Source organism: Balaenoptera acutorostrata, chromosome 13 (assembly GCF_949987535.1).
Source record: "Balaenoptera acutorostrata chromosome 13, mBalAcu1.1, whole genome shotgun sequence".
NCBI classification, from domain to species: domain Eukaryota; kingdom Metazoa; phylum Chordata; class Mammalia; order Artiodactyla; family Balaenopteridae; genus Balaenoptera; species Balaenoptera acutorostrata.
In genome coordinates this window covers 13,017,398-13,089,486 of record NC_080076.1, presented here as the reverse complement: position 1 = coordinate 13,089,486, position 72,089 = coordinate 13,017,398, and the positions used below count along the sequence as shown (strand labels likewise).

At 39.2% G+C, this 72,089-nt stretch overlaps 1 protein-coding gene and 1 pseudogene across 1 annotated transcript; both read right to left on the bottom strand.

The window, feature by feature from the left end:
• Nucleotides 1-11,806: 11,806 nt before the first annotated feature.
• Nucleotides 11,807-11,920, bottom strand: LOC114239121 (small nucleolar RNA SNORA70; annotated as a pseudogene).
• Nucleotides 11,921-15,703: 3,783 nt separating this feature from the next.
• On the bottom strand, nt 15,704-46,553 carry VPS4B (vacuolar protein sorting 4 homolog B). Its single transcript, XM_007192012.2, has 11 exons — nt 46,267-46,553; nt 35,399-35,510; nt 33,927-34,083; nt 30,774-30,841; nt 27,010-27,129; nt 24,304-24,460; nt 23,762-23,910; nt 23,175-23,256; nt 21,656-21,875; nt 18,857-18,997; nt 15,704-17,183 (listed from the first exon to the last, which is right to left on the bottom strand). Exons 1-11 carry the CDS (start codon nt 46,291-46,293, stop codon nt 17,082-17,084), a joined length of 1,335 nt encoding a protein of 444 aa, XP_007192074.1. The 5' UTR covers nt 46,294-46,553; the 3' UTR covers nt 15,704-17,081.
• Nucleotides 46,554-72,089: the final 25,536 nt, after the last annotated feature.

Genomic DNA, 72,089 nt, shown 5'->3' with positions numbered 1-72,089 from the left:
TTTACAGTACGAGGTAGGGGAAGCTTTCCCCAATCAGACACAAAATCCATCCCCATAGTACATTCACGTAAAGGAGACACAACCACTTTACATAGAGTCTGGCCCAACATTCCAATTTTCATCCAACCTTTCACCTTAATTCTGTCAACCTCTGCAGCCCCATCGCCTCTCACCCGAACTGTAGAACTGTAGTCTGTGTTGGGACTTCACCAACAGGTTTTAGAACCACCTAAATGTCCATCAGTGAATGAATGGATAAAGAAAATGTGGTAAATGTATAAAATGGAATATTAGTCAGTCTTAAAAAATAAGGACATCCTGCCAGTTGTGATAACATGAATGAACCTGGAGGACATTACACTAAGTGATATATGAAAAGATTTCACAGAAACTTTGCGACGCAGAAAGACAAATATTACATGGTCTCACGTATACATGGAATCTAAAAGAAAAAAAAAATCCAAACTCAAAGTAACAGAGAGCAAAATGGTGGTTACCAGAGTCTGGATGTGGGGGAAAGGGGAGATTAAAATTTTTAAAAAAAGAAAAAGAAAAGAGAGACAGTAGAATGGTGGTTTCCAGGGGCTGGGGGAGGAGGTCATGGAGAGTCACGGTTTCATGGGTACAGAGTTTCAGTTGTGCAAGATTAAAAGAATTCTGGAAATGAAGATGGTGATGGTTGCACAACAATATGAATGTACTTCATACCATCAAACTGTTCACTTAAAAATGATTGGTAGTAAATTTCATGTTATGTGTATTTTATCACCATAAAAAAAGTTGGGGGCTTCCCTGGTGGCGCAGTGGTTGAGAATCTGCCTGCCAATGCAGGGGACACGGGTTCGAGCCCTGGTCTGGGAAGATCCCACATACCGCAGAGCAACTGGGCCCGTGAGCCACAATTGCTGAGCCTGCGCATCTGGAGCCTGTGCTCCGCAAAAAGAGAGCCCACGATAATGAGAGGCCCGCGCACCGCGATGAAGAGTGGCCCCCACTTGCCGCAACTAGAGAAAGCCCTCGCACAGAAACGAAGACCAACACAGACATAAATAAATAAATAATAAATAAATTAAAAAAAAAAAATTTGGAAAAAGTCAGTTCTCCCCAAACTGATATACTGTCTCAATGTACTTCCTATCAAAATCCCAGCAAGATTTTTTTTTGTAGCTATAGACAAGATTATTCTAAAATTTATATTAAAAGGTAAAGAAACTAGAATAGCTAAAGCATACAAAAAAAAAAAGTGGGAGGAATCAATCTACCTGATTTCAAGACTTATTATTTAGCTACAGTAATAAAGACAGTGTGGTATTGGCAGAGGGAGATATACATAGGTCAATGGAAGCCAGAAACAGACCCACACTAATACACCCAACTGGTTTTTGACAAAGGTGCAAAAGCAGTTTGATGGAGGAAAGGTAGCCTTTTCAAGAAATAGTGCTGGCAGGGAGATCAGCTCGGTGTTTTGTGACCACCTAGAGGGGTGGGATAGGGAGGGTGGGAGGGAGGCATAAGAGGGAGGGGATATGGGGATATATGTATATGTATAGCTGATTCACTTTGTTATACAGCAACAACTAACACAACAATGTAAAGCAATTATACTCCAATAAAGATATTAAAAAAAAAAAAGGAATGGTGCTGAGAAAATTGGACATCCATTGACAAAGAAAGGAAACTTGACCTCAACTTTACAGCTTCTGCAAAAATTAACTCAGGTGGTGTGATGGTTAATTTTATGTGTTGGCTTGATTGGACCACCAGGTGCCCAGATATTTGGTCAAAAGTTATTCTGGGAACTTCTGGGAGAGTGTATTTAATGAGACAAACATTTAAATCAGTAAACTGAGTAAAGCAGATGGCCCTCCCCAATGGGGGTGGGTCTCATCCAATCCATTGAAGGCCTAGATAGAACCAAAAGGCTGACCCTCCCCCAAGGAAGAGATCATTATTCCTGTCTGATGACCTTTGAACTGGAACATTGCCTATTTTTCTTGCCTTTGGACTTGAGTTGAAACACTGGCTCTTCTTAGGTCTCCAGCTTGCCAACTTACCATGCAGATCTTGGGATTTGCCAGCTTCCATAATCACGGGAGCCAACTTCTTATATTTTATATACATGTACATGTATATACATATATTCTATCTGTTCTGTTTCTCTGGAGAGCCCTAATACAGAAGGGATCATGAACTTAAATGTAGAACTATAGAAAAAAAACACTGGATTTAAAAGAATGAAGACTTTGGTCAATCAGGAAAAAAAAAAATCAGGTCATTTGTTTAAAAAGGAAATCAGGCTAGTCTCAGATTTCTCCACAGTGACACTGAACATGAGAGAACAATAATACATCTATAAGATCCTCAAGGAAGGAATGTTGAGCCAAGGTTTTCTATCCAGCTAATCTGTATTTCACCCGTTGAACATGTAATAATTAAGGAAATATTTTTCCCATGAGTGCTTCTTGAGAAAAGTGTTAAGGCTATTATCTTAGTCTGTTTGGGCAGCTATAACAGAATACCATAGACTGGGTGGCTTATAAACAACAGAAATCTATTTCTCACATTTCTAGAGGCTGGCAAGTCCAAGATCAAGGCACTGGCAGATTGAGTGTTTGATAAGAGTTCACTTCTTGGTTCACAGATGTGTCTTTTCACCGTGTCCTCACCTGGAGGAAGGGGGAAGGGAGCTCTCTAGGGTGTCTTCAGTGAGGGCCCTTATCCCGTTCATGAGGCCATAATCACCTCTCAAAGACCCCACCTTCAAATACCATCATGTTGGGCCTTAGGATTTAACACATGAGTTTGGGAGACACAAACATTCAGCTTATAGCAGGAACTTCAACTGGTCAAAAGATGACTGAGAAAAGTAAAGTAAAAGGACTGTCTTTTGAGAATTTGGCAAATGAATATGTCTAACTGTAGAACGAAGACTAAAACAAATGTATGGTCTAGGGTAAAGATGGTATACAAATGTTATACACCTTAACAATGTAGAAATAGTAAAAGAAACATGTTTTGGGAGGGGAAGGAGGAAACACGTGGAAGGTAGGGTGACTTTACTAATTGCCTCATTTATACCTGACGTCCAAATATACTGGTTAAAATTGACAAATCAAGTAATAGAAGTATAAATATTTACCACTATAAAGGTAAACATTAAGAAATATATTATTGACTTAAATCAGGTGAGTTGGGAAGGAAGCAGTATATAAATTTTATTGCTGCTTATGGTGAAGGATTAACAGATCCTATCAAAGGAAGCAGATATGGGGCTAAATAAGGTCTAATTATAGAGGCAAACAACTATACTACAAACTATCCTAATGAGAGGTTAGTTAAAAAGGCAGAGGGAAAAATAACACTACCACTCTTTACAGATGATGATTACGTTCTCTGCTGCCTTCCACAGCAAGTGCTGTTTCTGAGTCTCGAGAATTCCCCATGTTATGCAGGACCGATCGGCAACCATCAGGCAGTACTGCCCTTTTCACTCTTAGCTGAGACCAGTGCTTCTCAAATTGTGTTGAATGTCCAGTTTCCTTTTTTATTTCCTTTCTGTTGCAAACCAGTTAGAAAAATGAAATGAAAACAAACCAAAACAAAGACATGCAAAATATAATCTTTAACGATTTACTATTAAAGTCAACAGATTTAAAAATACATTAAATAAATATTATCTGAACAAACAGGGAGAAAAAGAATGACACAAACTGTATAGGCTGTTCATAGAAAGTATGCATAGGGACTTCCCTGGGTTGAGAGTCTGCCTGCCAATGCAGGGGACACGGGTTCGAGCCCTGGTCAAGGAAGACCCCCACGTGCTGCGGAGCAACAAAGCCCGTGCGCCACGACTACTGAGCCTGCGCTCTAGAGCCCGTGAGCCACAACTACTGAAGCCCGTGTGCCTGGAGTCCATGCTCCGCAACAATGAGAAGCATGCGCACCGCATGGAAGAGTAGCCCCCGCTCGCCACAACTAGAGAAAGCCTGTGAGCAGCAACAGAAGACCCAGTGCAGCCACAAATAAATAAATAAATAAAAATAAATCTATAAAAATTATTTAAAAAAAGAAAGTATGCATAAAAGTGGTTAATATAGAGAATTATTTTTGCAACAAACTATATTTTCCAAAGATGGCTGCCGTGATATCTCCAATCCATGTGTTCTTTTATAATGTGACCTTGATGTTCAATCCACGGAGTGGTGGGGTCTGTGTCCCCTTCCCTTGAACCTGGGTGGACCTTTGCGACCGCCTTGACCAATGGACTGTGGCAGAGGTGACACTGCGGGCCTTATAATTATAGCTTTGAAAAGGCCATGCAGCTTCTCCCTGGTTTTCTTGGGACAGTCGCCCTTGCATTTGATCCATTGTCCTTGAGTAAGCTCAAGCAGTCTGTGGATAGGTCCATGCAAACAAGAACTGAGGCCTCCGGCCCACAGTCCAGTTGACTCCTAGCCGGTAGCTGATGCCAACTTGACAGCCATGTGAATAAGCCATTTTCAAAGTGTATCCTCCGTCCCCCAGTGACAATGCATGGAGTCCTATCCTTATGGCAGATTCATGAGCAGAATAAATGGTTGCGGTTGTTTTGAACCACTGAGTTGTGGAGTTATAACTGGTAACAGAAGTAACAGATAACTGAAACACTATTACACTGGCAGCTTTCTATTATTTTGCTTTCATAACAAAATTGAATGAAATAGCAGTGACTCATATTACATGCCTATAATCACACTATGTAGCATTTTTATTGTGAGAAATGAGCTTTCTTCTTTCTTGTTAACTTATCTAATGTATTATAGGTTGAGTTATCAACAATGCAACTCATAAGGGATAATGTTTACCAAAGCTATTTGAAGGTTTTGTTTTAATACATGCTGCATTAATAAGCTAGATGCTAAAGGGCAAATGTTGTAGATTCCATTTATATGAGATACTTAGAATAGGCAAATTCACAGAGAAAGAAAATAGAATAGTGGTTATCAGGGGCTGGAGGGAGGAGAGAATGGGGAGTTATTATTTAATGGGCAGAGAGTCTGGGTGGAAAGTTCTGGAAATAGTGTTGATGGTTCTGCAACATTGTGAATGTACTTAATGCCACTGAATTGTACACCTAAAAATATTAAAAAATGGTAAATTTTATGTTATGTATATTTTACCACAATAAAAAAAACGCTCACTTCATAAAACTTAGAAAATAAGAAAATAAAGAAAAAATGTTTAATTAGTAATTCTACAACTCAGAGAGAGTTGTTCTTAGCTCTAGACTTTCCTCAAGACACCTTCTTGGGATGACCTCACAATATGTGGCAGGGTTATTAAGATAATTTTTTCTATTTTCTCTTCCCTTGTTCGAAGATAGCGGGTTTTCTTTGTATTTTGTAAACAGGCAAAAACATAATCTCCTGTAAAATATTTTCCTTTCTTCTGGCTCCCCCTACCAACAAATCCTAATCTCTCATGTCACTAAAGAGATTAAGTTAAATACCTTTGAGAGCAACGGGAGAAAAAGGAGATTTTGCAGGCTACCGGCAGGAATGGGGACAGATTTTTCACCTCACATCTGAGGGTTGGAGTGACTGGCTCCCCCCAGTGGCCAAACTTCAAACAGGGTGGCACTAAGATTTCCGGCTTCAGCGAAGATTCTCTCCTGCGTCACTGGTGCGGAAGGGGATAGCAGTGGGACGTCTATGGACTTGAATAATAAAAATGTCAGCAACACTGTTGGACTGGAGATTTATCTCCTGTTCTGAGCACTATGTAAGCCTTTTGGACTTTAGAACAAGCCTTGGAGGAAGAGGTCTAATAAAGACTTAACAGTGATTTTCCTGACAGCACAGTAGATTTAGGTTTGATTTAATGATAATGTAGAAATATGATATTTTAGTCTACTGGAGTTTGTGAACGGAAATTTAGACTCGCCATTAGCGAGTTCCCATAATTGCAACATCCCCTAAAGTAACAGGAAAATTTGTCAACGTGTTTTCTCTACTTTGTAGCCAAACGTATAGCAGAAGGAATCTGTGAGAACTAATGTTCTGCCTCTTAGAGGAAAGGGGTGTGTGTGTGTGTGTGTACTTTTATATAGATTCTAGACATATCATCTTGGAGATTAACGGCTGTTGAGAGCAGACAGCCATACTCATTGGCCAGGGCTGTGCCCACAATATACCCGTTGTTAACCATTTTTATCATCGCCCTTCCCACTTTCATGTGGCTGCTACCAATTTCTTCCATTTTCAGTTTTAAAGTTTTTATTTCATAACCTAGAGTTCCTTTGATACTTTGTAATCACTTTTTAATATGGAATGTTTAAAGGCTTCTATAAAATTGTCAGTGGATTCTTAAAGGAATTATTTATGGTCTAAGACATCATGCGTTGCAATTAAGTACACGAAAGCCTTTTAATGTTGCAACGTATGATGTCTTAGGCCATAAATAATTCTTTTAAGAATCCACTGACAATTTTATAGAAGTCTTTGGGAAAATAGGATATAAGGCTTAAGAGTTTTGGCAACTTTCCAAGATACAACTATTCCCATATCAAGAATACCTACATTCAAATGCTTTGTCATTTCAGCCAGAATGGTGATCACTTGTATACAGTAAGCACAGTTCCATGACCTTGTTCATAGATAATTCGTGGGTCTGTGTTAAGTGCTTGGGAAATATCAAGATCAGTCAGTGATGGATTCTACCACTACATGTTTTTAAAGTTGGCTCTTAAATTTCATCTCCTCCAGAAATGATCTTTAATCCTTCAGTCCTAGTTATTTACTTAGTCACATTTGCTTTTTGTGGGGCTGTGAATGTGTGTATGTGCAATTTCAAAATAAGTTGCAGACATCATGGGACTCTTGTCTCTCATCCCTGTATGTCTGTAATTCAGGACGTATCACCTGAAAATAAGGGCCCCAGAAACACCAGTATAACCACAATACCATTATCACACCCAAGACAATAGCAATTCCATATTATCTGATATCTAGTTTGTATTCATATTTCTTCAATTATATCCAAATTGTTTTTTTACAGCTGTTTTTTCCTCAAATCAGGATCCAAATCAAGGTTCTCATATTGCATTAAGTTATTGGGTTATGTGTCTTCAGTTTCTTTTAATCCAGGAAAGTCCTTCAACCTTTTATTTATTTTTTGTTTAATGACATTGACTTTTTGGAGAGACCAGGCCAGTTGTCTAGCAGATGTTCACATTCTCTTTGGACTGATTGGTTCCTCATGATGTTATTTATTTCCCTCTCCCCTGAATTTTCTGTGACCAGCAGTTAGGTCTATGGTTTGATTGGATTCAGATTACATATTTTTGGCAGGAACACTTCTTAAGTGTATTTGGTATTGCATCCCACCAGGCAGTGCTGTCAGGTTGCCCATGCTCAATTTGATTTCTTGGGTAAGGTGGTGACAACCATATATCTCCTGGTAAAGATCATGTTCCCCTCTGCAATGAGCAAGTACTCTGGGAGGGACACTTGGAAATGTTGGTAGATTGCCACCACCAACTCCTCCCATTCCTGTTTGCAATTCCTCTACCCCTGACAAGAGGTAGAATCTATTTCTCATCCCTTGAAGCTGGATTGGCCTTGTAACTTGGTTTGACCAATATAATGTGATAGAAGAGGTATTTCTTTATTTCTGGTCCTAGGCTTTAAGAGACCTTGAAGCTTCTTTTTTCCCTCTCGGGATTAAGCCACCAAGTAAAGGAACTCAGGGTAGACTCTGAATGATGAGGGACCACATGAAGGGGAGAGGCCCAGCCAGCCCAGCTGGAGGCACCAGACGTGAGTGGGGCCATCTGGATTCCTCCGCCTTGGTCAAGCCGCCCTCGCCAAACGCCACGTACAGCAGAGGCAAGCCCTCTCCAGGGAGCTCTGCTAAACTGCAGTCATGAGAAATAATAGACGGTGTTTTAAGGCACTGTGATTTTGAATGATTTGTCTTATAGGAAACAGATCTCATGGAAATATTCTTTCATTCAATAGTTTTAGCATCATCAATGATCCTTGCCTGGATCAACCATGTCATTGGGGTTGCCAGAGGATAGTTTAAAATCTGTTATTCTCTCTACATTCATTAGCTGGCTTGTTTTATTGAGAGAGTGAGTGAGCAGGGGGAGAGGGGAGAACACCAGCTTTCCCTCACTGACTAGGTATAAACTAACTGTACTGTGCCTTCTAAAAATGAGGGTAAATGCTTACTCTTTCCCATTAGTTATTAGTTTCAGAATAAAAAGTTGATGTAATATTTACCTCCCAGGATGATAAATCAGGTTCTCTCCAATTCTCTTCCTCTGGTCTTGTTTAGATGTCGCTCCTCCATAGCCACACGGCACCCTGTGTATAGCTCTGTCACTGAACTCCAAGTGCTGCACCGTATTCATCTGTCTATCCTGTTAACTGGACTGCAAGTTTCATTTTTTTTCTTTTCTGGCTGCGCCATGTGGCATGTGGGATCTTAGTTCCCCAACGGGGGATCGAACCCAGGTCCCCTGACGTGGAAGCGGGGAGTCCTAACCACTGGACTGCCAGGGAAGTCCCTGGACTGTAAGTTTCTTGAGGGCAGGAACATTGGAGGCTCAGACTCAAATACACACAAAGTTCTTAGTGAAACTAGATTTCTGCCGTACTTCTACTATCAGTTTTTTCTTCATGCGTATATCTTGCATAGTTTAGATAATAATTTATAATTTTTTTATCCTGCAACTGTTTTTGTCTTGGTTATCTTGATTTATTGACCTTAGACATGATTCTGTTTCCTATTTGACAGATGAGCCCTTAGCTCACTTACATTAACCCTTCTCTTCTCCCTCCCAATTTTTGATAGTAAATATCACCATTTAGAATTCTTTTATTGGTTACATTTGAAACTTTTAATATTTTAAAACCACTATTTCTTCATCAATTTTTGAAACCTTGCATTACTACCCATTTTTTAAGATTAAGCTTATATAATGTCTGCATCCTTTTTTAAAAAAGGATTTAAGACATGGGGATATATGTATATGTATAGCTGATTCACTTTGTTATAAAGCAGAAACTAATACACCATTGTAAAGCAATTATACTCCAATAAAGATGTTACAAAGAAAAGGATTTAACTTTTATTTTTTTAAAATATTTTATTTTTATTTTTTTGGCCGCCCTGCGCAGCTTGTGGGATCTTAGCTCCTCACCACGGATTGAACCCGGGCCCTCAGCAGTGAAAGTGCGGAGTCCTAACCAGTGGATCACCAGGGAATTCCTGTCTATATCCTTTTTAACACACCTCTTTCAATACTCAACGATCTCAGATGTATCTTAATGAAATATTAGGCAAACAGAAGAACATATAAAATGTAGGCCCTGATACTCTCTAAAACTCACTTTTCTGCACTGTCCATCCTGAGGAGTTAAATGGGTCCCTGGTAGATAACACCACACAGCATCTTCCATGTTCTGAATAGTGGCACGAATTGGTGTGATTTCTCCTAGGTTTGTAAATACTGCTTTACTGTTTTTTCAGGAGAGGGGAGTTCCCGGGGCCCTTCTTTTCCTATTAACCTTCACTCCTTGGGCCAGGGAACTGCTGTGGTGACTCTGACCACTGCTGAGGATACTTGTGCAGAGTGCCACTGGGCCTGCTGTGGTGCAGACTCCAGTCAAAACTCCACCCCACTTATCACTGGCCTCCCATAAAGGCTCTCTTGAATAGTGGACCACAATGACTTTCTGATTCTCTGGTAAAGAATATTAGCTCAGGAACTTCCCTGGCGGTCCAGTGGTTAAGACTCCGTGCTTCCAATGCAGGGGGCGTGGGTTTGATCCCTGGTCTGGGAACTAAGATCCCACATGCCGCAAGGCACATCCAAAAAAAAAAAAAGACCACAAAAAACAAAGAATATTAGTTCAGAGCCAGTGTCCAGTAATGCTGTATTCCCTTTCTTTATTTCACGGTAGCCTTAAGCAGCGTCAGACCCTTTGGGGAAAGCTGAAGGGAAGCTCCCAGTGCACCTGAGATGTTCCTGTAGGATCCTTCCTCAACAATACAGAGCCTCCACTTCTTTCAAGTGGTGTAGAGTCTATGACCGGATTGTGGTCTGGAAATTGAGTGGGGTGCGTCATCATGATGGGCAGACCTCTGCTTACCAGCTTTTTGTTGGTTATACCAACACAGCGGCCCTTAGTGATGATCCTAAGGACCCTGCCACCCTTGAATCACTGGTCAAGATCTCTGCAGGAAAGACCACCCTGATTATCACGCCAGCCCTGCAGCCTAATGTGGTGACCAAGTCCACCTGGCTTGTGCTGGCTAATTGCCACTACTTGGCTTCTGCAACCGAAAGATCGTTTCCAGCTCCAGTGAAATCAAGGACCCAAAAAACACTCTGGAATGCATTCCTTTCATCTATCAGTGCCTTGGTTAAGGGGCTGGGTTGTGGGTCTTCTCCAGGAACTTGTGGCTTTGTGAGTGATTCTCATGTGATAAATCCACTCCAGCATTTCTCCTCCTAGATATTGGGTTCTTTCTTTCACATCACCTTAACTGGAGTTCAGAGTGGTCGACTGTCAAGTTCAGTTTCTTCAACCAGTAAAGCAAACAATTAAAATCACTCTTGGCTGCTCAAACCAAAATTCTAAATTCAGAACCTGTTGACTGAACCCATACTGATAGATTCAATCATATCTGAAGTCAGACTCTTTTCTTGGATGATCACCGACATAATCCATTCCCACACATAGTTCTCGAGATAACTGCCTGATACTCAGAACCCTCCAAGCTCTCACAAATATACATATTTCGATAGTATGGATCCTACTCTACTAAATTTCCTTACCTTCACATAAAAAAAAATCTTGGTCAATCTGTGAATTCCACTGATATAATTTGGCAACCTACAGGATCAAATACTGAGTTTTGCTTTTGATTACTTCAGTACGGTGAATACAACAAATGTTGCTTTTAGCACAGTCATGGCGGATCCCTGGGTTTCCAATTAGCAGTCCTTGAAGTTCTCATGCCTTCATTTTGTTGTACAGCAGCTGCAAAGTAGTTCCCCTATGTCTTGTCCTCACTGGACACTTCATTCCATGAAACCATAGCCAATAATGTAATTAGCCGTGTCACCATCCAGTAGATGCTGTTGATGCTGCTGCGATCCTGTTTTTAATGTCCTGCCATCTTTGTGGTGCTCAAGATTGAAGGACCTGGGTGGCAGCACCTGATAAACCAAGGGCCCACATGACGTCTGCCACCTAATGAAGAAAAGCAGGATCTCCCCACTTTGGTTCCTATAGCAGGAAGCCAGGGCCAGTCCCAAAACCAGGTAGGCGATTTAGATGAACATTCCTCCAAAGAACATTTGTTTGATGAGTATCTTTTCTGTTCTTCTTTTTGACAGGGAAATAGGATTTACCGGCGGGCAGGAGTAAGGAGGGGACGGTGCCAAGGCGCTCAGGAGCGCAGGGCCCGCCATGTGTCCAGGGCCACGCCTAGGGCTGTGTTCGACCCCACAGTCTTCCGGGGTCATGAGCTGCTTTTCAGCAACCATGTTTTCAAATTCATCCACATTAAACTTAGCATATCCCTGCTTCCTGGAGATGTGGATCTTCTGGTGGCCAGGGAACTTGAACTTGGCCCTGTGGAGGGCCTCAATCACATGCTCCTCGTTCTGCAGCTTGGTGCAGATGCACATTATGACTTGGCCAATGTGGACCCTGGCCCCTGTGCCCTGGGGCTTTCCAAAGGCCCCGTGCATACCTGTCTGGAGCCTAGATTGGGGACAGCATGTCAGTCATGAATGTCCACTGGAAAGGGCTGTCTTCAAGGTACCTTAGGGTAACCTGTACAGGCAACAGGCTGCTGTTTGCAGCTACTGCACACTGGGCCCCCAAGGGGAAAAGAGCACAGTCGGCTGAATTGGAAGCAAATGCTGTCCTTTTTTCTTCTTTCTCTTCTTAAAACCTTTTCTGTTATTTCATAGAGTTCCAGAGGAGACAAATTCCTGTGATCAGCTGTCAAGCTGACTGTAATTCTTACTTAAAAACTTTTACTTTAATTTTTGGAAATTAAAGTTATTTAAAGATAAAAACAAAGAAAAAAATAAGTATCCATATTCCTATCATGCAGATTTAGCCACTGTTAATTGCTTGATATATTTGTCTTCATTCCTAATTTTCTTCTCTTTTAAAAGAAATAAAAATTGCAGGGTAACAGGGAGAGAGGCAAAAACTATACATGCTCATTGTAAAGTATTCAGACTTAGAAAAAATACAAAGACTCATTCACTCAATAAGTATTTATTGAGCACCCATCAGGCACCAATACTGTTCCAGACACTGAAGGTACAGGAGACAATAAAACAGACAAGAAAATCCCAGCTTTCATGGAATATACATGTTAGGAGGAAAAATTACAAATAAGAAAAGTAGTAAATTATATAGTATGTTGGATGATGATTAAGTGCTACAGAGAAAAATAAAGCAGGGATTGGGGTCTAAGGAGAGTCAGGACGAATTGCAATTTTTTTTTTTTTTTTTTTTCAAAGGGTGTGAGGGTTTTTTTTTTTTTTTTTTTAATTACTATTTCTTTTTTTTTTTTTTAATTTTATAGCTACTTTATTTATTTATTTCTTTATTTTTGGCTGTGTTGGGTCTTCGGTTCGTGCGAGGGCTTTCTCTAGTTACGGCAAGTGGGGGCCACTCTTCATCGCGGTGCAGGGACCGCTCTTCATCGCGGTGCGCGGGCCTCTCACTATCGCGGCCCCTCCCGTTGCGGGGCACAGGCTCCAGACGCGCAGGCTCAGTAGTTGTGGCTCACGGGCCCAGCTGCTCCGTGGCATGTGGGATCTTCCCAGACCAGGGCTCGAACCCGTGTCCCCCGCATTAGCAGGCAGACTCTCAACCACTGCGCCACCAGGGAAGCCCAAATTGCAATTTTAAATAGGATGACCAGGGAAGGTCTCAGTGGAATCTGAAAATAAACTTAAAGGACCAGAAAGAGGTGAAGAAAGGAAAAAAATCAAGCCAAATCTCACGACCCATAAATAACATAATGAACGTAAGGTGAAAGTAATTCCAGATATCTTTCTATGTATATGTACAGATATCTGGATGAATGGTTATGATGAATGTACAGAAAGATACAGCTGGGAGAAATACACTGTTACAAAAAATGAATTCACACTATAAAAGATTTCTTTTCAATCATCAATACTCTGTTTATTAAGCACCTATTTTTGTTTCTGGAGATATACATATATACATACATGTATCTATATCACCCAGATGTGGGCTTGGGATTGCATTAAATCTAGAATCAATTTGGTTAGAAATGATACATATATTTTTAAAATTATGTATTTATTTATGGCCTGCGGGACCTTAGTTCCCCAACCAGGGACTGAACCCAGGTCTCTGGCAGTGGAAGCACGGAGTCTTAACCACTGGACCACCAGGGAAGTCCCAGAAATGATATTTTTTCATAAGAGTCTTCCAACTCATGAATGGGTCCCATCACTCCATTTATTCAGGTCTTCTTTAGTTTCTTGTGGTAATGTTTCATAATTTTCTATGCTGAGGTCTCACACATCTTTCAGATTTATTTGAAGGTATTTGATGCTTTCTGATGTTACTGCAATCAGTACTGTTTTAATTTCAATTTCTAATTGCTGCTAGAATATAGAAATACAATTATTCTTATTTATTAGCCTGTATCCTGTAATCTTCTTATATTCAGATTCTAAGTTTATTAATTTGGATTTTCTACATACACAATCATGTCACCTGAGAATGACAATTCTGTTTCTTCCTTTTTAACACTGGCTAGAATCTCCTGCACAAAACTGAAAAGGAGTGGTGACAGCAGGCACCTTTGTCTTCTTCCTGATCTCTGGGGAGTTAAAGTTTTCAATAATTCACAATTAAGTATGATGTTTGTTAGAATTTGTTTGTTTCTTTAGTGGATGCTCTTTATTAAATTCAGAAGCTCTCTTCAATTCCTAGTTTGAGTTAAAAAAAGAAAAATCACAAACGGGTGCTGCATTTTATTAAATGCTTTTTATGACGCTATGAAGATAACTTTTTCCCTTTATTCCTGTAAATGTGGTAAATATTAATTTTTCAATGTTAAACTACAGTCCTTGCTTTGCGTTGCAGCATGTAAACGGAAACTTGCTGGTTTCTGTGGCGTAAATCACTTCCACCATGGCAGGTTTCAAGCTACCAATGAGGTGACTGAACAGGTGGGCAGAAATGTGTAAAAATGGTTCTTGTGAGCCAGTATGAGCCAGCTCTGGCACACCTCTGATTTCAGTTCCCAGTAACGAAAATGTACCACAACTTCCCTAGACCAGCAGGAACAAAGCAACTTCAAATTACCTATTTTATTAAAAGTCTCACAGACAATCTAGGAAGTAGATAAAATATGGATATAACTCCCTTAATTTTTTCAAGCCTTTATTAAGTACCTAATAAACAGTGTCTAGCACTATGCTAATGCAAAGGAAAACATAACTGTTTGAAGAGCTTACAATCTAAACCATCTAAACAAAATTAACAGGGTGTGCTTGACACTTGGAGAAAAATCTTAAGATAGTCACAACAACTCGGTGCTAAAGAAATCCAAAGGTTGGATGGGGTAGTTTAGGAATTCTTCCTGGAAGAGATTATATGGGTCATGAGCTAGGTCTTAATGGAAATCACGGGATTTGGACCAGCAGAGGAAAGAAGAAAGGAGGCAGGAAATCACCCGGTACCCGTGAGAGCTCACAAAGCTGGGCAACATTTCCAGCACTGTGCTGGGGAGGTGTGCTCCCATTTCCTACCTGTGCCGCTGCAAGTGGCTAAATGATACTTCACATTAGTAATCAAATACACTCATTCTGTCTCTCTGCATGTTGACGACAGTAAACTCAAAAACCAATTTCCTACTGAAATACTTTTATAATTAAGGTCCCTATAGAGTTTTTCAGACTGAGACAAAAAACTGTTCTGAAACATCCAGGAACAGCTAGCTCATAGAGTTGCTCAAGTAGGGTTTACTTGGTGGCTCAGAAAACATCTACCCAAAATCATAATGGCCAAGGTCCAGACAGAGCCTGAATATTGTTTCCTCTTGAGTATTTACCTGTCCATAAAGAACACGTGGAAATGACTTATGCTCTACCATTCTAAAATAAGTCTAAAATTATTAGATTCTAGAAACAGTTTTAAAACCAGAAATGTGGAAAATGGAGCTATGGCTAGAAGTGACATGGATACTGAGGCACGGTTCTCAGAGCACATGTAACAATTGAGGGATCAAGTATCCACTTATCATCAACACTGGACTTACACACTACTTGGCCAATTTAAGTAAAATACTTCCTCAAAACAAATTTTGGATTCACAAAAAAATCTGGATTTCAGCTATTATATAGTTATAATAATATAGTTATGTTAATTCTCCTAATGATATGATTAATAGCAATACTGTATGATTCTGAGGTGGATAAAGTAAAATGTCTCGTAAGACATCCGCAAAGAACTCAGTGTTGGTGTGCCAAGTTAATTCCCAACCCTCACACAGAAGTTACTGAAAAATAGAATTTTCATGCATACATCCTTAATTAATAATTTTTAATGATTTCTTTGTATCTAATCAATTTAGATAATATTTTCTCCTATACGGAAGATCCCAAAAGAAAGAAGCACACACAGAATATAGCCAATAGTAGGTTGTATCAATTTACTTCACGTAAGAACAGCATATTTCAGGCCTACGACTTCCATTTAACATCAACGAAAACAATCTGTACAGAAAACCCAAAGGCAACCATACAGCACAATATGTAAAATGTGCAAATATACTTTAAAAGGCAAGTTATTCTATAGCATTTTCAAGGCAGAACTTTATAGTAAATTAAGGAATCTACCTCATTCTAGCTGACTTAATAATCCTTTGCATGTAGAGCCAATGCAAATGTACAAGGCACAACTTAGTGTTGGTGCTCAAGTATATAACACACACCCTCAGATTATTTATTTGAAGATATTAAAATAACATAATATCATGTTTGTATTTTATTATTTAAGGAGACATCAGCTCATTTCTAAAGCTTCATGAAACATTACACTGATAACATACGTGCGGCCAGGACGAGCTGTTCCCTGAACTTAAAAGGTAAAAGACAAGACTCTAGCTAACCTACATTAAAAAAAATTTATATGTATGTACACACACACCCCCCCCCCCCACCACACACAAGAAACTTCCCATAATCCAAAGGGAGGCTGTTCCTTTCAGCAAAGGTTCCCATTACAGTATTTCATGGCAGAATTATTTAAAAAGTACACATTTATTAACCACCTGTTTTGGTCAATCTTGCTACAAAAAGACACTGAAATAGACAATTTTCTTCTTCAAGATAGAGACAATGCCTAATTTAGAGAGTCTTTCTCTTGAGATTGCACAGTAAAAGGTATTATTTAGTTAAATATAAAAAAGCTTGCTGCTTTTATAGAAATTATTTAAATCTACATGGAGAAAAAAGCCAACCTATCAAAAACCCAATGAGAGCCTTGGCTAGAACACAATTCAAAATCTTTCAAACCCAATCAGTGCTCTTTGCTGTTTTACTGCCCATCCCTGAGAGTAAATCATTTTTAATTTTTTTAATAAAGTAAATAAATTTTACACTGATGAGAATGATGCTTAAGTTTTTTTTCAAAATATGAAATAAGCCCCATTTCATTTTAGTTAAAAAAAAAAAAAAGAATGCTCTTTGCAAAGACCACTATTTATAACAATTTAAAATATTTGTATCTCAATCAATTTTAATCTTCTTTTTACTAGGTAATTTCTATGTTTTTGCTATTTATGTCACTCATTTGCTTATAACCCATTATTTTATAATTTTTGTTAACAGGAGGATTTAATTGGTAATGGAGCAAAAGTACATATAAAACTTAAAAGAATGCTGAAGTGAGACCTCTTATTTTCCTGCAGTAAGAGAGTTTTACTGGAAATAATCTGACTGCCATCCAAGAAAGGCAAAAATACCTATGGAAGAGAGAACACACATGGTAAACGTCTTCCTTGTTGTCTTTGGTCTAGCCTTCTTGGCCAAAATCTTCTGTAAACTTCTTTAATTTCAACAAGTCGTGTTCATTGACTGTGGGCTTTGTGCTAGATAGCGACCGTAACATATCCGACTGTCAGGAAAAAGAAGGGGGGGAGTATTTGTAATAGATTTAACGGAATAAAAAACATTTCATTATCAACATTCCTAACTTCGGCCTACGGTTAAATCTGAAAATCTGCATCGTGCCATACACTACTGACGATAAACTCTCTCGTTCTCCTGAAGGACATCTTTGACGAAGTTATTCCTTTGCTTATAAACTTTCAGTTGCTTGCCTTGCCCCGATCACAACTTTCAAAGGCTCCTCAGCACCCTAAGGAAGTACAGTCCTCTTAGCCTGATGATCAAGGCCTCCAGAATTAAGTTCCCATCGCTTTTCTGGCCGTATCTGTTTATTCTTAAACAAGAGAGCAGTTGTCTAAGTGCAACTCAAAAGGAATACAGTCATTCACTTATACGTATGTGAAACAGAATAATACCATTTAATCAAAATCAACTAATCAAAAATTTTAACTGTTAGTTAAAATTATAATCAAAATGGTAAGAAAATATACAAATATCAAGGATTCATTAAAAAATTAACTTCTAGGCCACGTCTCCTGTAAAACAGTATGGAAAACAGTCAAAAGAACCAAAACTTTAAAAAATAAACCAAGGATTGCAACAAAAAAGGATTTCTGAATAATTTCTCAGATAAGCATTGTGGTTAACACATAAATATATCTGTGTTTACAGATGTATTTCTCTCTCTATATGCATATAAACTTATATACATATATGTACATATATGTCTATATATCTAGGTCTACATATCATGTGAAAGTTTCCCCTTTGAAAGTTACTGTTAATTTTGACATATAGATTTGAAAATCTATAACTAAAGCAGATTTAAAAAAATGACTGTTCATCAATAAGAAAACATAAACATAATAAACGTACATTTCCAATCACAGTAAGTTCCCTAAAATTAATATGGCTTACAAAATAATAAAGTCTTATGAATTACTTTATTTCTTCCAATAGAAACTACAGAAATGTAATTTTTATGAATATTTTAATTCCGCTAATATAAACATATATTAGAGGAATTTTTTATATTATATATAAAAATATATTTCTAATATAAACAGAAATATAATTTGTTATAATAAAAATTTTGTTTTCAGAACTTTCTAAAAGAGTAGTGCATTATTTAAACTTTATTTATTTAAACTTTCTATGAGGCTTTGAGAAGTAAAACAGAAAAATACTATTATGAATACTATGATTCACGTATTACTTTCTGGATATTTTACAAAATCTGAGATTCAGGGAAAAAAATTTTAACCAATCCTACCATTTTGGTGATAATATACCAGCTATAAGAACTATAATGTCAGAAACCTGTATGTTTTTAAAAACAGCTTATGCACTTAAAATTTCCTCGAAGCCCAAGAAAACATTTTAAAGATAATTGTTTTTTATATTTTACATTCAACTAATCTTTAAAACTTTTTAAGTAGCTGGTATTAACTTTTTTGAACTAATGTTACAAAACTGAAAATTTTACCTGACAAATTATAAAATATAATTTTTTTTTTGGCTGCATGGTGCAGCATGCGGGAGGTTTAGTTCCCCAACCAGGACTCGAACCCATGCCCCCTTCACTGGAAGCACGGAGTCTTAACCACTGGACTGCCAGCGACGTCCCCATAAAATATTAACGTTTTAAAATTTTTCTTAGAAGCAAACAAAATGTCAAACCATGCAAACAACTGGCTCCAAAAGTTTATCCCCAGGGACATCCATCCACGTCATCTCAATGGCACCGGGGTCACCTGGAGAACAGGGCGTTAGCAGATCATCTACTACGTTGTTAGGATCAGCTTGTGAAGGTCCGCGAACCTGGAATAAACAGTGCAACAACAGAACAAATTAAATAAACGTTAAGATGTAGACCATTATCAGGAAATCTGAAAATGTACTATTATTTTATGTTTTGTTAAAATGCTTACTTCTGAAAATAAACAGAAGGGTATACAACAAAAAGTGCAATTAGCTCTGGGTGATGGGATAGATTTTGCTTGATTTTAATTTTTTTCTTGGGTGATTTTCTATATTTGAAATTTCCTACAATAAATTACTTAGATGATCATAGGGAGAAAAGTTAAAATAAAGTAAAGAAACAATTACCTGTAGCTAAAATTTTCTTTTTTTTTTTTCCTAATGATTATTAAGTGGTCATAATCCTAGAGACCAAAAATAGACTTACTTAACACATTGCTATATTTAAAATAGATAACCAACAAGGACCTACTGTATAACACAGGGAACTCCACTCAATACTCTGTAATAACCTAAATGGGAAAAGAATTCAAAAAAGAATAGATACATGTATAACAATCACTTTGCTGTACGAAACTACCACAGCAATGTTAATCAACTATACTCCAATATAAACAAAGAAAAAAAGAAAAAAAAGGACCTACTTAAAAATTCCTTTAAGTTACTGTTTTCCATAGCCGAGAAATTTCTGTGATTTTTGGAAGGTTTATTACTGTGAAATTACTGAATCTTTCTGTCTTTCCCCTCAGAAACTCCTCCTTCAAATATAAGTACAAAATTAAATGCTAAATGTAATTTCAGTGCTATCTTACAATTCATAACTGATTTAAAAGAAAAAGTTTTAATAACATCCAGAAAAAGAACCTTTGTGACAGAGTCACATATAATATTTAGAAGGCAACACACTTGTATCAAACCAGGGACTGCTTCCATACTTAATACTTGTTTTACAATGATCGATCTTAAATACTGTCTCAGGATTGGGGCAGGGGTAGAGAAATAAATATTTTCACTTTACTACGTGTATTTTATTGTCTGCCTTTGCTCACAACAATTTCAGTGGCAGGGATTTTTGCGTTTTTTAACTATTGTACTCTGACTTACCTCCGGGCCCAGATTAGTCCTTACACATTTAATAAATAAAACACACAGGCAAACTTGTTCTTGCTAACTGAAAAATGGAGTAGAAGACGGAGCCGCAGAAAGATCTACTACAGCTGGTGACACAAAAGCCCTGATGTTAAAAGAGATTTGCCTGGGAATTCCCCAGCGGTCCAGTGGTTAGGACTCGCCGCTTTCACTGCCAGGTTCAATCCCTGGTCTGGGAACTAAGATCCTGCAAGCTGTGCAGCACAGCCAAAAAACAAAAAGAGAAAGAAAGAGAGAAAGAAAAACGAAATTTGGCTGCTTCACCTTTATCCTCCTAACAAGGGCCTTGCTTTAGGGTCATACAAGCCATCCCTAGTAGTTTATACAGAGAACTGAACGGAAAGTTCTGAGTATGGAAGAACTGAGTTCCTTCTAAATGGCCAAGAGAATTTAAGAAAAAACACAATGGTTGTGGCATAAACTTGATTCTGAGCTAACCATATTTCTCTCAGTAATGAAATGGCTGAAGAAGAGATGAGTAATATTTACTGGGCTACTCAGGTACCATGACAGCTGTTTTATGAATATTCCTTCATTTCATTTTCATAAGAGCATTTCAAAGTAGTATTATCATCCTTACTTAAGAGATGATAAAAAATGAGACTTAAAAAGGTAATGCAATTTGGTCAAGGAGATAAAACAAGTAAATTGTAGAGTCAGGCTTCAAATTCAGGTTTTAATTCAAGCTCCTCATTTTTTAAAAAAAATTATTTTACTGTGGTATATAACAGACATATATGTGTATCAGAGTCATGACATATTAGTTTGTCATATACCGATGGATTAGGTTTGCTAACAGTGTTTCAGGATTTTCATATCTACGTTCATAAGCATACTGCAGACTGCTGTCCTCAGCAAGAGAGCTGGTCCAAATTACCTAGTCTACTGTTACTTAAATTGAATATCCCAAGACCATAGTCTTTTCACAAAATTCTCTCTCAAACCATATACACTCAAGTCATTCATGCAGACCAAACAGTGCATGGGAGGAGCAGGAGAGAAGAACGGTTGAGGCTTCTGAAGTACACCTTACCTAGAGAAAAATCACACCTCCAATCCTCTCTAGCTGTACCTTGGCAAACTGTGTTAAAAACATCCAAGTCCCAGTTTAATCATGTTAGTCTAGGACTAACCATCAACAGGTGGCTATATGTACCTTTTGTAGAGCTTCTGTGAGGACCAAATAAAATAGGAAGATGATGGAGCAAACACAGTGCTGGGCACGTGAATATTTAAACAATATTAGCTATTATTATTTTTACTTTATTAATGAGGTGTAAACGTACCAGATTCTGCTCGAGGATATTCTAGTTACATCAGAGACAATCATAGATTTAAGTTTCTATACTTACATCAAAATAATAAATACTTCAAAAATCACTGCATACAAAGTTTTAAAACACTTTGGGAGAACTTATTTTCAATGAAACGGAAACGTAATCTTTTATGTAAATCTACTTATTTATTATACAAAACTGAAATCTTCCTAAAATTCTTCAAAGACAAGTCAACCATGGTCTCAAAACTTGATTTTAAAAATATATGAAAAGATGGATAAGAGTTCCTTACCTTTTTAAAATGAGTAGCTGACTGTACTTTCCTAACTGGCTGCATAAGTGCATCACGTACAATGACACTTATGTCTGCCCCTGAATAGCCTTCAGTTTTCTTCCCAAGTTCCCGGACATCTGCTTCTGTTAGACTGGTCTGAGTGGTCCCCAAATGCAGTTTAAACATTGCTGCTCGGGCGTGGCCCTCAGGCAAAGGAATATAAATTCGTTTCTCAAATCTTAAAATGAAAAGAAAAATTACATCAAGAATATTACTATATAATAATATTTAATTTCTATTAAAAATTAGTTTTTCGAGAAGAAACAAGATATTTAGATATTCTCATTTATACAAAGTTAAGCTGAATAGAATAAATGGGCCCAGATCCATCAGAGTTAAACAGATACATATTTAGGTTAATAAAGGGAAAATATCCAGAACACATTAACAAAAAACAAATAAAACCAAAATAGCCAGGGAACCAGTCTGGAGTGCTTTAGTTTTTCTCACATGATTTTTGAATTATTTTGGCCAGAGTGGTGTTTACATGTCTGGAATTCATGACACGACATGTCCTTCAGGATTACAATTTCCTGTAGAAAGACACTCTGAACTCCTGATCAAGGGATTAATATGATTAAAAGTGTGAAATAAGAGATGACAAAAGAATTACCTAAATTCTAAAGAGTGAAATTACTCAAAATCTTATAATTTTGTTTGCCTTCTTAGAATTTCAGCATTTGGAGATAAGGAGGAAGCAATGAGGGACAATTTAAATGGGTCTGTGAAGACATTTTCCTCTCCAGGTAATTATTCTCTGTGGCAATAAGGAATTTTAAAAGTTTCCACCATCTCTAGAGATGGGTTTAGAATTAGGCCATTTTTCAAAAATAATCAGCACGTTTCCTTTCTTGATACTGGCTGGTAATCTAACATTCTGGCAAACCATCAAGTGAATGGGGTAAAAGCAGCAAAAACTGAAGTGTTCATTTTTACCATGCACAATTAAATCAATGGGATAGGGAATTGTGAAGCAGTGAAAAGTAAGGAGTCTGTATACCTTTCCTGTAGCTCAAGTTTCATATTCAGTTAAAAAATTATAGACAGAACTTTTTAAACTGAAACTATATCTTTCTTAGAATACTTTAACTTGTAGAATTGTCATTTTGCTAAAATTTTATATTTAGCAAAATGGAAAAACCTTCAATGGAAGCTTTTTCCATTGAAATATCAAACTATATATGTAAATTTCTGAAGCATCAGTACACCTACTAAACTTAATTAGAACTAAAGTAAGCATTAGGTAACATACCTTCCAATGCGAAAGATTCCAGTAGGTGTAAATCTTGGATCTTGAACACAGGAGGCAAACAAACAAATGCCTGCCTCTCTTCCCCAAGGCAGGGGTCAATAGGGTTCGAGCACATTAAAAAACATTCTGAAGTTATCAGAATGCCTCCTCAACTAGACAGAATGGGAATTAATATTCACTTATTATATTGTAATTAGAAATAAGATATTTACTGTATCATCATACCTTCGCCTAATGGCAGAATCCAGAACCCAGGGTATGTTTGTAGCTCCCAGAACCAAAATTCCATCATTGTCCACACCAACCCCTGCATCAAAATAGGAAATGTTTTAAATAATCTGTCATTTCAAGTGTTCTTTGAACATCATCTGCATGTTCTCTTATGAACGTGGTACTTTAATGTTAAAATGCCTCATCTTGAGACTTTCTCTCTGACAAAAACTGTACTTAACCACATTTCTTATTACTAGAATATGATGCAAATATTCCCTAGAATCTCCTAAACTGTGGGAAAATACTATTAATATTCTTTTCAAAATATTTCTTGAAAGATTTAGTTTGAAGTTTACATATTCCTTTTACTGATATTGTTTCTGGCATGTTATAAGTGAATATATTAATCTCTTCACTATTTATACCAACGACATGATTACAACTGGGTAAAACTTATGTATGCATATGGATCAGAATGAGACCGGGCATAAGACTTGGCCTATAAGAACGGAGAAATTCTGCTTGCAATTTTTTCCATTACTATCATAATAATGGTTATACAATAAAGAGAAACTATTTTAAAAAGTCAGTAACACTACCTTGCATTTGAACTAGGAACTCTGTCTTAATTCTACGTGCAGCTTCACTTTCATTTTCACTTCTTGAACCACACAGAGAATCAATTTCATCAATGAAGATAATGGAAGGTTTACTCTCTCTGGCAAGTTGGAATAAGTACTTAACTTGCCTAAAAATAAATAAAGGTTTCAATTTCTAAAAAAAATAGTCAATGACACATGACAATGAAAAAACTAAAACAAAACAATATACCAATATTATAGGAACTCTATAGATTAAAAAGTATCATCACGTTTTGATCTATAAAATAAGATTACTACATTTGGATAATTCATTTTATGATTTACTAAACCATACACATATCATATACGCTATCTTCTCCCTACGAAATAAATTCCAAACTAGGGACTAATCTAACAGAAATGAATACCACCTGTATTTATAATAGCACTTTTTTTGAATGTCTATTAATGATATAAGAAACCTATCACTTTATAGACTGAAATAGTGACTACCAGGCAAAGAAAAACTTAAAAAAAAAAAAAGTCAATTTACTACTTACTTTTCACTTTCACCTAGCCACTTAGAAACAAGGTCAGAGGAAGATATTGAGAAAAATGTTGAGTTGTTTGCTTCTGTTGCTACAGCTTTGGCTAAATAGGATTTTCCTGTTCCAGGTGGCCCAAATAACAGGATTCCCCTCCAAGGTGTTCTCTTGCCTAAAATTTGCATTAGAAAAATAACATGAGACTTTCAAGACTGTTAACTTCCGTTACCAGAGACATCATCCACAGTGAAGAATACCGTGAAGAGGTTTCCACTCTAAAGCTAGCCGTAGAATAAAACAAAATTTAAATAAATCAATCTAAGGTAAGTATGTCCTAAGTGTACTTTGCTTTTTCTAGAGACCACTTTGTCAAAACTGTGTTTATAAAAAAAAAAAACAAAAACAACCAACTGTGTTTATACAGCTATAATCCTTCTAAGAGGAAGTTCATTTGCTTGCTCACTCATTCAACCACTACGTATTGAAACCACGACATGTAGGCAGAGGACTATGAATACAGAATACAAACTGAATCTCTGCCTTCCAAGGCCTTCCAGTCTATTAAAGAGAAAAGAATTCAGTTAAAAGGTATTTCCTGATCATCTACTATGTGCACTGCTCAACATCAGAATATTGTAGGAGAAACTATACTCACAGGGGAAGGGCAGCTGGAAATATTTTTTAAAAAATATTTATGACCTTTGGAGGAGTGAAACTAACACAGTTTGGATGACTCGTGAAGTTCTACTCAATTCCTGATTCCACAAGGAAGCACAGGTTATTTCAGGTGGCAGATTCCCATTCCAGTGCTTGGAGAATGATAAACGGACTCTACCTTAAATACTAGTTTTGCCAAAACATAATAGCAAGTGAACAAGTAAATTCTTTGTATCTCAATTCTGCTAATGAGAAATTACAATGCTGCCTTAAATAAACCAGGCTGGGTTACAACTGGCAATAAAATATCAAATACACATTAAAAAAAACTACTAGGTGTAAACTGTGGGTGGACACACGGTGCCTCTAAAAGAATGATATACAGATGACTGATGGCAAAACTAAATATCATGTTTATTGTTATGAAAGCCTCAACTTTTACTTGAACTCTACTTGCCTATTTTAAATGTCTGCAATTATAAATCAGTGTGCCCTTAAGTGTGGTACATATACCATTGGTGGCAATGAGATGCTTTTAGGTGGTATACAAATACTTTTCAATTAAGTAATTTTTAAAATGCATTCTAAAAAACCACTACTTTTTCCATTTATAGAGATACAAAGAAGTCTTCTAAAATAAAGTTACTAAGTAAAAACAAGTGAGCAGAACAATCTACGGTATTAGAAGTCAAATATGGGCAAAACAATCTATGGTATTAGAAGTCAAAAGAGTGATTACCTCTGGGGAGAAAAGAGGCAGAGAGGGATTTCTAGGTTACCAGCAGTACTTTTTTATCTGGGTGATGATTATACAGGTGTACTCTGATAATTTATGAAGCTGAACACTTATGGGTTCCTGCATGTCTTTGTATATTTATGTTACAGTTTAATAAAAAGTCTGCTCTAAATGTGAGTGATTTAAAGAAAAATATTTAAAAAATAATGGTACACGTATATGGAAAAATTCATGAAGATGATACATATAGGACTCATGTTTGGGAAACACTGGTATAAGTAACACAACATAAAATGAGTTCAACCGTATTTTTGTACCTTTATAGGATTATGATGTCAACTTTTACACTGTTAGTTTCATATTCCTGAAGTGAGGTTGTGAGTCGTACCTCGAAGCTAGGTGGACAATGGGTGGCCCACGGGTTCTTGCTCTTCATCACTGCTCTATACGACATCACTGTCTGGACCTGTTCAGTTTGAGGCCAATGTCACAGATTTGCTCTCTACATAAACCAGCTTGTTTTTAAAAGGAAAAACCTCTGTTTCACTGTTAGACTGTGGGTATAGCCATATCACAAACACAGGCTATCAGTCACAAAAAGGACAATGTGAAGGAACGGTTCAGCACAGACAAACCACCTACTGCTGGAGATGTAACTTCAACTGTACCCAGATGGTGGGTTAGCAATATTCTCCTTGCAGTGATAAAGAGCTACCAGAGGATACGCGCTTCATATGAAACTGTTAAATAATTTTAACTCCTCTGTTTAAGAAATGGAAATATTCTTATAAGACTAGTACATGTCCACTGCAAAAAAATTCAGATGAAAGTCAAAGGAGAAAGTAAAAATCACCCATAATCTCATCTCCTAGACATATATTAACATTTTAATGTCAATCTTTCTACACCTATTTCTCAGCACACACATTTATTTAACAACGTGGAATCATACTATACATAATATGTAACTTGCGTTTTGATCTTTACAATATAGGTGGACATTCTTCTATGTCAATTATAATGTAGATCTAAATTTCTTAATGTAGATGGTATCCTATATTCTAATGAGTGCACAGTATTCTACTGTATGTCCATGATTTACCCTATGCCCTACTGCTTGACATTTAGGTTTTTTTGCAATAAATATATTACAAATATGTATATGCGTATGAAATAAGTATCTGTGTAAAGGTATATCACTGCCTTACAACAGAATTTAAGGTAACAACTCGTGATATAATGACAAGAATTCACAATACTTTACTTCAGTCATCAACACATTTTAAAAAAAAAAATCATCAAAAATAATTATTTAAAAGTCATCTCACCCGTAAAGAGATGAGGAAATTTAATAGGCAATATCACAGCCTCTTTCAGTGCTTCTTTGGCTCCTTCGAGACCGGCAACATCACTCCATTTCACATTTGGTCGCTCTATAACAATGGCGCCTACAAAAAATTAGGTCATCTTTAAAGAGGACTACTCCATCAAACTTAGAAGACAACATGAAATAATGATGAAATACAGAAATGCATTATAACTTTGTCTGGAAAAGTTCTATGTATTAAAAACATTTCTGAAAGTGTGTGATGAGGACGACGTTGTTAGGGAGTAGTGAGAGGGAGTCAGGGCCTGGGGTGGGGAGCCAGATAACCTGGGGTAAAGTCACTTAACTTTTCTATCTCCGCTTCCTCATGGTGAAATAAAAACACTACCATCTGCCCAAACTACTTAGACAGGTTAGTATAAAGATCAAATGACGTAATGAATATTAGAGTGTTTGGAAAAGCACCAAACATTACAAAAAGTAGTTGTAATGTTTGAGTACGCTGATTCTGGAATATCTCCTATTTCTCCTTTTAACCAAAAGGAACGGTGATCTAATGCTCTCCTTAACTACAGAAAGAAAATATACTTAACAACTTTAACTGAAGATAGACAGGCAGATGGATGGATGGACAGACACATAGAGGGAGAGGGGAAGGGAGGGGCGAGGAAGGGACGAGGACAATGGAGAGGAGAAGGTGTACTCTTACAGACTTGCAATACTTTCCCAAGATTTGCCAAATTTTCTATCCGGCTTCTAAATAGACCTATTTACAATTTTTGTGCATTAACAAAGTCATTCAAATGATTTCGTTTTTGGACTATATTCAAAAGCCATAGCAAACTGTTGCAGTAAGGAGAAGTAAAAATCAGTAAAAGTCTATAAAAGATTTCTCTTACTATAGCGTGCTGGCAAAACTTTCCAGATCTTTTATCAAAATCTTTCCCAATTTTCAGTATATAGAAATTGCTCAACTACAAACTACAAAGTAGCCTGTTCAAAGGTGATGTGTAATTGTTTTAAGTATAATATCACCACTCACACAATCTACTGATTACCTATGATATTAGTTTTATGGGTATTTTTTCTTGTTTTGAAAGATCATCTGTTATTCTAAGAATGCTATACTCTGCAACTTACTTCCCTAAATTATGAAAATCTTTAACTATACATTAAAATGAAATGAGGGACTTCCCTGGTGGCGCAATGGTTAAGAATCCACCTGCCAATGCAGGGGACATGGGTTCGAGCCCTGGTCCGGAAAGATCCCACATGCCCCAGAGCAACTAAGCCCGTGCTCCACAACTACTGAGCCTGCGCTCTAGAGCCCGCGAGCCACAACTGCTGAGCCCGCACACCTAGAGCCCATGCTCTGGAACAAAAAAAGCCACCGCAATGAGAAGCCCGCGCACAGCAAGGAAGAGTAGCCCCCGCTCGCCACAACTAGAGAAAGCCCGCACACAGCAACAAAGACCCAATACAGATGAAAATAAATAAGTTTATGAAAAAAAATAATGAAATGAAACCATAAACACTTTTAGCATTCTAAAAGTTCAGAGCAAGTATAAATTAAGAAAAAAAGTCAATTCACTTTTTCTTTTCTATGTCCCATACAGATTAGTAACCCTACATGAGAAAAATATTACATCATCTGATAGGATTTTGTGTCAGTTAAACAAATGTAAATTTATATATAAGCATTATCTGGTCAACTAAAATTTTTTGTTACGAATTTTCTAAATGTGTCATAATTTATCTTCACATTTAACTAATACTTTTCTCTTTAAAAGTTCAAGTTAGGTGACTTTGGAATGTCAGTGATAAAAGACTATTTAGACAAAAGTAGTATCAATTATTAGACACTGATTAATGATTTTTAAAATTAAAAGAGAGGGATTATTAGAAAATAAAAGCCAAATAATTTGATAATTCCCAATTGTATAAATTTATCCATTTTTTGATTATACTATTATACTAATGTTATTTAACCTCAAAGTCACTGAATATCAAAATTAACAGAAAATTCAAATCATGAACTTTAATTTTAATAATAAAATATTACACTTAATGTGATAACCTAAAACAGAAGTAAAAAGATTTGGAAAATTGTTTCAGGAAAAATGAGGAAAGATTCAAAAAAGGATATTATAGGATGAAATCCATCAGCAAACCATGAAACTAAAAGATGGAGAAAAAGGACTCTCAGATACAAAAGGCTAGGACTCCTTCATATTCTATTTCATCCTGAAATTCCAAATAAATTTCCTCATTTAAATGTTTTAAGCATCTGTATTTTTATACATCCCTGGGCCTTATTATCAAAGGAAATGTAAAAAAAAATTCCTTATTAAAAATTATCTTTTTCAAAATTAAAGATACAATCCAATTTTTACTTCAGTGGGGCAGAGCCAGAGAGAGGAGGAACACAACCAAAAGAACAGATAGAAAAACGGTTTTTGCCTTACAAGTAAAATAAAGCCACTTGGCATGGACCACTGGGTTGCCCAAAAATACTCACTGAGGATGAAGCATGACCACACTGCTCGAGGCAGTGGAAACTCAGTTACTGCCCTTGGACTACACCCACCACTGAAGCTGGCGTGTAAAAATACCCTCGTTAACTGTAGTGTTTTCAAAATACTATCCTTATAGTATTACCCTATACATCCCAGAGGGGTCGGTAAGACAGAAATATTACCAAAATGGAGATCAGAATAGCAAGATTAGAGGTCTGGCCAAGCTAGGTAAGTTCACCAATCACTAACCAATCATTATATAGGCTGAGCCTATATAATGGATATCTTTCCCAGATATGTGTTCTATTCAGCAAGATTCAAATGAATAAAATACATGTTACCCATGACTGAGCAAAAATTCAACTTGAAAAATCATTAGATAACATATCAAAGAACAATCAAGTCTCAGTAACTAAAGAAGCCAGCAATTAAATAGATGCCTTTTTAGATACACAGAGCTACTATTTATTGAGTCCCTAGTACTGTCAGATGTAATATTAGGCAGTTTTTACATTGTCATTAACCTTTTAATTGCTCTGAAAGTATTCTTAACTTCCATTTTAGAGTTGGGTCTCAGACTCTGAGAGGTTAGGGAACTTGCCCAAGACTAGACAGCTTTAAGCAGCAGATCCCAGAGTGGAATCCAGATGTGAGTGGAGCTGCAGTCTATGCCCTCTGGATAAGGCCACTTCACTACAGTAGAGGAGAAAGGGCTTTTATAGGTGTGGAAGGTAAAAAACTGAAAGCCGAAAGAGGGAAATGTAAATGGGAATGCTGAAATAGGATAAAAAAGCAGATTAGGAAGAGCAGGTAGGAAACATGAAATAAATAGCATCAATGAATAAGCCACAGCAACAGCAATAAAAGCCAAGTGTGAGTCCTAATGCATTCTGTTCCTCTGACAGGAAATTTCAATACCATCAGATTTTATAGTAAGCTAATAGTATAACTGCTACCTTCTCTAAAAGGGGGCAAATAAGAAAAAATGAAAGAGAGTAAGCTTTTTAAGGCAGATATAAAATGAAACAATATTTTTACTGCATGGAAAAAACCCAACCCATTAGAGACCCTATAGAGCAAATCTTATAAAAATGGTCTCAACAAAGCCAGCATGTGACCACTGGGAACCAAAGCCAGTTCTTGAACCTCACTTAAATACAGGTGGGGAAAAAACCCAATTCAAATAGACAATTCACTATGAGTTTTTAAAAAATAAAATAGTAAATTTAAAAATGAAATCTAAAGCAACCTTGAAGTTGACTCTGTAGTTTCTTTTTTTCAGGATCATCAGATTCTCCTTCCCCATCACTGTCATTCCTAATAAAAAGAATTTAATATATTCAAATGATCACTCATTGCTATCAAACTAAGGCAAAAAATAAAGGAAAAGATTAACCTGAAATATCCGTAATTTAAGTGGCAAAATAAGACACTCACATTAAAAGTTAAGCTTATTTTATTACTTTTCAGAATATACTAAACAAAATAGTAAGCAGGCATATTACCCATCAAAATGGAATCATGAACAGGAAATGGACAAAAAGACCAGAATGAAGTCAGGAACTAGCTCCAAATTCCCACAACATACCTATTTATGTACTGATATTAATTCATAAATGAATAAATTCATAAATGAATAAATAAATAAATAAATAAATAAATTCATAAACCCACACCTCATTCCACAAAAGATTTAAGATGAATTACAGGAGTGTTGTAAACAATTAACAATAAAAAAAATCAGGACCAGGCAAACTATATATTAGAACAAGAAGCCATAACTAGGAGGGGAAAAAAAACCCCAAAATATCAACTATTTAAGGTACAAAGGTGCATAACCCTTAGCCTGGGGGTTCCAAAGGATGGATGAAGCTTTTGATGAAAATGAACGGACCCCAAAGAACAAGGAGATCAATGCACACATTTCATATCTAGGGATTTATTCTGAGGAAACAATTTTAAATGAGTTCAAGGATTTGACTACAAGGATAATCATGCCCATATTGTTTGCAATAGGGAAAAAATTAGAAATAATCTATATTCAATTATAAGGATTAGCATGTGACAGAATACATTGCAATCTTCAAAGCAAAAAAATATGGCATTACATTATTTTTCACATATAAGACATAAAGGGGAATAAAAAGATAGACAGGTTTTATCTCAGAATGGGCTTGCTTGGTTATCACAGGATGGTGGGGTTATTTATGGGTAAGGTGGAGACTGCAAACTGATTCACCTTGACATTCATTCACTCCAACCTTCTTCTACTGCGCTTTCTTGTACAGTAAAGACTGTACTTGTTATGAAACTGCCCTTCCCAGGCTCCCCTGCAGCTGAGGCTCCGCAGGAGACCAGAGTCCTCCTGGAAGGCAGAAGCAAGCAACTGCGGTAGGGGCTGCATGCGAGGAGACGCCTGCAGGTGAAAGCACTGCTTTGCTGAGGGCGCTGTGGCAGGGCCCTCTGCCCACTCCCCGGCGCTGGAATGCTGGACAAGGGAGCTGGCAGCAGTGGGACCCCTGCTGGAACTACCCTGGTGGAGGGGGCATTTCTCCTGGCCATACAGAATCCAAACTTGACTCCCTGGCCCTCGAATTCTGTAAGGGAATGCACTACAGGGATCCCTGCTTTCCCAAAGTTTGCTTTATGCCACTTTGCTTTTACAAAAGACCTACATTAGTACCCGTTTTCAGTAAGTGAAAGATATCCAAAGACGACTATTGCTTTTATGAAGAAAGGCAAAAAACGAAAATAGCATTTAGCGTTTGTTTTGCCGTGAGCTCTTATGAGGCAGCACACACCCTGAGCGGCAAGAGCGGCCCCAGCAAGCGCCTTCCGAGAACCACACTCCATCTTGGCACCAAGATGCCACAGCTTTGAACTTGTCTGTCAGCATCTGTGCTTTATCTCCATTTATTTTTGTGCATCCATTAGCAAGACGTAATTGCTTCCTTGATTTACCCCATTTCAGCTTAAAGTGGGTCCCGCCATCCAACACAGAACTGGCATCCCCCTGCTAGGCAGACATCTTAGGAGGGACACTACACGGTCTCCAAGCAAGACCAGGTGAGGCTCAACTCCCAGCGGAGAGGACGTTTCTGCTGGCCAGGGGGTCTCAGTGAGATCTGGGGGTCCAGGTACTGTAGGTCAACTGATCCTTCCCAACAGTTTTCATTTCATTTTCATGTGGAGTCTCAGTCTTACAACACATGCCCCAACTTTCACATAAGAAACCCAGTGAGGTTCAACTGATTTTGAAATCCAATAAGCTACGAGATGAGCTGGGGTCTAATTTTTGTCATGCCAATGCTAGAGCTATAAGATAATAAGTTTTTTCAAACTCTCCCATGTAGTTTGAAGCAGGCTGTCAACTCTAGTTCTTAAAATGGCCTTTTGTAGTAGCCACAAAGCCCCCAAAGCACTGCCTTCAAGGCACTCCATGCCTGGTGACCACAGGGATTATCTAAGTAACTTGTACCACTGCTTACCATGAACTGTAAGTATTACATCCTATAATGCTAACCAGAATTTCCTGCCTTCATATCCAGCGAGGCCAGATAACCCCACCCCAGAGTCTTGTTTTCTCAGAGTATGCTGTCACTTGGAACCACTTCTGGCACCAATAGAATGATCGGAGGATCTGGGTAGAGTATGTTCCCACTGCTCAGCACAGAGCCTGACATGCACACATTAGGTGCTGAATATATAAATTCTGCATCTGTAAGTGATATATCCCCCATCTAGGAAGACATTTCAAAAATGGGTTTTGATGTTTATAAATTATGCTGTGTTGCTTTCTTTACAATGATAAAGTAAAGCAAATCTGATGCAAATCCACATCAAAAAACTTATATATCCAAAATTTGTTTTACATTACCAGTTGTTTTTCATTTTGTCCGTGTGCTTAGTACTAAGTCAATACTACTAGTCGAAGATTCAATTCACAGATTACTCCTACAATTTTAAACTTCATTACATAATGGCCAGAGGGTAAAGAATTGAGTAGCATTCCTACCAAATGTTTTTTCTACTACTACCAGGCCGTCAAGGAGAGCAATTTGAGGTATATCACCCCCGAAGCTTGGTAAACTAGGGGTCCACAAACCTTTTCTGTAAAGGACCAGACAGTAAATATTTTAGATTTTGTAGGCCATACGGTCCCTTGTCACAACTACTCAGCTTTGCTGGTACAGCACAAAAACAGCCACAGACAACAGGTAAGTGAAGGCATGAGGCTGTGTTCCAATAAAACTTTAGTTACGAAAGCAGGCAGCAGGTCAGATTTGGCCCATGAGTCATGGTTTGCCAACACCTAGTTTAAACAAAAGAAATTTACTTCACAAATTAAATTAAATTTTATCCTGTAATTCGATACAATACAATCTCACTCTAAAATACATACCCCTTCTCATCAGCTGGACTTGGCTGGCCCTCTTTCACTGGCTTCTGTGGTTTTTTCTCCTTCTTCTTCAGGTACTCCTTCAGTTTTTCTGCTCTATCAAGATACTCTGTACACTTTGCCCTGATACTTTGCTTGGCTTTATCACCCTGTGCTTCATCTATTGAAGGGAAACGAGAGAGATTTTTCCTTTAGTATTCTTTACAGACAGGTATAAACTCCTAGACATACTTTCCCAACAAGGAAAATCTATTTTGGAGGAGAGAGAAAAGATCATCTCTAGCTCGTCATAATCCATGATTATCAATCTTTTCTACTCCTTCCCCCAGCAGGGTTGGAGGCCAACAGTGAGTGTGAGTCAGAAAGAGTTCTGGGCAAGACACTAGGATATCTTAAGTTAATGTTAAATAATAAGAAGAAATTATTTAATATTCTGTGGGCTTCATACTCTTCCCTTACATTCTGTGCAGACAGCTGAAAGCTGCTTATCTCACACAAAACCAATTGTAAGACAAATATGAGTAAAGCAGTATCAACCATTTCCATCAACGTCTACATAAGCTTTATTTCAGAGTATAAAAAGTGACAGAAATCCCATATGAGTACCAACAGTAGAGTAATTTTACTAAAGGCCCCTGTGAGAGCTGTTTGAATAGGAGACTTCAGCAATGTACGCAGTGTATGGGATTAGCCCCACCTATCTTATATGTTATGATTCATTCTTAGTTTCACTTTAATGTGACAGAAAAACCTCAAAATTAAACAGGGAAGCTCAAAAGAAAATCCTAAATTATCCAACTGCTAAAATTTTTATTTAAAAAAAAAACCTAAGTTTGCCAGAAAGACACTTTTTCAATATCTTATTTCACATATGTTCAGCATTAGGTTTAAGATCCATGAAGGCAGGGGTCTTTATCCATTTCTTCCTCACTGCTGTATCCCAGTGCCTAGAACAGTAGCTGGCAGGTGGTAAACACTGAATACATATTTGGAAATACACAAAATGTCTCCCAACCTGTTTTTGTTTGTTTCTGTTTTGGCTGCACCGCACAGCATGTGGGATCTTAGTTTCCCCACGGATCGAACTCGCGCCCCCTGCAGTGGAAGTGTGGAGTCTTAACTTAACACTGGACCACCAGGAAAGTCCCCCAACCTATTTTTAAAACATCTACTTTCAAAGAGATGTTTAGAAAATGAGCAGGTCTAGATTACATAATCTGGGTACATAACCAGTAAAATGAAAACTTTTTCCACTGACTATATGGCATTTTAATATGTTTAGGTGTACAAAGTAATAACTATGACAGCTGTGCACATTTGTTGGCTGAGTACTTAAAAACTACTAAGAAGCTAGTGGGACTTTTTTGCAAATTGATGGTTTATAATTTTCTGGCATTGTACTTCAATTTTTATAATGAAATAGAATAATCTTTTCTTTTAGTGTTTTTAAATAAAAAAACAAATGATGACCTTACATTTAACTACATGGAGAAAATACTGTACAGCGTGTTGGTAGAGTTGAAGGGCTTCCTCATAGTTCCCAGCTTTGTCTTCCTGGGCTGCTTTGTTAGCAAGATCTATCGCTTTCTGTTTGAAGGGAGGCAAAACCATACCATCAAAATCAAAGCATAGCATACGTTTGAAATAAATAATCACGTTGAACGTTTTCTTTAAAAACAAAAGCAACCTTAAAATAAATCTATCTTTTTTTCCTAAATCACAACTGCATTGTATTATAAATTATAAGTTTATAAAATGCAAATTACATTTCTTCTATAGGTAAATGCTGTCTGAACACCCCTTTATCTAGTACCAATCACTGAGATTCTCACATAATTTTTCACTCAACAAAAGCAAGCTCAGGGCTAGTAAGGAATAATCAAGTAACATGAAAATTCAAGTTAAAAGCATTTATGGAAATTCTCAAAAATCAAATGTCTAAAGCATATGACAACAGTAAAATTTAAATGGGGTAAAACCCCTTCAGAAGTAATAGGGCAATGAAATACCAAGAGTCAGAAAAATACCCAAATCTTTTAACTCAGTAGTTAACTAAAAGGTTCACTGAGCAAAGACAAACCAGAGAGGTATTTTAAAAAAACAGAAACAAAACTTGAAAAGTTAAATTTTAAATAGCAAAAAGATGCCACACAGTATAAAAAGAATTGTTAAAATAATATTAAGCAATATTCGTAATAATATGGAAAAATGAATAATGGAAGATTTTAAAAAAGCATTATACAATTTTTACATGTAGCATGAGATCAAATATTTGAAACAACAGCAAACAAACAAATAAATTTTTTAAAAGCACAGAATAAAGATGGGAAGGAAATTTCACAGAGCTTATCTTTGATAAGACTCAATTTTTTTCATTTTCTACTTCTTCACATCTTCCAGAAATTCCATAATGGGCAACTTTTGTAGTATTTTTTTTAACTTTTTATTTTATATTGGAGTCGAGTTGATTAGCAATGCTGTGTTAGTTTCAGGTGTGCAGCAAAGTGATTCAGTTGTACATATACACGTATCTATTCTTTTTCAAGTTCTTTTCCCATTTACGTTGTTCCATAATATTGAGCAGAGTTCCCTGTGCTATACAGTAGGTCCTGGTTGGTCATCCATTTTATTTTACTTTAGTAAAACTTATTTTATTTTTTAAATTTTGGCTGCGTTGGGTCTTTGTTGCTGCACGCAGGCTTTCTCTAGTTGCGGCGAGTGGGGGCTGCTCTGTGTTGCAGTGCGCGGGCTTCTCACTGCGGTGACTTCTCTTGTTGCGGAGCATGGGCTCTAGGCTTGGGGGCTTCAGTAGTTGTGGTGCTTGGGGGCTTCAGTAGTTGTGGTGCGTGCGGGCTCAGTAGTTGTGGCTCATGGGCTCTAGAGCGCAGGCTCAGTAGTTGTGGCGCACGGGGCTTAGTTGCTCCGTGGCATGTGGGATCTTCCCAGACCAGGGCTGGAACCTGCGTCCCCTGCACTGGCAGGCGGATTCTTAAGCACTGCGCCACCAGGGAAGCCCAGATCCATTTTAAATTAAATACAGCAGTGTGGACATGTCATCCCAAACTTCCTAACTGTCCCTCTCCCACCCTCACAACCATAAGTTCATTCTCTAAGTCTGTGAGTCTGTTTCTGTTTTGTAAGTTCAAAAGTTGTAAATAACTTAAAAAAAAACACACACAACTACCAGAAATAGATCCATACAGCTACATCCAACTGAATTTTGACAAAGATATAGAAAGGCAAGTTAATGGCAGAAAGACAGGCTTTTAAAGAAATGGTTCCAAAGCAAATGAACATCCATAAGCCAAAAAAAAAAAAAAAAAGAGAGAGAGGGAGAACACCTCAAACTAAACCTTGTACTCTGTACAAAAATTAACTTGAAATGGATCATGGACTTAAATATAAAATGTAAAACTATAAAATCCTTAGAAAAAACAAAGAGTATCTTCACCATCTAGGGCTAGGCAAAGGGTTCTTAGACTTGACACCAAAAGCACAATATATAAAAAGAAAAAATAAAAACAGTATATTGGCATAAAAAAACACACACAGATCAATGGAACAGAAGAGCGAGCCCAGGAATAAACCAACACATATGCTCTCAATTAATTTACCACAAAGGAGCAAAGAACGTATGCTGGGGAAAGAACAGTCTCTTCAATAAATGATGCTGGGAAAACTGGACAGCCAAATGCAAAAGAATGAAAATGAATACTATCTTATACAATACACAAAAATAACTCAAAATGGATTAAAGATTTGAACATAGACCTGAAACCATAAAACTCCTAGAAGAAAACATAGATGATAAGCTCCTTGACGTTGGTCTTGGTGATAATTTTTTGGATTTGATGCCACAAAGGCAACAAAAGCAAAAATAAGTGTGACTACATCAAACAAAAAAGCTTCTGCACAGCAAAGCAAGTAATCAACAGAATTAAAAGGTAACCTACTGAATGGGAGAAAATACTTGCAAATCATATATATCTGATAAGGGGTTAATATAAAAAAATATAAAATACTCATACAAATCAAGAAAAAACCAAAACAATTTGATCAAAAAATGGGCAGTGGATCTGAATAAACATTTTTCCAAAGAAGACACACAGATGGCCAACAGGTACATGAAAAGGTGCTCAACATCATTAATCATCAGGGAAATGCAGATCAAAACAACAATGCGCTATCACCTCACACCCATCAGAATGGCTATTATCAAAGAGATAAGAAACAAAAAGTGTTGGTGAGGATGTAGAGAACAGGGAACTCTAGTGTACTGTTGATGGAAGTATAAATTGGTGCAGTTACTATGGAAAATAGTACGGAGGTTCCTCAAAAAATTAAAAACAGAACTACCATATGATCCAGCAATTCCACTCCTGGGTATTTATCTGAAGAAAATGAAAATATTAACTTGAAAAGATATGTGCACCCCCATGTTCACTGCAGCATTATTTACAACAGCCAAGATATGGAAACAACCTAAGTGTCCACCAATGGATGACTGGATAAAGAAAAAAAATATATATCAAATATTATTCAGCCATAAAAAAGGAAATCTTGCCATTTGCAAAAACATGGATGGAACCTGAGGGCATTATGCTAAGTGAAATAAGTCAGACCGAGAAAGACAAATACCACATGATCTTACTTATATGGGGAATCTAAAAAAAAACCCCAAAAAACAAAAACAAGAAATGAGCTCACAGACAGAGGACAGACTGGTGGTTGCCAGAGGTGGGGGGTGGACGAAACGGGTGAAGGGGGTCCAAAGGTACAAACTTCCAGCATAAAGTAAATCAGTCATGGGGATGTCATGTGTAGCATGGTGACTATAATTAATAATACTCTATTACGTATTTTTGAAAGTTGCCACAAGAAAAAAATTTTGTGACCATGTATGGTGACAGATGTTAACCAGATGTACTGTGGTGATCACCTCACAATATAAACAAATATCGAACCATGTTGCACACCTGAAACTAATATAACGTTATATATCAATTACACCTCAAAGGAAAAAAAAATAATGATAAATTGGACCTCATCAAACTTAAAAATTTTGGGTCTGTAAAAGAGCCTGTTAAAAGGATGAAAAGACAAGCCAAAGAGTGGGAGAAATGTTTGCAAACCACATGTTTGGGAAAGGACTAGTACTTAGAATACAGAAAGAACTCTCAAAAATCAAGTTTAAAAACAACTGAAGTAGAAAATAAGCTAAAGACATAAATAGACATTTCACCAAAGAGGATATACAGATGGCAAATAAGCACATGAAAAGATGTTCAACATCACTAGCCGTTAGAGAAATGCAAATTAAAACCACAGTGAGATATCACTAAACACATACCAGACTGGCTTAAATTAAAAATAGTGACAATGCCAAATAGTGGTGAGGATACAGAGAACTGGATCACTTATACATTGCTGAGATGTAAAATGGTACAGTCACTCTGGGAAACAGGTTTGTTTTTTTTACAAATCTAAACATGCAACCACCACATGAATCAGCGACTGCACTCCTGGGCATTTATCTCAGAGAAATAAGACTACGTTCACACAAAAACTTGTACTTGAACATTCCAGATGCCCTTCATGGTTAAACCGTGGTACACCCAGACCAGGGAGTCCTACTCAGTGACAAAAAAGAATGAACTACTGATATACACAACTTGGATGAATCTTGAGGGAATTAAGCTAGGTGAAAAGAACCAATCCCAAAAGGTTACGTACTGCATGATTCCATTCACATAACCTCAAATGACAAAACCAGAGGTGAAGAACCGTTTAGTATTGTCAGGAGACAGGAATGCGGGGGGAAGAGAAAGGGAAGTAACTGTGGTTATAAAAGGGCAACGAGAGGGATCCTTTTGGAGAGAACTCTTCTGTTATCATGACTACGGCGGGGGATACAGGAATTAACTCGACGGAACTCTGTGTGCACAGACACACACACACACTTAAGACTGGGGAAATCTGAGTAAGACAGTAGAATATATCAATGTCAACATCCGGGTTGTGATACTGTACTACAGTTTTACAAGATGCTGACACTGGGGACAACTGGGTGAAGGGTACACAGGCCCCCTCTGTATTATTTCTCCCAACTGCATGTGAATCTACAATCATCTCAAAATAAAATTTTTATTAAGAAAACTATCTTTAATATTTTAAAATATGCACACACATACAAATTAAGAACAAGCATGGTTTACTGAAACATTCCACCTGGATTAATTTAGGTAGTAAAACTATTCAACAGAAATAAGAGCCAGTAGAAAAAAATAATCATGGTTATGCTATATTAAAAATAAGCATACAATTAAGATAAGAAATTATTCAAATAATCCAAAAACTAATCATATGTTGAAAATATTGTATTTTGAAGCAGTTGCTCATGGACTGCATAGAGATGGGATAAATGGGAGGAACAGGCCTTCCCTCTGCTGTGGCAGGAGGGAAGAAAAATAAACGGTGTGTCTCAGAACTGATAAAATGTAGCAGTACATGTTTCACAGTTCAAACAGCCTGAACTTCCAGCTAAATTTCCAAGTTTGGTAAACTCAGCAGGATATAAAGGGCGGAGTCACAGCACCTGGTCAACTGGTGGTTTGGTGTACCTGGTCTTATAAAAAAGCATCCAGAAGGCTCAGAGGCTAAGTCACGTAGCAGAAGTAAGTTCTTCCTTTTTCTGGCTATAATTTCCTTCTTATGCTGTTTTGAATTGCTGTGCCACTCACCTCTTCAGCTACGCACTCCCCTCATTTGCTGTCAGCCCTCTTTTAGGAACCAAAATGACATTTGTTAAAACTCGTACAGTCAGTATTTAATAATCTAGCTCCAAATATGGTACCAATCACTTTAAAGCAGCCTTTTCTCTGATGATGGATGCATCTGTATTTGCACTGTCCAATACGGGAGCATATGGCTTTTGAAACTTTTGGCTAATGTGACTGAAGAGTTTTAAGTTTTATTTAAGTAAAATTTAAATTGCCACATGTGACTACCATACTGGACAGCACATGTTAAACCTTTAATCAAAGATGATGATTGGAGGATATGCATCTGTTTTTCCCCTGATGAATGCTCCACTTCACCCTTGTTTCTATTAGCATTTTTCATTTGAAACAAAATTAACTGTGTCTTGCATGGTTTGGGAGTGCCAATTATTCTTTCAGAATATAATCCTGACCGTCTCCATCGCTACCACCCTAGCTCAATCCACTATCACATTTGTCAAACCTACCGCCTAGCCTCCTCCAAGCGGCCAGCCTGCTTCCACACTTGATACGGAAGTCCACACAGCACCAGTGAAGGGCACCCTTTGATGGCTTCCCACTGCAAACAATAAATCCCAAATGCTGGGTCGTGATCTACCTGGGCCCTGGCTCTGTCTGGGTCTCACCTGAAACCCTCTAGCCCCCCTTCACTCAGGCAGCCTGCGGACTAGGACCCCTCTGCCCACAACACTCTTCCCTGCTCCTTCCCCAGATGGATGCACAACGGTCTCATTTTCACTCACAGTTCACATGCCAAGTCCTCAGAGAGGCCCTCCCTAATCTCCTACTTCAAAGGCTGCACCCCACCCCTGATCTCAGCTCTCCCCTCACTCTGCACTTTTATCCCATTGCTGTGTTTATCATTATTCCCCTGTATACTCACTTATTGGCCATCTCCTTTAATATACAGGGAAGCTCCACAAGGAAGGGGACTTCCACCGCTGGCATGCAAACAGCCCTCCTTTAGCTATCCCTGACACTAAAACCCCCTTCAGCTTGCTTCTGTTTCTCTACTACCTTCAGAACCCAAATCTCACCAGAGCAGTCTCTACTCTTTCCAGTTCCTTTTTTTCTACTTACCCTTCAGCTGCCAATCTGGGCTTCTGTCCCTTATCTATCAAGGTTCTCTGTGATGCAGATCCAAAGCCCAGCTCTGTGTTCATCCTGATCTCTCGACAATATTCTACGACAGCATCACTTCCCTTCTGGAACACTGCCCTCTGCTGAGCTCCCAAGCACCACTTTCCCCGTTTTCCTCCCACCTCTGACAGCTCCTGCTCGGTTTCCTTTGCTGATTCTTCTTCTTGCACCTGACCCTGAAACATTAGGGTTCCTCAGGGCTTGGGCTTCTTTCTGTTTACTCCCTCCCTATGTGAGCTGTTCTCAATGATTGAAGCTGATTATCTTTAGGCTGATGATTCCCAAATTTATTCAATTTTAAAACACACCACTCTTCTGTTTAAAATCCTTCCAGTGGCTTGTTTCTGTGCATGTGGGTTTTGTTTTGTTTTGGTCTGTCCTCTCCCACTGGAGTGTAAGCTCCATGAAGAAAGGAGTCATGCCTGTTGTACTGGCTTTTTTATATTCTGGAGTCTTGCAAAGAGGCTGGCACAAGATTAACTGAATCTCAGGATCAGCCAGGATCCAGTCATCAATATGGAGGCACAAAGGCTGGGAACACCTGGGACTGTCCTTTTCAGATTAGGAGACCATGATGTGTCCATGCTAGAAAACCCTGGGAAACTGGGTAAATGCCAGACCCACCCATCTCAGGAGGAAACATGTCTCAGCCCCCGTCTTTCAAGGCTGATTCTTTCCCTGGTGCTCTGGAGCCCATTCCTACCTTCCTCCTCAGACATTTAGTCCCCTCAATTATATCAACTCAACTGTTCTCCCCAACCTAACCTTTCCCTTTTTTGGGGAGCATTCCTTAGCATAAAAATGTATGCAAGTCCTATCTTAGGCTCATAGCTACAAAACACCAACAGAAACACACCAGCTCTCCCCAATTCTAAGGTTCCCATGTAGCTACCATCTTATTCAATACTTACCTCTTCACATCCACAGCAAAGTCCCAAAGAGAACCCGAAGTTCATCTCGGTTTCTTGATTCCTCCCACGGCAATGCTTCCTGCTCCCTGACTGCCAGATCTCTCACTTATCTAGTTATGGGTAACTACGTGAGCACTTAGCCCTCGTAAGAGACACCTCACATGGCCTCCTTTGGCCATCAAGGCACCATCCTCTCCAGGTTTTACTCTTGGCTATGTCACAATTCTTTTTCAGGCTCCCTTTTCTCTCTCCTTAAACGCTGATATTCTACTGGGTCTGTACCTTGGTCCTTGTCTTTCCTCATTCTATAAACTTTCCAAGATGGCCACACCTCTGCTACCAACCGTATGCTGCTAACTCCCAAATCCTTATTCCCAGCCTAGCCTAAGTTCTAGACATACGTACCCAGCTGCTCAATGGACAGTTCTACCTGACTGTCCCCACAAGCATTTCAAGCCCCAGAAGTTCAGGACCACCCTGGCCCCAAATATGCCCCCTCTTCTTGTAATCCCCATGTCAAGCTGTGCCCTGTACACACACAATGGTTTCATTCTAAAACAAAAACTTGAGCTTACTGGCTTCTCTGACTCCCCATCTACAGCAGGATGGGGACCAATCACCTCTGTGCAGCACACACTGCTCCTTGTCATGTGGCTTAACTAGGCTCGACCTCTCACCTGGCACACTCCGTTCCCGTCACACCAAACTACAGGGACAACCCGGATGGCTCAGACTTCGTACCTTTGTGTACAGTGTGCTCTCCACCTGGAATACCCTATCCCACTGTCTCCCTGTAAAACTCCAGCTTCTCCAACACTCAGCACAGTCATTGTGGTCCTCCAGCTGCAAAGTCCCCCCCAGCACCCCCAGGAGGCCTAGCCTATGCTTCCTCTAAATTCCCACTGCCCTTCGTACATCCTTCCAAAGGTCACGAAGTGTCCTAGTAGTCCCTTTATATGTCTGATGTTTTCACATCAGAATATAAGCCCTTGGAAATCAAGGATGATACATTTCTTTTATGATTCCCCAACATGTAGCAAAATGCATGGCATAGTAGACTCTCAGAAAAGTAAATATTCAGGACTGAGTAAACTTTGAGTTCTATACACAATGAACTTGCAGTTTCTCCCAACCCTCTCCAAGGTTTGTTACACTTCTAGGCTGAGGCATATGTTGTTTTTCTCTGCTTGGAATGCATCCCACTTTCTTGTCCAAGAAGGCATGACTTCATAGTGAAAAAGCACAAACTTATAAGCAGAAAGCCCTGGATTCAAAACTAATCCAAGTCTTCAATACTAATTAACTGTATGTCTCTGGGCAAATCATAAACTTAATAAGCTTTGGTTTCTTATACTGTGAAACTGGAGTAATACCTTGAAGAGTTGTTTTGAGGACTAAATGAGATCACATCAAACACCAGGCAGACAATTAGTGTCAGTACCTTTCACTCTTATCTAAGCTCACATCATCTTCTCTGTGGAACATTTCTCATTTATCCTTGATGAGTTACACAAGCCCTTCCTTTCTGCCCTCCCACACTAACCTTTAATTCTATTATAGCATTACTGCATTATTTTATTTTGATTTTTAATTATCTGCATTCCTCCATTTAATTATAAGCATCTGGCTATGGGGATTTTTGCCTTGTTCAGTGGGAAAGTTATTCGTTAGTTGAATATTCTTCATCCAAATTTCCTACATTAGAAGGTGGAAAAGCTTGAATGAGAAAGCACACCTGTGACCCAACCACTGATAAAAGTATAACTCATTATCTCTCCCTCTGTTTAACACTATCAATTATGCCTTTAATATGGGTCAATCTCGAGCTGATTCACTGAAGAACATACACAATTCAATTCAAATATGATGCAAAGGATTACAGAATGAAACTGCAAATGTTTCAAAATTTAAAAATCAGTAAATAGATGAAAATTATATTGTAGAATGCCCAAATCACATGCAAACTCTTGACAAATGAAAAGTTGGTGTACTATGCATAAAACAGATGAGCAACAAGGATATATTGTATAGAACAGGAAATTACAGCCATTATCTTGTATTAACTTTTAATGGAGTATAATCTGTAGAAATACTGAATCACTACGCTGTACACCTGAAACTAATATAATACTGTAAATCAATAAAACTTCAATAAAAACGTTTTTAAAAGATGGTCGAATAAAACTATGCAGTTAACTGACAAACCAACAAGGATGAAGACAAGATAGGCACTTCAAAAGAAATCACCTTTGATCCTCAAAGGAACAATAGTTTTATCAAATGACCAATACTTTTTCCAAGTACATTTACCAAAAAGACCCCTTCTGAATGGTGCTACAAAAACACTAATGTTAAGTGAAGATTGTTGCGTCTTAGTTTAATGAAATCTTGTTGGAAAAAATACACATAAATCAACACATGACTTATTCTTTATTCTAAGAAATAAGTCACGTTGCAATTATATTTTGTGAAAGACATAAAACATTTATTTTCATAATCTTTTGGGTCGATTTTCATGATAAAAGTCCCAAGCAAGTGCCCCACCTCCTTTTTGGTGAAAATTTGATCTCGATTTGAATCAGTCTACTTTCAGTGATTTTTCTTCAGGATCAATTATCCTGGGCTAAGTAGATTCTCTATTAATTATCCCAGGTGCCTGTACCAGGCACTCAACAAAAGCCTTTTCAACTGCAAGATCAAGACAAAGATTCAATATAGGGATTCACGCTACTCTTTTGTCCCAAACTTGACTAGTGCACTGGAGCTCTCGAGGTTAAGTCACATTCTAAACTCCACTGAAGCCCCAGGTCCATTCCAGGGATGGGAGCCACTGTTTCAAACATTTCTCATCTCAATGAATTCCATTCCACAGAGGTCTAACAATTAAGTCTAAAGTATCAGGATTACATGCTTTATGAACAAAACACTGACCTCACTGCGGTAGGGGTGGGAAAGAAGTCACAAAGGAGTTTAAGAAAACTCCATGATCTTATTTATATACTATATTTTGGGAGCCATTAGCGTGCACCTGAACGTATAGCTCAATGAATTCACGGATTCCTCAGATTCTGAGACTGTGCTCACATTTCTATTCACCTGACAGCTCGAAAAGAAAGGCTTTGCTACACCAGCTTGAGGAACTAGGAGAGAACTCGAACCACCCTATTTTCAACTGGTCCAGCGTAATGCACTGGATACATTATGTTCCTTCCTCTCTCCCTTACACTGACTGCAGCGTTCGTGCCTCTGTTCAAAGCTCTGCCCAGCTCGGTTCAAACTCGGCTGGTTTGAAAAGGAAAAAACAAAAACAAAAGCCTCAACAAAAGTCAAAAGTCCCACAAAGCCAGTGGGCTTGGGAAACCCCGGAAGCAGGCGGAAAGCGTCCGACTCTCCCACCTGCCTCTGGGCCGGCGCGCCGCCGCTTCCTCCCTCTTCCCCGCCCCCCACTTCCCACCCCACGCCCAGCGCCTCCCCTTGGCTTGGGCTCTCCAGGGGGCGGGAGGATGGCGATACCTGGAGGTTGGTCGAGGTGGATGCCATGGCGGAGATACGAGGCGGTTCCTCGAGGAGGAACGGGGGGCAGAGGAAACCTACAGTGGCAACGTCGAGTCGAGCCCGGAGCTGCCCCAAACGTGCGCAGGCCGGCGGCTCTTGGACCTCAAGCGGCGGCCTCCTCTCCGGAACTTGTTCCAAAACAACACTGCGCTCCAACAGCCGGCGGATCCCCCCCCACCCCGCTTCACAAGACTTCCGCAACCCCGAACCCCTCTGGGCTCTCGTCCGGCCTCCAGCCTCAGTACTTCCGCTTTCGTCATCACCACGCGCGCCACCCAGTCCCGAACTAAACCCGTCGAGGCCTGGCGGAAGTCAGGCTGCGCGCAGGCGCACTGTGGCTCCGACCTAGGGGCACTGGGACCGCACGGGGATGAGAACTGATCCCTTTTCTTCCTTCTACGGATGTCAGCCTTTGAGATGATTTATTGGTTCTGGCTTCTTTCACTTGACGGAGCATGGAGAGTGCGCTGTCAATCTATGGCTTTTGTGTGAAAAAAGGTATCCCGTCTCCAAGACCCACTGGTTGGTGACTTTGGGTCCGTTACGATTTACTCCTGTGTAAAGTGGAGGTAATTAAAGTACCTATCTCAGGGTTGTGGAGAATGCTAGTGCTGCGCGGTTAGGCGCATTGCACAATGATAAGTGAACAGGAAGGTCTCAGTACGCCTTAGCGCTTGTACGCCTTAGCGCAATAACAAGCTCTACACTTGTACACTTCATCCCGCAAGCATTTTCCAGTGGTTATTGTCATGGCTCTAGGAAGCCCCGAGAATTTCAATAAAAGTTATGTATGGCGCTGCCCTCAAGGAGCTTACGGCAGTCTGGTGGGGATGCAGGCTTCTGAACACAAGTCTTGTGAAACTGTTAGATCAGATATTATTTATTCCAGTTAACGTTACAGGGAAGGTTAATGGCTTGAGCAGGTGAGTGCTTTATGCGAGACCACAGATGTCAGGGATTACTGGCAGAACTAAAATAAGACCTTTTTCCAGCATTCTGTTGTTTGCGGGCACAGTCCTCATTTTTTTCTTCCTTTCATTTAGTTTAGCTTCTCAAAGGAAAGCGAAATAGATGTTCAATCACTCCAAAGTTTTATTTCCCACTCATTCCCTAATTCTTTCCAAACATCTGGTGTCTTCTAAATAAAGAACTTCCCTCCCTCGCTTCTTACTTAGTATCGTCAACTACCCAGTTCTTGCAATCTCTTCCGGATAGTGTCCTAATGTCCTTTCTCTAACCTCTTCACTTTCTCCCCTTCTTACTCTTAAGGGCAGAATTTCCTCAAGAGTCTGACATCCTCTTCTTTCTCACTACTCAAGCTATGCTCATCTTATCCCCTTCCTGGGCTCCAGGTAGCAATAAAATAGAAATGGCTTCAAATTTAAATCTCTAGGCCTGCCCTGTCCTCTGCCCAGCATTTATAGCTACCTCCCAGAGAGCTCCAAAAAACCATAGGGTTTTCCCACAAGAAAAATTCAACACGTTAAAAGCCAAATTAATTATCTTATACCCCAAACTTCCTTCTCTGATCTCTCCTCAGAATAATATATCACCAAATCTCCATCATGCAGGCTCAAAGCTAAAGCCTTCTCTCTGCCTGCGTCTATCAGTTCTCCTTCCTTCCCACACTGTCCCCTTCCAGTTACTGATAAAATACTATAGGGACTCCAGCCCTTAGAACATCAGCACATAATAGACATTTAATAAATATTAAACTATTTAATGGAACTGCTTAAAATAAGTCGCTGGTTCCTTAATGACTTTCAAGCTTGATTTTGCCTGAAGATACAACCAGATTCCAATTTACCTTTCAATTCAATCCCTAAATGTTTACTGAACACCCACTGAAGACAAGTCTACTGGGCATTAGGAACCTACAAAGGCAAATAAGGTGTGGTCTTTGCCATTTAGGATTTTACAATTTAGTGGAAGGCAAGACATGTAATAGTGAAAAGAGAATTCATTTGAGTACCACAGTTGAGTACCACCATGTGCCAGGCTGTTTTAGGTGCTGGATATGAGCCAAACAGTCAAAACTTCCTCTTTTATCACCAATACAGTAATAAGTCCTGTTGATACCATGTGCTCCCTGATATGCAATGAGGAGAGTGTCACCTGTGGTATTTTTAAAAATCTATAACCTCAGTCTCATCATGAGAAAGTACCATATAAATACAAATTGAGGTGTTTTTTTTTTAACTTCTACAAAATACCTAACTAGTGCACTTCAAAAATGTCAAAGTCATGAAAAAACAAGGAAAGACTGAGAAACTTGTCACAGATTGCAGGAGCCTGACAACTAAATGCAATATGGGATTCTGGACTGGATCCTGGAACAGAACAAGACAGTGGAAAAACTGATAAAACCTGAATAAAGTCTGTATTTTAGCTAATAGTATTATACCGGTGCTAATTTCTTAGTTTTGATAAGTATACCATAGTTATTTAAGATGTTAACAGTAGGGGATGTTGGGTGAAGCATATATGGGAATCCTCTATATCTTTGCAACTCTTTTGTAAATATTATTTTAAAATAACATCCTTCTTTAAAAAGTCCTGTTCTTTGGGAGCTTACCTTCTAATGGAATAGAAACTTTTTACCTTTTACATGTGTGAGAGAAATAGAAAACATATATTGGTCTCTGCCCCTGGTTCCTGGCACAGAGCTCCTGAACCCTTGGAATTTCCTGGGTGATCGAAATGTCTTTTGTTCTAATGAGGTGACCCTGGGTGGGCTCCTGGATGAGGACTGATCACCACAAAGTCCAAGCCATGATTAGAAACTTGGAATTTTCGGCCCCCCACCTCCATCCTCTTGAGAAGGCAGAAGGGCTGAAAATGGAGTTAATGATTGATCATGCCTATATGATGTGATGAATCCTCCATAAAAACCCCCTAAGTATGAGGTTCAGGGAGCTTCTGGGTTGGTGAACGTAGAGGTGCTGGGAGAGTGATGGGCTCTGAGCAGGCCTGAAAGCTCCTCACCACTTCCCAAATACCTTGCCCTATGCGTCTCTTCTATCTGGATGTTCAACTGTATCCTTTATCATAACCTTTTATAATAAACCGGTAAGAGCAAGTAAAATGTTTTTCTGAGTTCTGTGAGCTGCTCTAGCAAATTAATTGAACCTGAGGAGGGGGTCATCGTAACCTCCGATCTATAGCCAGTCGGTCAGAAGCACCGCCAGCATCCCTGTTTTGTGACTGGCATCCGAGGAGTGTGTGTGTGTGTGTGTGTGTGTGTGTGTGTGTGTGTGCGTGTGTGTGTGGCAGTCTTGTGGGACGGAGCCCTTAACTTGTGGGATCTGACACTATCTCCAGGTAGTGTCAGAATTGAATCAAATTGCAAAACACCCAGCTGGTGTCGCAGAGAATTGCTTGGTGTGAGGAAAAGCCTTCGAGTATTTGGTGACCAGAAGTATCAGAAGTGAAGTACGGCATGTGTAGGTATAAAAGACAGGCAGGAAAGAAAGACCTGGCAGGGAAGAACTGAGTTTTTCCAGTGCAACATGTTTAAATACGTAAATGTAAAAATGTTATATTCTCAATGGTTTACAAAGTATTTTCACATATATTTTCTCATTTCCTAATTCTGTGAAGTAGATCTTAAGTATCTCATTTTTACAGATGTGGAAACCAAGCCTGAGAGAGAGAGAAGTTCCCCAATCCGTGCAGCTCTTAATTGGCAGAGTTGGAGTTTGAACCAAGGGAACCTGACTTCGGGTCCAGTATCAGAAGATGAACGGTGACAAGTGCTGAAACGGAGGCAGGTCACACCGTGGGGCCACAGAAGGGAGAATGCTGAACCTGGAAGGAGTGCTTAGGAATTTCTTAGGGAAGGTATCAGTTAAACTGAATCTTCAGATCTTAAAACTGATTTTGACAGAGGCTAGGCCGTTTCAGGCAGAGGAAAAGCATGAATAAAGGCACGGAAGGGTGAAGTACATGACGTGTTTGAGGGATGGCTGGAATGTAGGGAGCCAGGGGAGCTGCGGGGAAGGAGTGGCCGAAGAGGAAGCTAAAAAGGCACCCGTGGGCACTGCCAGGTGTTCAAGGCTTTGGAGATAAGGAGTCTGGACTTTGTAGGGAGTAAGGATTCATTGAAAAGTCCCCCCACCCCCTTTGTCCCTCCTTCCCTCCCTGCCTAACTTTGTTCCTTTTAGAAGAAAGTAGCTAGTAGAGTCCTAACTTGGTCAGATACAAGTTTCCCCTGCTCTCCAAAGAGTATTCCTATGAAAGCTTCATAAGCCGACACGGCGTAAAGCAAAGAAACCATCACCTTAGAGCACATCTTGCTAACAGACGCAGAGAATAAATCGAGATAAAGCACAGGGGCTGACAGACACAGTTCAAAGCGATGGCGGCTCGATGCTGATATGCTGAGTGTAGTTCCGGGGAAGGAGTTTGGCGGGGCCACTCTCCGTGGTGGTAGCTCTGTAACTCACTGCGAAACAAACACTGAACTATATTTCTTCCTGATTTTTCCGTAAAAGCAAAAATCCTCTTCAGATTTCTTTCAGTTAGCAAAAACAGGTACTAAGTCAGGTCTTTCGTAAAAGCGAAGTGACACAAAGCAAATTTTCAAAACGTGGGGGAGACCTGTATTGGTTTTAGGAAGATGAATCTCGCGGTTGTTTTTGTAGGAGGGACCAGGGAGAGAGAGGAGGCAGGAAGGTCAAGCAGGAGGCTACTGCGACAGTCTCACCTTTTAGAAAACAGAGTCTGCAGAGCCAAACGGCATATTCCCCATGCCTGAAGCACAGGTGCAATTTGGGCTTTAATTAATACGTCCTCCTTCCCTCAATTGCTTTCACCAATTCAACCTATTAAAATCATACCTATTCTTTTAGTGCCTGTTCCAATGTCACTTGCTCAAGACACCTTCAAAACCTCTCTGAACTCATAGCACTTTGGGACCTTGAATTGTCCTGAGATAATGCAGGCTAAGTGCCTAATACGGTGCCTGGAGCGTAACAGATACTCAGAAATTGTTAGCCTCGCCCGCATAGTGTTCCTTCTCTCTAGGCTGTAAGGTCACCAAGGCCTAAGACTTCATCTTATTCATTTTTATAACCCCTTCCCCCCACCCCATGCCCTCACTCCCCACATATACACACAGAGTATGTGCTTAAGGAGCCAAGGTGTGTTAAACAAAATGAAGTCTCTTTGTGAATGATCATTGGCTGGTAGGTGGCATCTGTGGACTCATCTTTCCACAGGGTCTCACATCCAGCCCATCCAGGACCAAATCCATCTCAGACCATCTTAAAGGAAATGCTGATTTCCTTTAAGGAATATTGAAGGCCTCACAGCATGAGTGGGCAACTGCTCATGTCCACTCAGGAGTCAGGTCTCTGCTTGTTGTGTCACCAGCTCCCTCCCTGACCTGGGACATAGCAGTAAGGAAGACAAAGCACTGACAGGGCTGATCATGTGAAGGAAGTGACTCATTGGGGATCTCAGGCAGAAAACCTGTTCTCCACATCAGGCAGCATACCTTTCTGAATGTGCTGGTCACCGGGAGGCTCAGCCCTTTCCCACTTGTTGCTGTTCCTTTTATTCATATGAAGCTACAGAGAGTCCCGGATTGATAGGTGGGTGTGGGAACTGACCCATCAACATCAGTCAGCCCTGTGAGGATGGGCGTATGGACTGAGGCATCCATTCTTCATTGTGGATTATCTAAGGTGAATATGCTCTAAGGCATCAGCTCAGAAGAAAAGGTGAGGTGCCTGCCCTCTAGAAGTTTGCAAGCTAAGTCATCATTCCCCAGACTGTGGGTCCTTAGACCACAGATAATGTACTTATATACCAAGAGTGGATTTCAAACACTTACCCCACTCCTGCTCAACCCAAGTCTCTTCCTGAACATTTTCTCCAAGAATGTCTCCTTTGCTCTTGTGCTGGATTCAGTATTCAAGTGATTTTGGCTGATAGTGTTCTAATTGTTGAAGGAAGGTGGAAAATATTTGATCTCTTCTCAAAACTCCCTTTTCCCTCTCAGAGTATGAGCTATATTTTTTTCAGCTTTCTCCCTCTCTCAAATTCCAATTAATTGATCTTTACCAATAGAATAGGAAACAGCATTTTATAGCCTTAGATATACTCTCTGATATATTTACAGATAAAATGACTTGCTTCGTAAAAATGCAGTGTAGCGGTGGGTAGGTTGAGAGAGAGAGAGGGGGAGGGAGAGTGTGTGTGCGTGTGTTATGTGTGAAACAAGAGGTGGTTTGTTGACCGTTGTAGCTGTGAATAAGTGCAGAGTGTGAGGGGGTGTTCACTGGACCAATTTCTCTGCTTTTCTGTATATTTAAAATTCTCCACAAGAGATTTTTTAAAAATTGCATTTCACATTTGTGTCGAACTCCTATTTAAATTCTTTGTCCAATTTTCTACTGTAGTGTGCATCTTTTCATCTTTCTCTTACTGATTTATTAGTCTTTTGTATATTAAGGAATTTCCTCTTTTGTGATATGTGTTGCAAATATTTTCCCATTTTATTCTTTCAGTTATTACCTGTTTTTGGTATGAGAATGTAAGTTTCAATATAGTCACCTTTATCATTCTTTTTCTTTTTGCTATGTTTAGAAAAACCTTACTCATTACTAAGTTATCTGAAACCACAGTACAACTGTGTGTTCTTCACGTTGTACTTTCAAGGTTTCATTGTTTCATTTAAATCTTTGACCTCTCTGGAATTTATCTTGGTGTAACAATTAAGCTCAGGGTCTAGTTTTGTTGTTTTACTTTTATTTATTCCACATGGGTGGTCAGTTCCCCCAGGGTTATTTACTGAACATCCTTCTTTTCTCTACTCATTTGAATGGCTACCTTTATCATATACCAATTTCTCACAAGGATTTGTTTGTCTGAAATCTTGATTTTTTAAAATATTCCTTTTCACCGCCTATTCTTATGCCAGCTAAACTGTTTTTATGACAGTAGCTTTGTAATACAGTATCTTGTGGAGCTGCCTGCCTGATTCACTCTAAGCAGAATGGAAAACTAGCCAAGGGCTCAGGCTCTGATGCTAGAAGGCTTGGTTCAGATCTTGGCTCCAGCAAGTGTCAGGCAATTACTTAGTCTCTCTAAGCTGCTATTTTTGCATCTATAAAATGTGGAAATAATACTACCTGTCTAATGGGGGAATTAAACGAAACCAGCATATGGCAGAACTGGGCTTGGAACATGGTTAACACCCACTAAATGTTAGCTATCAATAATTTTCTAGATAGTTAAGATTTTCTCATATTTACTTTTCCAGGTTAACTTTAGTATCATTTTGTCAAGGTCCGCCTAAAAAGCTTATTGATTTTGTAACTGAATTGATAGATTAGTTTAAGGCAGATGGGGATCTTTAAAATATTGAATTTCCTTCAGGTTTCAAAAACATGTGATGTCTTTTTTGTCTTCTTGTATGCTTCTTAGTAAAGTTTCATTTTTTTTCTTCAGATAGTTTCTGAACATTTCTTTTAGGCTTATTTCTAGGTATTTTATTGTGCTATTGTTGCCATCATAAGTAGTGTATTTTCTTCTCATATTTTCTAGCTGGTTATGGTTTATAAGTAGGAAACCATGGGATTATATGTAGGTTAAATTGCCAGACATGTTGTTTCTAATAGATTATCAATATATTCTCTTGGAGTTTCTAGGTAAACAATGACAGCATCTGCAAATAGCCATATCTTTGCCTCTTTCCCATACAATGTTGAAAGTGTCAAGAGTAGTCATCCTTGACTTTTTCCTAACTTTAAAGGAAATGCTAGTAGTGCTTCATAAATAATCATTTTAAAATGTTATTGTGTAAGTTTTCTATTGCTGTGTAACAAATTATCACAAACTCAGCAGCTTAAAACAACACATTTTTATTATGTCACACTTTCTATAGGTCAGAAGTCCAGGAATGTCCTAGCTGGGCTTTTGCTCTGGGTCTCACAAGGCTGAAATTGAGATGTAACCTGGGCTGTGTTCTCATCTGGAAGCTCAGCTAGGGAAGGATCTACTACTTTGAAGCTCCCTGAAGTTGTTGGCAGAATTCACGATAGCTCACTTCATCAAATCCAGGAACACACACACACACACACACACACGAGTCTCGGCTGCTTCAAGTCTCTGACTCCAGGGAAGGCTCAGACCCTCTTTTAGAAATTTTTTGTTTTGGCCTGTGAGGCTCTTCGATGCGGCACGCAGGCTTCTCTAGTTGTGGTGCGCGGGCTTAATTGCCCCCAGGCATGTGGGATCTTAGTTTGGGATCTTAGTTCCCCCACCAGGGATCAAACCCTTGTCCCCTGCATTGGAAGGCGGATTCTTAACTCCTGCACCACCTGGGAAGTCCCTCAGACCCTTTTTTAAAGGGCTTTCCTGATTAAGTCAGAACCACCCAGGATAACCTTCCTTTTGATTAACTCCAAGTCAACTTAGTAGGACCTTCATTACATCTGCAAAATCCCTTCACCTTTGCCATATTCTGTTGGTTTGAAGGAAGTCACAGTTTCTGTCTGTACTCAAGGGGAGGGGATTATACAAGGCTATGACTCATTGGGTGTCCCTTAGAGTATGTCCACCACAGTAATATTTTACAAGACATCTCTATAAGGGAGATAGGAAAAATTAATATTTTAACATAAGAGAAATACGTAAGATTTCATATTATAAATACTATATAGAATTTTTGTTGGTTATCTATCTAATTTATGTTTTACAGGACTTTGATAAGTGTTACATTCATTAAAATAGGCAATTAGAAAAATGGAGTGACTGACAGAAAGAAAAATACTGTATTTTATCACATATATGGAATCTAAAAAATAGAACAAATGAATGAATATAATAAAACAGAAGCAGACTCATAGATATAGAGAACAAACTAGTAGTTATTAGTGGGAAGACGGAAGGGGGAGGGGCAAGGTGGGGAAGGGGATTAAGAGGTACAAATTACTACATATAAAATAAATAAACTACCAGGATACATTGTACAGCACAGGGAATATGGTCAATATTTTATAATAACTTTAAATAGAGTGTAATCTATAAAATTTTTGAGTCACTATGTTGTACATCTGAAACTAATATAATACTGTAAATCAACTATATCTCAACTAAAAAGAAAAAAAGTGGAGTGACTAAAGACAGAAGCATATAAATAAAGGTTTCATGAAATATCGCTGGCTTGGAAAATTGTATGGAGTAGAGCATTTGGTTTAGAAAGAGGAATCACCTCTTCGTACCTTACAGAGATGCTGACCAATACATATTCTAACAGTAAAATTGGTTTAGCTGTAGAAGCTCTTATTGTCCACTGAGAGCTCCTTCTCCAGAATGACTCGTTCCTGTTGTCTTTTGAGCAGGCAAAGTCTCCCAAGATTGCTACCACCAAATCAACAGAGATCAGGGGTGAGATTGTGGGGATGGAATCATTTTTAGTTCAAAAATAAACCTCCATGTACTTCTCATGGACTAGTTTTAGGAGAAGGATTTAGGAGAGTTCAGGTTCCATTTCTAATAACACCCAGCATGGGATAGCATGATCTCCCAAATAACAACATTAACAACATCAAGTAATGACTGTCTAGATTAGCAAAGGAATTTCGCCTATTGTTATCTAAGCCAACATTTTCCCAAGAATTACAGTCTAATTTAGTTGTTCATTGTCCCATTTGATTGGTAAATTAAGTCAACCCTACAACAAGATTAAGCAGAAAGAAAATGAATACACTATAAGAGTAGCAACTATGTGTTTTACAGGAGAGGGCTCAAATATGATGTCTGTTTAGTAGTGTTTTTTTTCTTCTTCTGAAAATAGTGTAATGCTCTCTTCACTCCTTTATAAACTCATTATTATCAACTTTATCAAATCTGTTGAGACCTTAAGGTTTGTTTCCATCTTCCTTTTCAAAGTGTGTAGACTTACATCTGCAGACATTTTCAAAGAGATATCATTGTGTCAGAAAAAAAGAATTGGTTGTGGTTTTGTGTATGTGTCATGATTTAATTACTAGCTAAACAGTAAGTGGCACTATGGTAAATTTCTGAGTAATGATGAGAGTAATACTCTGGGTAGAGGGGGGTGTTGAGGCAGGATTGGGGACCCCTGAGTAAAAGGTCAACCTGACCACTGTAAGACAAAATAAGCTGGCAACTTTCTTCTTCGTGATTTATCTGTAATTAAAAACAGATTTGAAAAGGATACATTTCAATGGTGAAATGAAAAACCAAGAATCACCAAACCTAAAAATGTTTTATTGGCAGCTTCTGTTTCAACGCACCTTGAGGTCAATATTTTAACTAGATAAGACATTTAATACTCCTGTTTCTATTCTGTTTGTAATTGTGTTGGTCTTTGGAATTAAAGCATGTGGGATGGAATTCTTATTTATATGTGTAAATAAATGTAAACCCTGGGACTTTAAGAGGAAACAATAGAATTGGTGACGTACCTATGCTTGAACCAATAGTACTTTTCAATCACTCAACCAACTGGTACTGATTGAGCTCCTATTAGGTAGTCAGACCTGAATCTGATGTTTCAATGAATCCAGATGAGAAGTCAAACATGACCCTTTCTCCCCGAAACTTCTAATATAGTTGGAAAATCAGAGCAGTTACAATCAGAAAGCCGTCTTCACGGGGCAAAATGAATACTAAATACAATGTAGACCTTATGAGTGAAAAAAAAGTGGTGAGAAATGTTGACTGCTGTGATCATAGAAAAGGTTGAGTCTAAACTGTGCCTAGAGAGGACACTTTAGAAGCAACGAAGGAATTTACATTTGTTCATAAAAAACACTCTGTGCTACTGAGGAGGGTTGTCCTTTCTCATTATTCAAATTATAATTACAAAATGGAAGTCCTGAAAGCTCAAGTGTTTATTCATAATCTTGGCCAAATTCCACCTTGGAAGAGTAAGCATAGGTTAAAAACCACAGCCAGTTCAATTATTTAATTTCACTGTATTAAAGCTCAAGGTTGCCAAATGATCTCATTACCAAATTATATCCTAAGGTCATGCTGGGAAAATAAGCTATTCTATGCCAGACAAACTACTCCCAAGGGCAACTCCTGGCCAATGATATTTTTGAAGTTGCAAAATGGCTGTGTTTTTCATTGCAAAATTCCATCCTCCACCCCTGGTACTCTTGGAAGGTTCCTAGACTTACCCAATCTAGTGAAACAAAGCGCTGGGCCAAACAGTTATTTAAAAGACACTCAGTAACACATGAATGACAACTAGTAGCAATCTGAAAAGCAATTTTGTAATAGACTTTACAATGGGACAACTTAGGTCTATAAAAATTATAGGAGAAAGCAGCAAGTTGTAGCATTAATGACAAGTACCTTCCACATATTGCTATGATCAGGTATTTACCGGTTGTTAAAACACTAGAGTAAGAGATGTCAAGCTAGGGGAAATTACAAATAAAGATGTGAAAAGACTGGAAAGTTCAGCTTTCATTCTTCTCGTTTTAGGACCTGTTTTTAAAATGGTGGGACTCTGTAGAAGCAAAAAGTTCAGGTTCCCTCTTAAAAGAGAAAGTATATACCCCTATCAAGGCAAGGAATACCCCCAAAGAAAGTGCTTTTATTGTGCCAGTGAGAAATTCCAGAAAAGGGATATTATAAGAGCCCCTAAGGAGTAGATTCAGGTCAGGGGAAATATATACCTTGGAGAGAGATGGAGACATTAACTTACTTAGAAGCTGGCTCTCTTCAAAGACCCCAGAGTGTAAAGTATCATGTAATTGATCCAAGTGGACAATATGTCAATCAACAAATCTAAATTGAGTTGACTATTATGTGAAAGGCATCTAACCCTCCAAGCTCCTTCTAAATTTTCCTAATGAAAAAGGCCAGCATTGTGCATTGATTTTCTAAGTAATGGGTATTACGACACAAATGTGTTTGAGAAATGCCCACAGAGATGTTGTAATTTTACTGTGTAGTGTCTGCACACTGTCGTGCGGTAGAAAGAGCTCCCTCTGGGCTTGAAGTCTTGATGTCCTAGGTTCTAATCCTGACTGTCCCACTCAACAGCTTCATGGCCTTTCTTAGAGAGTTAAGAGAAGAGTTTGTATGAAACTCGGTGTGATTTAATCAGAAGACCCCAGGTCTATACTCAGCTATGCAACTCCCTTGCTTTTTGACCTTAGGAAAGTCATTATTAGCTTCTGTTGTTTTTAGTTTGCTTGTTTGTGACGAGGACGAGCTAGATCATCTCTAAAATCTCTTATTGCTTTGCACCAACCCTTCAAAGTGTAGCATAATAGTATTACTCGAAATTACTGTGGATGCTTAGAGACGTATCTTTGCTTTTATGCCAGATTGTTGAGGCACTGTGATATAACATTAAATATTAGAGATTTTGAGGTGAGACCCAAGGACAGGCACTTAACTGCTCTGAAACCTAGTTTTCTTATCTTTAAAACTGGACTAATAATTCCTACTTTACAAGGTCTCTGCAAAGGTAAGAGATAATGAACTACAATGTCTGGCCCATTGTGGACATTCAATAAGTGGTGGTGTTTTTTATCTTCACCTCCGTGAACCACTTTATGCCAAAGTGTAGCATTATTCCTGTGGGAAAATAAAATAGACTTCATAACAATCTACAGTTTCTAGGGGAGCTTTGTGGTAGACAGCATAATACTATCTTTTGTAATGGAGATGGTGATCAGATATGAAATTTTAGGAAAACTTACTAATGGACTCCAGTAAGAGTCCATTACTTTACAAAAGTATTGGATGTTACCTCTGTAAGACCTTTTACTCAGATCTTACAGTTAATTCTGACACTTAATGCCCATGGTTTCCACCGGTAGTTAGCTCCAGCAGGCCCCAAATTAACTTAAAGGGCTACAGTGTGGACTGGATGAATCTTCTCACCGTGACATTTTTCTTTATCATTCTTTTCAAGCTCCTATTTTTCACCACCAATCCTGACATGTTGCTTCACCACTGCTCTGTGCTTCTACATTTTAGCCACATCTGGATACTGTTGGATGCTTCCTCTTTCTCGCAGGCAAACACAGAACAGCAAGCAGGTTTCTGCCAACCTCGCCACTTCTCTTCATCGTGTTTGGAGCAATAGTGATCCTTGTAAGGTGCAAAGTTAGAAACCCTTCACATTTTACACAGTAACGCTTGATTCTGGAATCAACTTTGAATTAATTAACTTATTCCACTTTTGAGCATCTGTCATGCTCTGTTCTTGAACCTGGGACTTCTTGTTGGTTCTCATAAGTAAGCGCTGATTTGTACTTGTTTTGATGCTTTCACTGGTAACTCCCTGTATAAGGCACGATCCCTGTTCTCAGAGTTTATAATCCATTGCTGTATGGGGAGATTAGGAGTAGACAGTCCCGAGACACAAGTGTGAGTTGAGTGTTACAGGCAGCGGATGCTGCAGGCGCGAGAAGAGATTACTCTGGGCTGGGCCGGGCTGCCTACTGAGACGCATGAACTCTTGAGCTGGCCCTTTGCAGCGGGAGAGGAGAGGAGATGCCCGGGCCTGGCGTGGGGGCAGGATGGTGCCGACCACGTGGTTTGTGCACAGAAGTTTCACAGAAGATTCTTATTACACAATCAGTTCATAAGCTCATCTCTGCTGTGGACATTCTTCTTAGCCTAACACAGGGAAGAAAAGTGGGTGTCATGTACTGGATACGTGAACTTGGTCGGATGATATGTCCATGTAAAGTCCAATTTCTTCAACAGTTAGAGCCAACATCAAGGGTTAGTGGCACAATTTAGATGGAACACGTTACTGGGAGAGAGCAGCGCCTTGGTATATGTGAGGTGCCACTGCTCCCTCTGCTGCACATAAATATACATATGCGATGAGTGGGGTTGGCTCATATTTATCTCTACAGTTTATTCATTTTATGTAAGAACTTATTCACTAATTAATTCTCCTACTCATGTGAATAAATCCAAATGTAGTAAATCTGTAGATTTCCTGGCTCTTTGTTATTTCTGGAATATTTCTGTGATGGATTGGAAGACGTTAAAAAATAATTTTAAAGAAACCTTGTCAGATGTCTAAGCACAGAAAGCAGGAGATTGTCTCTGGGGCTTCTGGCGATTCAGCTCCCAAGCTACTCTTTCTCGTTAAGGGGCTCCCAGTGTTTTAGTGTCCTGGTGCTGCTGTAACAAAGTAGCCCAGACTTGGTGGCTTCAAGCAAAAGAGATTTATTATCTCACCATTTTGGAGGCTGGTAGCCGCCAGTCGAAGTGTTGGCAGAGCCATGCTGCCTCTGAAGGCTCCAGGGGAGGATGCTTTCTGGCCTCTCTTAGTTTCTGGTGGTTGCCTGTAACCCTTGGCGTTCCTTGGTTGGTAGGTGAATCGCTCCAGTCTCTGCCTCTGCTGTCACATCGTTGTCTCTTTCTTTATTTTTATTTTATATTTATTTATTTACTTATTTTTGGCTGCGTTGAGTCTTCATTGCTGCACGCGGGCTTTCTCTAGTTGTGGCGAGCGGGGGCTGCTCTTCTTTGTGGTGCGCGGGCTTCTCATTGCAGTGGCTTCTCTTGTCGCGGAGCAGGGCTCTAGGCGCGTGGGTTTCAGTAGCTGTGGCTCGCGGGTTCAGTAGTTGTGGCGCACGGGCTTAGTTGCTCCGCGGCATGTGGGATCTTCTTGGACCAGGGATCGAACCCACGTCCCCTGCACTGGCAGGCGGATTCTTAACCACTGCGCCACCAGGGAAGTCCTACATCGTGTTCTCTTCATGTCTGAACCTCTGTGCCCAAATTTTCCTTTTCTTATAAAGACCAGCCATCTTGGATTTAGGGGCCATCCTAATCCATTAAGACTTCATCTTAATTTTTTTAAAAAATTGAGATATATTGACATATAACATTATACTAGTTTCTGGCACACAACATGATGATTTAATATTTGTGTATATTGTGAAATGATCATCACAATAAGTATGGTTAACATTTATCACCACACATAGTTACAACTTTTTTTTTTCTGTGTACCTCATCTTAATTTGATTACATTTGTAAAGCCCCTATTTCCAAATAAGGTCACATTCATGGGTACTGAAGGTTAGGACTTGAACACATCTATTTCGGGAGGACAAAATTTAACCTACAGCATCCAGATTGTCCAAGCAGCAGGGGGGGGCAGGGCCGTGCTCCTCCATGTGGAGGTGGCTGGCGGGTAGGGGCACAGCCTCCCTGGTGGACAGAGCATGTGAACTTATAAACTCAGCTTGGGCTTTCTTGTCTGAGTTTGGGATCCTAAGCAGGTGGCCCAAAGCATCGAGGTGGACTCCATAAACAACCAGCTGTGGAGTGAATGGCCATGTGTGTGGGTGGGTGAGCAGGTGGGTGAGCGTGGGAGGTGGGGGAGGTTTCTGGCCTCCTCTGGCTCCTGCTTAATTCCTGAGCTGAATTCTCTGGGCTTCCCTTCAGTCCTGTCATCGTCCTTATATCCTTTCACCTAATTCCCTCTCCTTTTTTAAAACTAGACAAAGTCAGTTTTTCTTGCTTGCAAGCAAGAACTCTGAGTAATAGCAATATCAAATTAAAGTAATTTATTATCCAAACATTACCGGAAGGTTCCAAGGGGCAGCAGAATCCGGGGACAATTAGCTTCAGAAGAGTAACTGCCATTAAGAACATTAATTGTGGCAGGACATTAAATATTGACTACCAGGTCACCCTTTTGTTGTAAATATTTTATACAAATGACAAAGGATAAAGCTCCTTTATAAATAAAGGAGTTACATCAGGAAATTTCAGAATTTTATTCTTCAGTATCCAGAGGTCTGAAAGGGAAATTCAAATCATTTTTAAAATTGTAATTCGAAGAGTTTATGGAATCAGTTCCCCAATGGCAGGTCCATCTGCAAATTTTAAAGAAATTCTTCCACTCAATATGAATTAATTAAGTTTCTTAGTTCAACCGATCTATCTGTTAATCAATTAGCAATCTGTTAAAATAATTGATACGCCAAACAGATTTCCCGGTTTTTCAGTCCTAAGTGTGGTAAGAGGTCCCTCTACTGGCTACTCCCAGAAACTACAGCTCTCTACCCATGCGGCTGTTAACACAGGAATTCAAAAGTAAGCAGTTTACCTTTTGTTGTAACCCCCTCGAAAATTGTCTGAGGTAGTAGCCTCAGGGCAGGAATAAGAAAAGGCACTGATTAGGAAGCCAGCTGTGAAGGAAATCTTGGCCTACAGCTCTCTGAAAAATGAAAATGAAAATGAAAAATGCATCCCTATAGAATAACGCTCTTCAGTAGAAAATATTGCAAAAGCCACGGGTGTGAGCCATGTGTTCATTTTTAAATTGCTTAGTGGCCACATTAAAAAAAGAAGTAAAGCAAACCAAGTAAAATTCATTTTAATTATGTATTTTTATTTAACCCAATATACCCAAAATGTTATCACTTCAGCTTGTAATCCGTATAAAAAATTAATGAGCTATTTTGCGTTCTTTTGTTGCACTTAATTCTTTGAAATCTGGGCTGTACTTTCCACCTGTAGCACATCCCAGTTTGGACTAGCCACATTTCAGGTGCTCTATAGCCCCATGGGGCTAGTGGTTGTTAATTAGACCGCAAGGGACCAGGGAAACTCCAATAGCAAGGACAGGAACGCAAGAGATAAGATATTAGCTGTTTCATAATTTACAATTCATAGCTCAGGGTGACATCTCACAAGCTGTCCAAAACCTGTTTAGAAAAGGAACGTCAAAGATGAATAAACTGGCTGTCAAGAGCTTAAAGGTTCACGTTTTCTTTGTATCGTTGTTGGTGATACTTGGTACAAAGGGCTCTGCATAGTGGTTTGACATCATGTATCCAGAGCTGTCAAACATTCAGAACTTCTAGACCAGGGTTCACACCTGTGGGAATGGTAGCAGGGGAATGTGGGCACAAGCCAGCCCTGGGTGTTAAGTTCCTGCTGGACAGTTGTTATGGCTCTTTGTCTTTCCATCTGGCACGTCTCTGTGGGCTCTCAGGATGGCTGCAGCCCTCAGTGGTAGAGCTCTACCCATGACCCGCAGGAATAGCCTTGAGACTGCCCGCCATCACACTCTTGGCTGGCTTTCCTTCCCCCTTCTTGTGGGGTCTGAGGCTGGGTGGGCTAGCGAACAGTAAGATGCATACATAAAATTAAACTGATGAATTAATGTATATAATTTAACTAATTAAAATAAGTATATAGGACTTCCCTGGTGGCGCAGTGGTTGAGAATCTGCCTGCCAATGCAGGGGACACGGGTTCGAGCCCTGGTCTGGGAGGATCCCACATGCCACGGAGCAACTAGGCCCGTGAGCCACAACTACTGAGCCTGCGCGTCTGGAGCCTGTGCTCTGCAACAAGAGAGGCCGTGATAGTGAGAGGCCCGCGCACCGCGATGAAGAGTGGCCCCCGCTCGCTGCACCTAGAGAAAGCCCTCGCACAGCAACGAAGACCCAACACAGCCAAAAATAAATAAATAAATAAAAAATAAAAAAATAAAAAAATAAAATAAAATAAGTATATAATTAAACTAATGAAATTTACTATTGATTATGAAAGTCTTTGTCCTCAAGGGCATTTTTGGTGGGTCTGATTAGAAGGAGGCATGGGTTACAGTGGAAGAGCATGGCTTTTCCAATGGAGGTGGTCAGAGGTGCACCGAGATTCCTGGATGAAGCTGTTCAACACGCCTGATGTTATTAGGGAAAAAGGGAAACAACTTATTCAACAATAGGCAATTACTTAACAATATATCTCCATATAATGGATATTATGCAGCTTTCAAAGGAAGGTTCTGATGAATGCTGTTCCTCTTTATATTTATTTTTCGGTTTTGTCGGTGTTACCCAAGTTGTGTATGGTTTGTTGTGAAACTTCGGCCCCGCCCACCGTTTCCTTCCATTTTCCTCTTCCCACGAGGGAGAACAGGGGAAATTCACCTTCCACTAGAGAAGATTATAAGGGATGTGGTGTCAGTGGGAAAAAGGCAAATTCCAAGTAATTTAATGTATGGAGCTAGAGCAGGCATACAAGGAAATGTTTGAAGATACAGGGTAAATTATGCACGTAATGTGATGAATTTCCAAAAATCAGACATTAAAATTGTAACTATTTTGACAACTGAATTTACCTCTAAATATAGAGAAAAGAAAATAGTCTGGCTTCTTATAAGTCAATTCAGCTACATTCACTAATCTGGAGGGGACGTTACTGATTTAAAACTTTGTGACACTCAGAACAAACTCAGTCACATGCAGGGAGTACCCTGGGCACTGTTCCGTTCCCCAGGATAGATATTAGGCTGAGATGGTTTTGTATCCCAGCTGTGGAAGGTCCCCGGAAGAGGGTGACCACGGCACTTCAGATGCCCTCCGGTGCCTACACACACTCTCGGACTGCCGTTTCCCCTGCAGGGCTGCCACGAGCTGGTAACCCCAGGGAGAACCTCTCTGTGGAGCTTGCTGTATCCCTGGGCCTCCTCCAGGGTTTGAGGCCCTGGCCCTGCCTAATCCCGGATTCTGAAACTTCGAGGGAGGCTTTATCTCCCTCTACCTCCAAACGACCTGCCGCGGGCTAGAGAGCTTGTGGGATTCCCAAGCTGAACGTGACCTGCTTGCTTCCTTTCCTGACCTCCCTCCTTCTTCCTCCCAAATGAGAGGGTCTTCATTTTACTGGAGTAGGGGTAGGGCCTAAGGGAACTAGGTCTGCTCTGTGATTTCTATTTTCACATCCTTTCTGCCTTACTCCTTTCAACCTCTTTGTTCTCTAGTTCAGGCCATGCTGGGGCTGGTGGGAGGGCCAGGGAGTGTACGTGACAGATGCACACGAGCGTGGGAGCCACGTGCAATGACATCTCGCACATATCCCCCTCCCCTCCTCTGTTCACCAAAGCACAGGGATTCTGAAGTGGCCCTGCGTGGTAGGGTGGTGGGTCAGGTGACATGGGTCTCGGGGAGCACTGGAGCTAGTCAGGGCAGAGAGGCCGGCCTGGGGACAAACAGGGGCAGAAGTCTGCACCCTCAGCGATGGCAGGTGTTGGAACTGAGTCAAGAGAAGCATTGTGGTAGGACAATTCAGAGTGGACAGAACTTAACCTACGTTTATGGACCATTTGTCCCATGGTTCTAAAAGTTTATTTCTTCTTCTTCTTTTTCATTTATTTAACTTAGAAAGTGTTGTGGTTGGAAACAGATTGCTTATTATTTCTTGGGCATTAAAACTTACTTTCTTTTAACCCTGAGTAAATGCCTAGACACTTGAAAATGCAATAAATTAAAAGCATGTGGTAGCTTATAGAAATATCCTCTCTCTCTCACACACACACACACGTGCACACACCCCCAGTATGTCTGAGCGGGTCAAGTTGAGGGAATGTCTCTCCGAAATGAGCTGTCTGACTGAGGTGACGATGATGTCACTCATTGGCAGTGAGCTCATGGGGGCCGTCATCGAGGCTGACAGGAAGTTAGAAAAACGAGTCCCCAGGGAAACACGTTGCTCTGCTTCTAGTTCCTTGAGATGTAAACATGTCTCCGAAAATGAATACGTATATGCGTTCTCTCTTATCACCACATACAAATGTATCCCTGAGGTGGAGTGAATGTCCTGATGGGTCTGTGCTCTCAGCATTCCTTCCTCAAAGGTGCACCCTCATTCCTGGGGTGGCTGGGGACCTGAAATGTGATCTTTTTTTAAAAATGTATTCCCAAATTCCTTCCTCTGCCCTTCTTCAAAGTGTGAGTTCATTGTGTTGAGCCAAGATTCAATAAAGAGAGGCTTGCCCCACACCCTGATGAAACGTTCTTTTTGAATGAGTAACAGAAATGCAGTCATGTCTAGAAACTGGAAGCCAGTGATTCTCTTGTAGGGGCTTGCTGGGGCTTGCTGGGGCGATCCTTTATTGCAACAAACCTCACTGGGAACTGTGCCCAGTCCCTGGGCAGAAAAGCTGCCCGATCACACTTGCATCCCAAAGCCAAATATCTTGTCTTATCAGGAAATGAATGAGGTCTCCTAGACTTTTTTTTTTTTTTTTAAACATCTTTATTGGAGTATAATTGCTTTACAATAGTGTGTTAGTTTCTGCTTTATAACAAAGTGAATCAGTTATACATATACATATGTTCCCGTATCTCTTCCCTCTTGCATCTCCCTCCCTCCCACCCTCCCTATCCCACCCCTTAGACTTTTTATAGGAGCAGAAGAGGGGGTGGATTTGACCAGGGTGAGAGAGAGGAAGGAAGACTTGGAGAAAGAGGAGAGCAGATCCTCACTGGTTTAGAATTATCCAGAAAAAATTGAGTTTGGATAGGGAAAATTCTGAATTATGGAATACTTGAAACATACTTTAATGTTTTGAAACACCATATATAACAAACTAAAATACTTATGGTTAGTAGTCAACTAAATGAAAAATGGACTTTTTGGAGTCCTACATCATATGTTAATACATGCTAAATATAAAAAAATTATTTTGAACTTTTAAGCAAATATAATCACAGTACCATATCTACATGAGAATAAGTTTCAAATTAGTGAAGTCAAAATCAATGGAGCTATTTGGCTTATTACTAATACTAAAGTGATTATTGCCTAATAATCAAAATGAGAACTGCTCTAAGGTCTTTGAAGACATTTGAGGGGTGTTCCCCTTTCCATATACCCTGTTGGTAACAGACTCAGATACCAGGAGTGCCGACTCATATAAGTGTAATTTTAGTGTTTGAAGAAGCTACCAAACTGTTCTCCAGAGTGGCTGTACCGTTTTTGATTCCCGTTAGCAGTGTATGAGAGATCTACTTTTTCCCCATCCTCATCAGCATTTGATGTTGTCACTATTTTTTCTTTTAGTTGTTCTGTGTGCAGTTCCACTAAATCTTTTATAATGCAACAAAAACATTATCCCACTGAAAATAAAGTTTGTGGGATCTGTGGAGATGGGGAAACTTGACAAGTTCAGGGGAAAAAATCCATAGGAATGTAATGTGATAAATGTCAGTCTGTAAATGTGAAATGCAAGCATTTCAACAGAAGCCCATGCTTCCAAGGGGAGCGCTTCCCTGAGATTTTCTTCTTCCTTCAGTGAATCTGGCACATGATACATTTCGCTTTCGAATCCCTTTGGTCTCCTGCACTGTGTAAACGGTCCTCGGTCCTCCTTAATTTTCGTGACCTTGACACTTTTGAAGATGACAAGCCAGTTATCTGGTGGAACGTCTCTTAGCTTGAGTTTGTCTGATGTTTCCTTATGATAGGATTCAGACTTTTTTTTGGTAGGAATATCACAGAAGTGATGCTGTGTTCTTCTCAGTGCATCCCACCAAGTGGTACATGTTTGTCCCATTACTGCTGATGTTAACTTTAACCCCTTGGTTAGGCCCATTTAAAAAAATATTTTTTAGAATGGTTTTCATTTCACAGCAAAATTGAGAGGAAGGTGCAGAGATTTCCCACATACCCCGCCCCACACATGCACAGCCTCCCTCATTATCAACATCCTTCACTGAAATGGGACATTTCTTACACCTGATGAACCTACATTGACACAGCATAATCCCCCAAAGTCCAGAGTTTTACCTTAGGGTTCACTCTTAGTGTTGTACATTCTGTGGGTCTGGACAAATGTATAATGACATGTATCCATCATTATAATATCATACAGGGTATTCCCACTGTCCTAAAAATACTCCGTGCTCTGCCTATTCTTTCATTTGTCCTCCATCCCCCCACCCCCTGGAAACCACTGATCCTTTTACTGTGTCCACAGTTTTGCCTTTTCCAGAATATCATATAGTTAGAATCATACTGTATGTAGCCTTTTCAGATTGGCTTCTTTCACCTATTAATCTGCATTTAATTTCCTTCATGTCTTTTTGTGACCTGATAGCTCATTTCTTTTTAGCCCTGAATAATATTCCATTGTCCAGATGTACCACAGTTTATTTATCCATTCACCTGCTGAAGAACATCTTGGTGGCTTCCAAGTTTTGGCATTGTGAACAAAGCTGCTGTAAACCTCACGTGCAGATTTTTGTGTGGACATATCTTACCGAGAATACCAAGAAGCATGATTGCTAGATTGTATGGTAAGAGTATGTTTAGTTTTGTCTGAAATTGGTCTGTAGTTTTCCTTTCTTGTAATATCTTTGTATGGTTTTGGTATTAGAGTAATGTTTGCTTCACAGAATGAGTTAGCAAGTACTCCTTCTACTTCTGTCTTCTGGAAGAGATTGTAGAAATTTGGTACAATTTCTTTCTTAAATATTTGGTAGAATTAATCAGTGAGCCCATTTGAGCTTGGTGCGTACTGTTTTGGAAGATTATTCATTATTGATTCAATTTCTTTAATAGATATAAACGTATTCAGATAGTCTATTTCTTCTTGTGTGAGTTTTGGCAGATTGTATCTTACTGGGAATTGGTCTATTTCATCTAGGTTATCAAATTTGTGGCTAGAGAGTCTCTTGGCCTCAGTAAACCCATCTGTAAAATGGGGAGGCAAATTGCTGCCTGCTTGGTTCATGAAGAGGGAGGATTGTGGATTAAGAGCATGGCCTTCTCACAGCAAAGGTGTTACATACATACAGGTCTTATTATCATTAGTAGTAACACTATGTGTTTTCTTTTCTTTCATTGACTTAACATGAAGATTAAAATTTGCTTCTCCCTTGACTCAAAGAGTCCTGAGCTTAATAAGTCTTCACATGAAAGGTACTATGCAAACGGTGAATTGCAAATACTGGGATGCAAGAGAGTCAGATCCAGGCATCCTTCCCCATTGTCGAGCTGTCTGCACTTGGACAGCTGCTTGATTTCTTTGGATCTCAATTTCCTCATCTGTAAAGTAAGGAAAATAAGATTTTGTCTACTTGAAGGTGGTGGCTGGTCCAGTCTATCTGGTTTTTTCTCTTCTATTTATATTTAATTACTGAAATATATTTAAAATCACATGTTATGCAAAACAACATATTAATTTAGAAATATCGCATTTTTCCAAACACATTTTGGAAAGGATTTTATTCAAATTCCTGCACAGATCTTTACACTGACGTCCTCTTCATCACTAGAGCCACTTCCCGAGTCACACAGACGTCTGTCTGAATTATTTTGAAGTGGTAGCTGGACTCCAAGCCCAAGGACCTGTTCACGTGACTGACAGGCTTTTTCATCTGCTTTATAGGTATGGTAGCTGTGACCTCCACAATGTGACCACCTATTTTATTGCTTACTTTTGAAATTTAATTTTCATTTTTATCAAAATAACATACAGGCATAGTTTAAAAAGTCAAATTGTATTCACATACTCACTAAAGGAAGTTCTTACTACCCAGAAGCAACCACTTTCAACTCTTTTTGCCTCCATTGTCACATGGCCGACATCCTGGGCTATCTTCCCATCATCTTCCCTCTGTACATGTTTCTGTGTCCAAACTTCCCTTGTCTTATAAGGATACCAGTCATATTGGATTAAGGCCCATCCTAAAGATGTCATCTTAACTTGATTACATCTGCAAAGATGCTATTTCCCAGTAAGTTCACATTTAATTACTGGGGGTTAGAACTTCAACATACCTTTTTTGGGGACACAATTCAACCCACAAGACTGAATGCCTTCCTTTTATAATACATGAGAATTTTATATCTCTTATGTCCTCACCTTATTTCCCTGTCCACATCTTCCCAATTCCTGGTTAAATCTACACTTGTTGCTTTCATTATTATAACTATACAAATATTGTTCATAACTGAAGCAAGTATATATGCTATAATTATATTTCTTGTAACTCATCTTGTTTTTCTTAGAGTTTATTGACTCTTTTTAAATGTTCCTGGTTTTTTCTTTTTTTTTTTGAATGTCTGGTTGCTTTCCTACACCCTCCAATGGCCCTGGCCCTGCAAAATGCTTCCAACTAAAATTTTCACTGTAGTCAGAACTGTCCAATTATCAGTAAGTTCATGTACCAGTTTTTGAAATTTTTCTGGGCTTTTGCTCTGTGGTTCTAGTAATTCCCTAGGTCTACTCTCAGTATTTTGGGAGATGTATCAGACAATATTTTGTTAACTGAAAGAGTGCCTTGTAAATGCCTAGTTCATCCCCATGGGTAGCTTGTAAAAACTGAACCAGCATTTCCTGAAGGTAATACATAGACTGTTGACCACAGGCGAACAATTACTCCTTGTGTTATCTTCTGCTGAACGCCGGCTGAGGGTGTGCAGAGGGTAATGACTTCTGCTTCTGGTGGGGAGAGGGAAAGGAAGAAGACTGTTGGGCCAGGCACTGTAGAAAGAAGACTTCTCCCGTGAGCTAGACCTTAAAGATGAGTAGGTGTTCACTGGTGAGGAAGGGGAAATGAAATTTTCCTGGTGTACTGAAGGAAATGGCACAAAAGCAGGAAAATAAATGTTTTATTTGGGGAATGGGGCATTCCCCTTGCCCAGAAGAGGGGCTCCAGGTCAACTTGCTGAAAACCAATTCAATGCAGGATTAGTCACTAAAGGAATTAATAATTATTCTTGAATAAATTCAATGAATAGATATATGTATGATATATATGTATGTATATATGAATGTATATGTATGTATATGTATATGTGTGTGTGTGTGTGTATACATGTAGATGTAATTCTAATGGCTATGTTGGTGAATATATTCTTTTTGAATAAATATATTACTTTTGTGTCTTTTCTCTCCTTGAGCTGGAGAGGCGGAAGAAGTTCAAAAGAGAGGGAAGGTAGGGAATCCCAACATATTATTAACTCACATTCCTTCCCAACTGAATAGGCAGCTCTGTCTCCCACCTAGTCTTTCATGTTGAAATGTGATAGTTAAATTGGTTTAGGAATGTCCTCATCCTGAATACAGATTTTGGATCAAGTATCATTCAGTTGGTCCTTTCTATCTGAATGATGGAAGTGGTGAAAATCTACATAAGTGATCCCCAAACCTCAGAACACTTGAAAAGATACAACAGAAAATCATCTTTTCTAGGGGTGAGGCTCAGAGAACTGTTTTTTCAACCGGATTTGGAAAACATTGGCTACCCACCAACCCTTCCGGTCCTGAATTTCAGTATACATTCTAGTTAACTGGGGAAGTTGTTAAAGATGGAGATTAGGGGGCTCCTCCCACAAATTCTGACTCAGTAGGCCCATGGTTGAGCCACACCCTGGAATCCTCATTTTACAATCAACCCTGGTGATTCTGTCAAAACTGACCCCTAGCACACAATTTGAGAAGTGATTCTCAACCCTGGTTGCTACTTAGAATTGCCTGGGAACTTCTAAAAAATACTGATGCCAGGGCCCCACTTCTGGATCAATTACATCAGATTTTCTGGGGGTAGAGCTAGGAAATTGTCTTTGTTAAACGCTCCCAGGTAATTCTAACATGTAGCTTGAAAGAGGAGGATCCCAGCTAAACAAGGAATGTCTAGGGAGAGATTCTCGTTTGACTGCATACTCAGAGAGCTTGGTATTTATTTACAATTTAAGATGTTTATTTACATCTCACAACTATTCTGAGTTCCCATTTAATAGATGAAAAAAACCAAGGCTCAGAAAAGTTGTATAATTAATCTGAGGACACATATCTTATGAGTGTTGGAACCAGCATTGGATTCTGGGGCCAAAGATCTCTCCTAATACATCTTGCTGCTTCCTTCCACTGAGAGATGCTATGGAAAAATGAGAACAAGTTTGTTTAATTCAATTTTGGAATTAAAATTAACTGATGACCAAAATGTCTTTGTATAAGGCATATATAATGTTTTATAAGATTAAGTGGGTCGTGTGCATGTAATGTGA

Bases quoted from the DNA above. Each gene is read 5' to 3' on its own strand.
- VPS4B (XM_007192012.2), bottom strand. From the start codon at position 46,293: ATGGCATCCACCTCGACCAACCTCCAG. The intron at 34,084-35,398 runs GTAAGGTCATCA...TCCCTTCAATAG, and splicing joins TTTTCTCCATGTAGTTAAAT to ATGAAGCACAGGGTGATAAA. The intron at 18,998-21,655 runs GTAAGGAACTCT...TGTTTATTCCAG, and splicing joins CAGCTACTCATTTTAAAAAG to GTTCGCGGACCTTCACAAGC.